Source organism: Schistocerca cancellata, chromosome 7 (assembly GCF_023864275.1).
Source record: "Schistocerca cancellata isolate TAMUIC-IGC-003103 chromosome 7, iqSchCanc2.1, whole genome shotgun sequence".
In the NCBI taxonomy this organism is placed as follows: domain Eukaryota; kingdom Metazoa; phylum Arthropoda; class Insecta; order Orthoptera; family Acrididae; genus Schistocerca; species Schistocerca cancellata.
This window is the reverse complement of record NC_064632.1, coordinates 285,290,021-285,362,109: the sequence shown is the minus strand read 5'-3', so window position 1 is coordinate 285,362,109 and position 72,089 is coordinate 285,290,021. Positions and strand designations below refer to the sequence as shown.

General features: G+C 41.5%; 1 protein-coding gene across 2 annotated transcripts; it reads left to right on the top strand.

The window, feature by feature from the left end:
* Window positions 1-44,967: 44,967 nt before the first annotated feature.
* Window positions 44,968-62,823, top strand: LOC126092546 (ornithine decarboxylase 1-like). 2 transcript variants are annotated; one of them, XM_049908204.1, is made up of 10 exons: window positions 44,968-45,127; window positions 56,752-56,941; window positions 57,114-57,296; window positions 57,390-57,486; window positions 57,605-57,681; window positions 57,778-57,950; window positions 59,596-59,893; window positions 60,306-60,557; window positions 60,909-61,117; window positions 61,223-62,823. In XM_049908204.1, exons 3-10 carry the CDS (start codon window positions 57,207-57,209, stop codon window positions 61,452-61,454), a joined length of 1,428 nt encoding a protein of 475 aa, XP_049764161.1. In that variant the 5' UTR covers window positions 44,968-45,127; window positions 56,752-56,941; window positions 57,114-57,206; the 3' UTR covers window positions 61,455-62,823. The 2 variants fall into 2 exon arrangements, with proteins under 2 accessions (XP_049764161.1, XP_049764162.1); XM_049908205.1 differs by lacking the exon at window positions 44,968-45,127 and adding an exon at window positions 56,046-56,354.
* The last annotated feature ends 9,266 nt before the right edge of the window (window positions 62,824-72,089 follow it).

Genomic DNA, 72,089 nt, shown 5'->3' with positions numbered 1-72,089 from the left:
AAACCAGAATTGTTCACTAATCACCCATACACGCATGATATCTGAACATAGCATTCGTTTCCATCCTGACTAAAGTCACACTGAGACCTGTGACCTTACACTGGTTCTTACACATACTCTCCTGTACTGGTAGACCCTAGATAATGTGTTGACGATGAGTAGTCACTGCTTAGAGCTGTGGTAGTCAACCTGGTACCTACCGCCCACAAGTTGGCGTTGCGGCTTTTATGGTGTGCAGTAGGCGGTGGTCTGTGAAAGACACATTCATTAGGTTTTCATAAAATTTTGACAAAGTATTTGATACGAAATTATTATTATGTGCTATAACTTCGCTTTAGAAACTTCTTACAGTAATTGTTAATTGTCTACTTCACAAATCACAATTACTGTGGAAGCGAAGGGCGGTCCAAAAAATATTACTACTACCACTACTAAAAAAAGATACAGATGTGGCCGGTAGGTAAAAAAGGTTCTCTGCCCCTGGTTTAGAGGGTCATCATTAATATGCCTTACTACGACAGACTGCTCACGAGAGGTTCGTGTGTGATGTACGCAGGGTGATTCAGCTCTCCCTACCGATGGCGTTTTATGCTACCTGCAGTATTATGGCTGTCCTTCATAAACCATACGCGAGATTTACATATTCTCTCGCTCGCTTAGCGCAACCTGTTAGTCCTACAGAAGAAATGAACAAGGCCTTTTTGTAGGAAATTTAATGTAGTTAAGTAGTGGGGTAAGTTTTCGCTAGTGTCCGTAGTTGTTACGATTTTCACGAAAAACTTTAAAACATTAGCTTTAAATGCACCCCTTCTCCCACGCTCAGCCCCCACCGATCAGGATTTCTAATATGTTGTTCACGGCATTCCCTCCTAGCAGTGTACAAATATGTTCGACTGCACGAATTATTTTCCACGTTCGACGTATGTTGGTTTTCACTGACTGGTATTATTAACCTATCGGTTTTGTCGAGCACTTAAAAATTGTAAAATTGGCATTTGTGTAAATTTTACATAACAGTTTTTTGAGTTTTAATAGTATAAAATAAACACTCACATAGTTATATTTGTAAGGCTTCCTTACCACTAAACTACTGCGCTTGTAAATGTTAAGTTCGAATCGAATTGTCAACGTAATTAGCTTTGATGTAACGTTTACAAAAGTCTTCTTTCGTTCATTTAAATTATTGTTATTTAAATTATTGTTAATGAAACAGACAATGTGCTGGCGGCGTAATAGCCCAATCAACAGAGACCAAAAACGTCGAATATGGAGAGTAGTTCGTATAGTCGTAAATTTTTGTACAGTGGTGGAAGGGAGACTCGCAAATAATATACTAGATATCCTAAACGGTGAGGGAAAATTAAGGTATAGGTCCTTTTGAAGGTCACTTTTGTACGCTTTTCTTGAATAACTCGAAAACCGTGGCCTCCACCGAAAACGTATAGCAGTACAACATTTAACTATATTAAATTTCCTACAAATAGGTCCTCTTCATTTTTTTCTGTAGGACTAATAGTTCGTGCGTACCGAATGAGGTAATATGAAAATCTCGCGCGTGATTTATGAAGACCAGCTATAACATTGTGCGCTGCATAAAACGACAGTGGTAGTAGCAGCGGCATCTTCCAGTGTGGTGAGTGCTATAGCATAGAGGGTGACAATTATTGAATTATACGAAGAAAACACAAGTTAGTTACAAGCTACGACGTGCACACAGTTTATTCAACATGTAAACGTCAGTACAGATATTCGGATTTAGGTTATGACATGTTCGATATGCCTGTTAACATTGGCGATGACGTAGCGCAAACGAATAGCGAAAATTCTGCATGATCCACTGAAGTGTTGGAATATCGATGATGTCGATGACCTTCTGAATGGCTGTTTTTAGCTCGGAAATGGTTTTGGGGTTATTGGTGTACACCTTGTCTTTAATATAGCCCCACAAGAAGTAGTCGAATGAGTTCGGATCCGGAGAATATGGCGGACAATCGAGGCCCATGCCAGTGGCCTCTGTGTACATCAGAGCCAGAATGCGGTCCCCAGAGTGGTCCTCCAGAACATCATACATTCTCCTATTTCGCTGGGGTCGAGTTCTGTCTTGCATGAACCACATCTTGTCGAAATCAGGGTCACTTTGGATAATGGGGATGAAATCATCTTCCAAAACCTTCACGTACCGTTCGGTAGTCGCCGTACCATCTAGGAATATCACACTGACGATTACGTGACTGGACAGTACACATCGCACAGTCAACCTTTCAGGGTGGGGAGACTTCTCGATCGCGAAATGCGGATTCTCGGTCCATCGAATGCGCCAATTTTGCTTGTTGACGAACACATCCAAATGGAAGTGGGCTTTGTCGCTAAACCAAACCATACAGCGCATACTAATTCCCATCACGCCCCGCTGCCAAGCGTGCAGTTCGAACGTCCTAGCGCAAACTGTTCAGAAGTTACGGCGATTTTATTTCATATAGTTCGATAACTATCACCTTTTATGAAACAGTACACGTTTTAAGCTCTATCTTAAATGGTATTCGTATGCAACGAATGTGTAATTGACAGGTCAGCCTTACCTATACAAGATTTGGCACAGGTTAACCTTTTATTCTCATAATGTCAAAAAGTACAAAATGTGTGAAATAATAATACAGTTATTTACAACACATTTTAATTCAACAGTATACTGAAAAATACCAGTAACTTGTCCTTTCCACACATACAACCTACTTTGCTTTTTAACGGATTCGGTAAAGGAGTAAACATTTCCACATTTGCCTACCAGTTGAAATAAACACTTCATTCAGCTGTATTGATAACTTCAAGTAATTTTCATGCGCGCAGACGAGTTTGTGCACATACTCGTAATAGTTAGCCAGCAAAAACAGATAAAATATTTTCTTCGACCAAAAAGCCAGTGTGGAAATGTTTACATCTTTCTTTGAATTTATTGCGGCTATTGTGCCCAATAAGAAGAAGTCGTGACAGATTGTTTTGACAGAACGGCTTAGCAATAGAAGGGTAACAGCTGATTGCGACCGTGACATTTACTGACGAAAATTACATATGGTTATTTCTCTCTCTGTCTTTTATATATAATGTTCTAGTAGTCGATGAATCATTTTCGTATTCCCCGCAGGGATGACAATTCAGTAGCATTTTGTCTTTTTTTCTGTGTAATTATATCCGTAACAACTTAAACGCTCCGTAGACGTTAAGTGTCCACATACTCATAAATTTAGTGCAACAAGCAAAGCGTCCCAGATTTAACGCAGAATCAACGTTGCACAATGCATTGGTATCTTCAATTAGAATAATGTGCTCGTACCCTGTCGCCAACTACACGTCAGATCATATTCTCACAGAAGAGATCACAAATATTTTACTTCCAGTTCACAGTGATTTAGACAAGCGACCGTGATATCCGCCGCTGTAATGTCGATACCAATATCTTGTTCTACTAAACTCACATATCAGCGCTCTACAAACCTGAGATACATGTAGGCGACGCTCCTAAACTAATTGTCCTCTGTTTGCGTTCTTGTGATAAAATATCATAGCGGTAGAACAAACACAGATAACAAATTTACTGTCATCTTACTGCTAGCACACTCTCTCATATACTGTAGCACACAGAAGAAGGCACACTGATGGATGCCAGTTGAACAAAGACACATCCGTTCTCCGCTGTCATTTGTACTGCTGTCGGCGACGATTCGCGGCAATGTCAACTCCTCATGCCACACACCAGTGATAGCGTTAAAAGCTTAGTAACTGAAAAAGTCCTCTCATTTTTCCTCTAGGTTAAGGATAATTTACTTCCTAAAGGAAGGCAGCATGAAAATTGATGCAGCAAATCACATAAAATGAAACTGTATTCATACACTTATCTTACAGATTTCCAATTTTTATAGGCTATTTTCTTCTGTTGTTGTGGTCTTCAGTCCGAAGATAGTGCTGTGCAACTCTCCACGTAGTCTGTCCCGTGCGTAACTGCTACAACCTACTTCCACTTGAACCTTCTTACTGCAGTCAAGTCTTAATCTCACTCTAATTAAGAAGTAGCCATACCTACAAAATATGCTGATGGCAAAAGAATCCCAACACCAAGAAGGAGTTTTGCGAGAAAAACGAAAGTTGGCAGGCGTGCTCCTACATCTGAAAGATGATGCCTACTCAAATTTCGCGCCAGTAGCATAAGAGTGGCGCCTTTAAGGCGACAAAAACGCCATTATCAACACCTCACTGAATCTGAACGAGGTCGCGTACCAGGGCTACGACAAGCCGGATGTTCCTTCTCGATACTGAAGAAACACTTGACAGTAATGTAGCCACTGTACATGTTTGCTGGCAGCGATGGTTACGTGAATGTACGGAGCCAACAAAACTGGATACCGCACGACCACGTGGCACTAGCGAAAGCGAAGACCATCGTGTTCAGCGGAAAGCCGTCGGCACACAGACCGTGCAACCGAACGTTGAGCGTGCCGAATTTCTGACGTCGTAGCGTGGAATAGCACGTTCGGGAGTCTTTCCGAACGTGCAGAGCAATATCTGGCATGCCAGATATTCTGAGCGTGCGTCTGAGCGTTGACCAATGAGATGGCACAACGCCACCTACGTCACGCGCACGCCGTTTCCCTTCAGTGCAGAGTTGTGAGGAGCCATATTGGCATTCATTTCAAGCCTATACGTAAATATGCCATTTCTGGGCAACAGCAAATTGAGAATCTCTGGAAAACCTGTCGTTAGCTGTGTGATTTGTTCCAATAAAAGAATGAGAAACATCATATTCGTGGCAAAAGAATTATTGTAACTTGCGTATTATGAGAGCATGCTATTTGAAGGCAGCAACACACTGAAGATCCACCCAAAACGAATTGCTCTTGGTACAATTTGTTATAATAAAATTTCAATTAGTAACATATCTACGATTAAGGTTTTCAGCAAGTGCTAACATGCTATGATTATCGATAGTGAGTTGTTGGCTTAGCGAAGTGAGAAGCGTCACTAATCCGTATGAAGTAGCATGTTTGGGCGGTGGTTCGCGAATCGACACTTTCAAATTTTTTCCTAACGTTTGACTTTTTATTAGGCTCTGATACGTTATTATTAGTTTAATATAACATATACTATAATCTTTTATGTTATGTAAATATAAGTTCACCTATTTTTGAGAACACCGAGAGAGGTGGCGCAGTGGCTAACACACTGGACTCGCATTCGGGAGGACGACGGTTCAATCCCGCGTCCAGCCATCCTGCTTAGGTTTTCCGTGATTTCCCTAAATCGCCCCACGCAAATGCCGGGATGGTTCCTTTGAAAGGACACGGCCGACTTCCTTCCCTGTCCTTCCCTAATCCTACGGGACCGATGACCTAGCTGTCTTGTCTCCTCCCCGAAACAACCCCAACCCCTATTTTTGAGGGGTAGCTTTGTTCGATTGGCTTAATCTATACGACAGCTTGCGCTACTTGTATAAAGATATTTTTCTCCTTTTTCTTTTACGCTTCGTAATTCACAGGTTGCAAAGATTCTGCTACTGGGTAGGAACAGTGATCAAGTGAGGCTCACGCTAGAGTTTTACTAAAATGTGGGGATAATAATGTTTATCTTATATGGAGAAGTATTGCAAATTTGCGTCGAACTGTTTGTAATTGAACTTTTATAAACCTGTATCCTTATTGACTGGACGTGGTACTTCCCTTTTTGTGGACGAAGGAGCACACGTGAGTTTTAATACAGCTAACGTGGGAATTTTACGCGCGCCCGTTTAGTAAATAGTGTTATTTACGAACTAGAAACATCCCTCAACTGCCGCTGGAGTGCGTTGTGACCGCGTATACCACGTTGGGGCACAAGTCGCATCAATTCTGAGCGTTCAGCAGCACGTTGAAGTTCGCACGCTCAACGTTGACATCACGGCCCGTGTGCCGAAGGCTTAAGGGTACGTACTGCTTCAGCAGCAGCAATCTGGGCAGCGTTTGGCACCACAGTGACACAACGAACTGTTACAAATCAGTTACTCCAAGGTCAGCTCCGAACCAGACTCGAGTAGCGCGCATTCCACTGACCCTATACCACCGCCCTTTGCTACTTCGGTAGTGGCAAGCGTGTGCTCAATGGAGGCCAGAGTGGATGTCTCTTGTGTTTCCTGATGGTTCTGCCTCGGTGCCAGTGAGTCAGCTGAGGGCCTGCATCCAACCTGTCAGTGTGCTAGACACAATGGACCTACACCTCGAGTTATGGTCTGGTGTGCGATTTCGTATGAGAACAGGAGCACTCTCGTGATTATCCCATGCTCCCTGACTGCAAAATTGCACGTCAGTCTGGTGAGCCAACCAGTTACGCTGACATTCACAAACAGCATTCCATGGGCTATTTTCCAATAGGGCAATGCACGCCCACATACCGCTGTTGCAATCCAACATGCTCGATCACCAGGTCTATCTCCAATCGAGCACATATGAGACATCATCGGACGACGACTACAGCGTCATCCACGACCAGCATTAACCGTCCCTGTATCGACCGACCAAGTGCAACAAGCATGGAGCTCCATCCCACAAACTGACATCCAGTACCTGTACAGCACAGTGCATGCACGTTTTCATTCTTGCATTCAACATTTTGGCGGTTGCATTGATTATTAACGTACCAGCATTTCTGATTTGCAACAGCTTATGTCGCGCTTACATTCACCTGTGATCTTGCAATGTTAAGCACTCAAATGTATTATTTACACAAGACCACGAACTTTAATTACTGCTCGTTAATTATTTTTTGGTGTTGCGATTTCTTCGTCAGTGTACACCTCCACCTGAATGATGCGATGAGGACCGCGACAGGAATACTTAAATCTACACCAACACGATGGCTCTCAGTACACGCCAATACTGACCCTAGAAATCTCCGACGATATCAAGGAGTAACACATGAATGTATGAAACTTCAAAAAATCCGGAAACTTATCTGTTCATGAAACTCTGAACAACTTACCGCACACTCGATTAAAATCTAGATAACCAGTCCGGGTAGAAGTGGTCAGCTCTCCCCAGAAAGCCATAATCTAAGAGATGGATGGAGAAATCAGTGCAACTCCCTAGAGTGAGAACCAACCAAGAAAAATGTGGAATTTCCTCAACAGTATCAGAACAGTAACAGAATCAGAACAGTATCAGAACAGAAAAGCAACGCTACAAAAATGGGAAATTATCATTGATGGCTAATGCGACTGAGGAACATCGGAAAGAACGCTAGCACATTATGCACGGACGCCCGAAAAGAAATTTAATGGGTACCTGAAAAGACTGTAGACGCAACACCTCTAGGAAATAATATGTATGCATCTGCTCGAATTGATAGGGTTTTTTCCCCTTTTTAAACAGTCATGGCGAGCCGAAATAATTGCTTAGCGCCAAGTCCCATCGTTAATCGTCAAGATTGACCAATAGCACGCTAAAAGCGGATGTCTATGATTCAACTGACTGGGATAACGCCGCACCATGCCGTAGACAGTATACATTGAAGCGCCAAAGAAATTGGTATGAGCATGCGTATTCAAATACAGAGATACACAATGTAGCCAAAACTATCCGGACACCTAGCTGAAAATGATTTACAAGTTCGTGGCGCCCTCCATCGGTAATGCTGGAATTTAATATGGTGGTGGCTCGCCGTTGCCTTGATGACAGATTCCAATCTCGCAGTCAATCTCGCCAAACTGTCATAGTACTTGCAGCTGATCCCGATGCAATTTGGAATTCCTGTGTAATGGTGTGGATAAACGTCTACCTATTACACATTACGACCCTGTTCAACTGTCGCCGGTGTCTGTCAGTCAACAGACGAGGTCGGTCTCTACGCTTTTGTCCTGTACATGTCCCTTCACGTTTCCACTTCACTATCACAGGGATGTTCAGGAGTGTGGAAGTCTCGCGTACAGACGTATGACACAAGTAACACTCATAATCATCTGACCACGTTCGAAGTCCCTGAGTTCCGCGGACCACCCCCATTCTGCTCCCTCACGATGTCGCTGATATGGAGTACCTGGCAGTAGGTGGCAGCAGGATGCACCTAATTTGAAAAACGTATGTTTTTGGGGCTGTTCGGATACTTTTGATCACATACTGTATGTAAAGCAGGAGAATACGACGCTGCGGTCGGCAATGGCTATATAGTACAACAAGTGCCTGGCGCAGTTGTTAGATCTGTTATTGCTGCTACAGTGGCAGGTTATCAAGATTTGAGTGAGTTTGAACATGGTGTAAGAGTCGGCGCACGTGTGATAGGACACAGAATCTCAGAGGTAGCGATAAAGTGGGGATTTTCCCGTAGGACCATTTCACGAGTGTACTGTGAACATCAGGAATCCGGTAAAACATCAAATCTCCAACGTCGTTGCGCCGGAAAAAGATCCTGCAACAGCGGGACAAACGACGACTGAAGAGAATCGTTCAACGTGACAGAAGTGCAACCCTCCCGCAAATTGCTGCGCTGATTTCAGTGCTGGGCCATCAGCAAGTATCAGCGTGCGAACCATTCAACGAAACATCATCGATATGGGCCTCCGGTCCACTTATGTACCCATGATGACTGCACGAGACAAAGCTTTACACATCGACTGGGCTCGTCAAAGCTGGCATTGGACTGTTGATGACTGGAAATATGTTGCCTGGTCGGACAAGTCTCGTTTCAAATTGTATCGAGAGGATGGACGTGTATGGGTATAGAGACAGCCTCATGAATCCATGGACCCTGCATGTCAGCAGAGGGTTGTTCAAGCTGGTGGAGGCTCTGTAATGGTGTGGAAATGTGCAGTTGAAGTGATATGAGACTCCTGATACGTCTAGATAAGACTCTGACAGGTGACACGTACGTAAGATCCATTCCAGGAGGACATTCCGACACCAAACACGTCCAGAATTGCTACAGAGCGGCTCCAGGATCACTCTGCCTAGTTTAAACATCTCGGCTGTCCACCAAACTCCCTATATACGTACATTATTGAGCATATCCGTCGTACCGTGCAACTTACTGATCTCTCTACCCCCTCGTACTCTTACGGATTTATGGACAGCCCCGCTGGATTCATGCTGTTAATTCCTCCGGCACTACTAAAGACATTAGTCAAGTCAGGGCACTTCTACGTGCTCGCCGGGGCCCTACGCGATATTACGCAGGTACATCAGTTTCTTTGGCTCTTCAGTGTAAAAGTGTGCACGGCGCCAGAGTAAACTGCCGTTACTGTTTATGGATTTGTTATTATATTAATCTGGACGCGGGGCGCTCGACAGCATGGTCATCAGCGCCCTCACGAATAGTCAGCATACCGTTCTCATGTGAAGGAACGAACGTTCTTGCCACTGGCGAAGTTGTTCATACTGCATTAGAGTCCACCTCCCCTCCTCAGCATGCCGGGATGGTTCCTTTGAAAGGGCACGGCCGATTTCCTTCCCTCAGCCGAGCTTGCGCTCCGTCTCTAATGACCTCGTTGTCGACGGGACGTTAAACACTACTCTCCTCCTCCTCCTCCTCCTCCTCCTCCTCCCTCCTCAGCACTTCAGAGATTAGGCCCGACAGTGAACAATATTTCAAAACACATACGTGGTACTGGTGTCAGCATCGGAGAGGGTAGTGGGCAGATCTTCAACCAAACCGCGGACTGCCCTGATGCAAATGTACAAAACACAGGTTGGAACTTGTGTTGACTCCCAACGTCTTGCGATACGTCCTATCACAGTATGATTCAATTAGTAGTCACATGGAAGGTTTACATTATTCAGCACTTAACACAAAATTATCTAACATTATTTAATGGTCAGCCCCATATAACCACTATTTCTAGTAGGCATTAGCACGAATGCTGACACGTAACGTGACCAGACCTATTTAGTTTATTCGTCAACTACTTCGTAATGCATATGGTTGACAATGAAAGACTCTGTAAACAGAAACTGTACTTCGTGACGCACATACCCAACAATGTGTGTGTAAGTAAATTCCTGCTACGATAGTGCGTGCGTCTTGTTTTTATTTTCGGTTCAGTCAACATATTCTTGACGGTGTTTGCATGTAAGTGTTAAAGTGTGTATTGTTGCATACGTATGTCAAAATGAAAATGTGATCACTGCAGAAATGTTAACGCGCATGAAAGTGGTTGACAAGTCTATAGCGCATGTTTATTTATTTAATCGTATGGTGATATACAGTTGATATAAGGCAAATGATTTTATACAATATAAGATAACTTTAACCTTAAAGTCCGTGTTTTTCAACCGGTTAATTAAGCTGGGTGTGAGAGTGAACAAGTCATCGGGAATTCCCGGGTATGAATGAAGTGGACAGCGTTGGACTAAATGTTCAGTTGTCTGCTCTTCTTGATTATATTCACACATTGGTGAACTGATCCAGCCTCTTTGTACCTGAAGTAGCTACAAAAACCGTGTCCAGTCCTTAACCCGTTGAGGCGGCACCAAAGTTTCCTCGATAGGTCAAAACCTTTTGGCTTCTTTGTGGGATCAAGGTGATGGGCTCTTCTTACCAATGTTATTGTTGACCATTCATGCTTCCAGCTTTCATTTAGATCAAAACCATCCGCGATGAGTTGTCCTGCAGTAATACTTACTGATCGCAATCGTCGTTGTGGCGGATGACAGAATTCCTGGTGCAGTGGTAGAGAAGGTGATGCAGAGATTTTCTTGGCCTCCCTCAGTAGACCTTGTTTCCGCCTTAAGTGAGGTGGAGGGATGTGACTCAGTGCATGTAACCAGATGCATGGGGTTGATTTGATGCAACCAGTAATGCAGTACATTGTGTCGTTAAGTTTTGTGTCTACCTTCTTCACATGTTAACAAAAATTCAATTTTGATCAAAAGTTTACAGCCCCCCTGGAACCATCGTCTTGACACGTGTCGGTATATATTAAAGGCCCATTCTGTTTGACACAGAAGCATCGCCTCGGTAGACCAATTCTGCGTATTGTGCTATCGTTAGTATTGGAGCCTGACTATTTTGTGGTTGAGTCAGCAGTCTCTGACAGCTCCAATGTGGCACTAGTGTTAGTTTATTTCTGGAACTAAGATTATCTGCAACCGTGGTTAACGAAGCAAGCAGAGCATTAGAAGCAGCCTATCAGAAGCAAATAGAGCGTTACTAGCCATAGTAAATCGATTAGTATCAAACACGGATCTGAATTTGAGACATGATTTTCTGAGAATAAAGTCTGGCATACAGCATTTTACATCAGTGAATAATGGACAGTAGATAAACGGAAAAGGAAGAACATCGAAGTATTTGGGATGCTGCCACAGAGCGAGGCTGAAATTTACATACACAGATAACATAAATTTACATACACTGATAACATAAGGAATGAGGAAGTTCTCGGCAGAATCGACAAAGAATCTCTCAAAAACAACTAACTGGAACAAGCGAAGGAATAATCAGAGATGAGCTAAGTGCTAAGATATCAGGGAATTACTTCCAATGTACCAGAGGGAGACGCAGCGTGCAGAAGTCGTGGGCGAAAGCGAAGATTGCAATATATAAGGGACATTAAAATGAAAACAAGACAGATGGGGAAAGCAAGTACGCAATTTAATATTTCAGAAGTAGTCGCCATAACTGTCAAGACGTTCAATGTCTTCATGGAAAAAAATGTTTGCGTTTGCCTATGGAACCATGACTGTAACGATGCGTGCATCTCTTCGTCCAAAGCAAATCTACTTCCACGAACGTCTTTCTTCAGGACTCCAAAAATCTGGAAATCATGAGGGAACAGATCGAGACTGTGGAGGAAGTGCAGGGGCTCCCCAGTGAAATTTCTGTAGCGTTGTCGAAACAACCTGCCAACAAAATGCCCGCCCATATGTTGCCAATATTGTTTAGAGTACGCTGCAGAAATTTCGCTGGGTAACCCTTAACATCCTCCATACAGTCCCGATCTCTTCCCATGCGATTTCCATATTTTTGGAGCCCTGATGAAAGATATTAGGGCCGACGATTTGCTTCAGACGAAGAAATTTTTTCCATATCAACGTCTTGCCTCACAGTGGGTTAAATGTACTAAACGTTATGGAGGTTACTTTTGAAATAACAAACAGTTTACTTATTTTCTTTCCGTCTGTCTCGTTGTTGTTTGACTCCCCTTATGTAAAACTGTCTAAGAAGAGGAAGTGGTGTCGAATTGCATAAGTTAGGACACTGATGACACAAAAATAACCTTCTTTTATCTATACATGAACCGCTTATGAAAGAAACTATTCGACCAATTTAAAAAATATTTAAATGAAATACTTCACAATATCCAGTAAGTAATACACATTCATGGCGAAAATTATTTAATGGTCAGTCCCGTATAAGCACTATTTGTAGAATCTTAATTCTGACAGCATGTGTTGCACATCTCCTCTTTTAAGGGGAGGGAGAGAGTGGATGGAGCCGCAGAGCAAAGAAAGTGTAGAGATCAGGTTCAAAGTTCACGGAGAGATCGAAGTAATTAAAGGAAACTATGTATCTGTCGTGTATTCTATGTCTGACATACTGGTCTAATAGTGAGCAAGGCTATCATCATTTCCTTGTAACTTATAGCCAACTTAACATTCAATTTTGATCGATGCTTACTTCCACTTAACTGAACATTTTGTTTAAAATGAACAACAAAATGCAATACGAGGCCAGTGTGGTAATCACTGCACAGTCGCACTCGGTTGCAGAAGAAGACAAATGTGGCACTTACATCAGGATTGCGTGTAGATGACGTCGAATTTAGATCTGAGATTCTGTGTCGATTAAGGGATATAATACTGCAAATTTCGGAAATTTGTGGTAAGGTCTTACGGGAACAAACTGCTGAGGTCATCGCTCCCTAAGCCAACACACTACTTAATCTAACTTAAACTAACTTACACTGTGGACAAAACACACACCCCAATGCCCAAGGGACGACTCGAACCTCCGACGGGGGGAGGGGGGGGGGGGCGGCACTGACCGTGACAAGGCGCTTTAGACCGCCTTGCTACCCCGCGCAGCTAGTGTTGCAAATCACTGAATTGCGTATGTCACAGTATGTTAGTATGTACGTCAGTGACCTTTTAATGGTTAAGGAAACCATTAAATGGTAGGAAAGTGAGCGTTCCTTGGACATTGAGGTCATCAGAGAAGGAGCAGCAGATCGGATTGAGTGAAGGATGGGGAGGGAAATCGGCCGTGTGCTTTGGAAGAAACCATCCCGACATTTGTCTGAAGCGATTAGGAATGTCACGGAAAACCTACGTCAGAATGGTCGGGTGCAGGTTTGAACTGATTTCTTCCCGAATGTGAGTCCAAGTGCTAACCACTACGCCACCTCGATCGGCAATAAAACTACTACTGTAGCCATTACACCACAGGAATACAGAACAGAATACATGATCTTTTTCTTTAGAGGTGTGGGAATATCTAATACAACCAACATGGATCTGGGTATGAAAACAGTCACAATAAGCGTTCACAGCAGAACATTCCTAACATTACAGAAACACGTTCACATACAAAGAGCCCTTACAATGAAAAAGAAAGTAATAAATGACCAAACCAATACAAGTAACAACTCACTTATCATGTTAGCCACAAAAATAACACCGCACAGAGTTACAGGGTTTAACCATACCAAACAATAACTTAATCTTAAAAAGCGAACTACATAAAGACGCCACAACACATGCAACAGGCGAACACAGCGACAGTTCACTGCACTACATCTGGTAAACACACCAAAACGAAACAAGGTGAACAGCGAAAGTGAAAATCGTGCATACTGCTGTATATAGACAAATTAAGTACAAACCAGGACGGCAAATGTGGACTAATAAAATCAAGAATTGTAAGTAACACCAAACAGTAATTTAACTTCACTAAGCTTGTGCTTCAAAAAGTTGTTTCTAAGCTGAGAACAATAAAAAACTGTGATGTAGTAACATATCTGTAATTATTATGTAACGAAATTATTACATACATACATAAAAGAAACGTGCATTACAGACCACTGAAGATGGTTCACAAATAAAAAGTGACAAGCGTGTGGCTCAATGCATACAGCCTATCATTAGGTTTCATACCCATAAGAATAGAAAAGCAACGAAGGAACGGCGGAAAACAAAAAATGACGATATGCTCTTTTACTCATATTCCCCGCATTTCGAAGAACACCATAATGATTAAACTTACTCGTTCATAATGATTAAACTTACTCGTTAATCACGAAGTATTTGTCATTTAAGGATATAAAAATCTGAATAACGATACAGTCACGATGAAAAGTATTTTTCAGAGATAACTGGATATCACAACTCAAAAATGGCTCTGAGCACTATGGGACTTAACATCTATAGTCATCAGTCCCCTAGAACTTAGAACTACTTAAACCTAACTAACCTAAGGACAGCACACAACACCCAGCCATCACGAGGCAGAGAGAATCCCTGACCCCGCCGGGAATCGAACCCGGGAACCCGGGCGTGGGAAGCGTGAACGCTACTGCACGACCACGAGATGCGGGCAGGATATCACAACTGTCAACAGCTTTTCTTCCTGCTCGGATTTCTCAATAAACGCCACCTCAGAGTGTTCGTTGCTTCCGGCGCTGCAGTGAGAGATTTCCTCAAACATTACGTGCGAGTTGCGTCAACAGCTATATAAAGAGGAGGAAATGAATAACGGGAAGGAGTTCTTTTTTAGCGACACGTTCCTTACGTAATTAGAGGCCGCACAGTCAGTGCGTGAGAATCCTTTCGCAAGTACCCCTGATGCAACTGGCTCCTCAGAGCTGACTGCGGAAGCGCGTGTAGGAAGATGATAATTATCAAGAGGAGGGCGAAGAGGGTCTTCGTTCTCGCCAGAAGCGGAAAGGCATGTAGAATGTACTAGGAACCAAGATCGAACCACTTTAGAAACCCAGCGTCTATCTGTTCCTGACAGTTACGTAAGTGGTCAGAATTCCCGTTATATACGTGAGTGCGATTACTGCCACGATCACGCTGCTTAATTCGATCACCGTGAGCCTGTAATAAACGAACCACTGCATCTCATTATCGATAAGAGTGCGTAGCGTTCAGTCTCCACTTTTTTGTCCCAGCTGGCAAGGGTCTCTGCCGCTTAGTGGTACAGCCCGACAAAAAAAAAAAATTAATTACACGAACAAGGCAGCTTGTATTTAGTGATCGTTGCCGGGTATTCGTGATCTCCATACCAAATTGTTGCTATAGCACAAAGGGGAACGATAAGCTCCGACGTGTTTAGGGTTGAATGATTGCAGGCAAAGTGGAAAAACTGGTTGACGTTTTCATCCAGGATGGACTCTAAGAAAAATACTTACGTTTTGGAAGAATGTATTTTGGCAGTCCTTCGATCTTTTTATCCAATAGAAGACACGCCCGTCATCCACTTCTATCACGGTAACAGCAGCGTTTGCACATCGAAAGCAACAATACACTGAGAGAACGGAAGTGTCGACATTGGAATGTTCCCAGACGTAAATGAAGCGAAGCACGTTTGGGCAGGGACAGTTCGGAACCTTCATGAGAAAAATACTCGACAGACTTTGGTGAATCACATCTCTGCCATGTAGGAGAACAGCAGGAGACGTCAGTGTATAGTATTTGTACCTCCCTCGTCTCTTTCATCACCTGAAGGCTCTAGGAGATGTTGTAAAATGAAGACTGATAGGCTTCGTATTAAAAATAAAGGAAACACCTGTATTTTAAATTTCATCATTTATATATTTATTTTCTTATCTTTTGTTTGGAAAAGGAGTGTTTCCAAAAATCTCTTTGTCCACAACAGTTCTTGACACTGAGGGTGAGACAGGAAGGAATAAGGATGTATGTTAGTTTCATTATCTCATTTTTATATTTTTTTATCACCGTTGTGTGACGAAAGGTCATTAAAATCATCTTCTTTTGATCGTTTTTCGATACAGCTTACAACAATAAAGCAATCAGTTTTCACTGGATGGTCATTTTTACTTTATATAATTTAACTCCAGTACAACTAAGTCAGCAATTGCAAAGCGTCTCAGTGAAACCCATATAGTGTAAGTTTATTAAATATGTGTAACATACTTTTCTCGAGAAAAATTCAGAAATATTTAACTTTTAAGAATTATTCATTGCAAAACTTCTCATGTATTTTCTGACAAAAGTTTACAAATGTAAAAAAGGATAGTACTTTAAACTTAAGCATGTTGTGCCTTATTATATATGACAGTTTGGTAAACATGAAATTAGGACTGCTAATTACTGCTTTGCACATCCCTTACAAAAGTACGTAGGTATGAAAACGAATGTACTGTCTGTCTTTCATTCTCTGAGACACACGCACTTGGAAATTACTATCGCCACAAGAACACACATTTTTCTATTCTTCCTGCCTCTTTATACAAGATTCTTCGGAAGATCTCCGTCGACAGGTGTGACTCGATGCACATATGGAGGGGCATGTCGTCGGCGCACTGGTAGCTACAGACGGTCACCCATCCCAGTGTTAACCAAGCCCAACAGCGCTTACCTTCCGTGTTATGTTACCACTGCGGTAAAGCCGTTGGTCCGCTATAGAGCAGTCATGAGTTTGAAATGATATGTTTCGTCATCATATAAAATAAATATGGTGATTTACTGAAATAAAAGAAATAACACTTACTTAAAATTAGGATGCGCTCGCTTTAACGAGCAGACTTTCCTTCTGTTTTGAAATTAACGACCAGTAAGAGCATGTTTTCCTTCTTTTGGTAAAGCGTTTCGTGGCAGTAGTTCCCTCTCTTAGATGTGATACACAAGGAAATTCTTATCAGCTGTTAAGGAAGAAGAGGCGCATCGTTAGCTGTTGTAGCGTCATCCAGGAGTGAATGCTGCAAACTGCTACGCTCCACGCCGAACGTGTCCTAAAGATTCCTTCGAATTCGACTAAACAAAATAATTGAGAAACTATACACGCCAGTTACTTAACTACCCATGTAAATTGTCTGTCTTTAACAGTCAGAAGATTTAAGCAAAGCATAGCAGTATAGCAAAGTTTCAGAATCATTCGTCTGTTGGTAGAATAAAATGTTCGTTAATTACGCAGTAACAGTGACTCGTTGTCATCATCATAGAAGTGTCCACTGAGTACACCTACAACCATTGGAAATCCACAGTGTGTTGAAGCGCACGAGTTATCAGTCTGACGGCCTTGGCCGACTAACATGTGAGCAAACTCGCGGAAGGGCCCCCACCAGCTTTGCCTCGTTCTGTGCTCCGCGGTCCACAAGCTGTGCCTATGTCCTCCAATCTCTGCCCTCCTGATCCGTCCCACTTAAGTTCCCTAACACTTCTGTCTGGACTCTGAAAACGAGTCGATGGCAGTCAACAGTGGCCTGTATCCCAACCACTTAACACTTCCAAGACCCAGAGAACAATTACACAACCACAGCTTGCGCCTCATGACTTCTACCTAACCGTTTACAACCGTGCTGTCCAAGCAACTAAAACGCTAAAATGCCATAGACGTAGCCTCGACCGTAAACTAACATGGAAATAGTACCTACTAACCATATAACAAAATGCTCTCAGTACACTAAAACTAATAACCTGACGAACACTGTGACCGTATCCTTACAGCAAACACCACACCTACAAATTCTTAATCCCACCAACTCTCTCCTATGCCAGCGTCATCTGTATTCAGCTTCATCAAAATTTTGCCATTTCTTCAGCCTTCGAACGACGTGCACTCTGCTTAAACTTCCGCAGACGAATTCTGTAGAAATTTGTCGATCCCCGCCGCCCTATCCTCTCCCACACCGAACACACTCGTGTTTCCTACACCTCCCGCAAACTTAGCACCAACCACCCGATCATTTCGTCCTTGGTTATCAACCATCGCACTTTGCCTCACTTGTACCAATACATTCCCGCTTCCAAGCTTACAGTTACACGCTTTACGCCCCATGCCAACAAAACATTAAGTAGTTACCCATGAGATTCGGAGATTCGCCAGGAGATCTACCCATCTGCCCAGCTGTTTTTCTTCTCCATATCACGACTGCTCCCATCTCTCCTTTTCACTTCACTTTCCTCCGGACCTCCCTCAATTATTACTCGCACCAGCGGCCTTAGTTTGCATGAAAACTGTGTACTAAAACATTGACTTGTAGCGATTTACGTGAATGATGTTAACATTGGTAATATTTCAAGTAATTTGCATCATTTTACGATGTACAGAGTTTCGCACTCGTCTGATGTTCTGGATTTCTACGTGAATAGGCCTATTTTCGACGACGATACATGTCATAGGATTATAAAGTCTGACATGCGCTGAAGTAAGATCTTTTGCAGTACCACTTGAAAATGGCCCAAAGGCTGAAACTGCAATTGTGAAATAAATGATTTCTACAGTGAAATACGAAAATGAAGTCTCTCAAAAAATCGTTACTCAGCCAATTTTAACCACTTCAGGAAACAATCTTTTGCTTAAAAATGTATGAAGTACAACCGCACGTTTCAATAAATTTAAAAACACGTACATATTTTATCATTTTATTTATTTTAAACCTATGCCTGTATACAGGGTGTTACAAAAAGGTACGGCCAAACTTTCAGGAAACATTCCTCACACACAAAGAAAGAAAAGATGTTACGTGGACATGAGTCCGGAAACGCTTACTTTATTTGTCAGAGCTCATTTTATTACTTCTCTTTAAATTATATTAACCATGGAATGGAAACACACAGCAACAGAACGTACCAGCGTGACTTCAAACACTTTGTTACAGGAAATTTTCAAAATGTCCTCCGTTAGCGAGGATACATGCATCCACCCTCCGTCGCATGGAATCCCTGATGCGCTGATGCAGCCCCGGAGAATGGCGTATTGTATCATAGCCGTCCACAATACGAGCACGAAGAGTCTCTACATTTGGTACCGGGGTTGCGTAGACAAGAGCTTTCAAATGCCCCCATAAATGAAAGTCAAGAGGGTTGAAGTCAGGAGAGCGTGGAGGCCATGGAATTGGTCCGCCTCTACCAATCCATCGTTCACCGAATCCGTTGTTGAGAAGCGTACGAACACTTCGACTGAAATGTGCATGAGCTCCATCGTGCATGAACCACATGTTGTGTCGTACTTGTAAAGGCACATGTTCTAGCAGCACAGGTAGAGTATCCCGTATGAAATCATGATAACGTGCTCCATTGAGCGTAGATGGAAGAACATGGGGCCCAATCAAGACATCACCAACAATGCCTGCCCAAACGTTCACAGAAAATCTGTGTTGATGACGTGATTGCACAATTGCGTGCGGATTCTCGTCAGCCCACACATGTTGATTGTGAAAATTTACAATTTGATCATGTTGGAATGAAGCCTCATCCGTAAAGAGAACATTTCCACCGAAATGAGGATTGACACATTATTGGATGAACCATTCGCAGAAGTGTACCCGCGGAGGCCAATCACCTGCTGATAGTGCCTGCACACGCTGTACATGGTACGGAAACAACTGGTTCTCCCGTAGCACTCTCCATACAGTAACGTGGTCAACGTTACCTTGTACAGCAGCAATTTCTCTGACGCTGACATTAGGGTTATCGTCAACTGCACGAAGAATTGCCTCGTCCATTGCAGGTGTCCTCGTCATTCTAGGTCTTCCCCAGTCGCGAGTCATAGGCTGGAATGTTCCGTGCTCCCTAAGACGCTGATCAATTGCTTCGAACGTCTTCCTGTCGGGACACCTTCGTTCTGGAAATATGTCTCGATACAAACGTACCGCGCCACGGCTATTGCCCCGTGCTAATCCATACATCAAATGGGCATCTGCCAATTCCGCATTTGTAAACATTGCACTGACTGCAAAACCACGTTCGTGATGAACACTAACATGTTGATGCTACGTACTGATTTGCTTGATGCTAGTACTGTAGAACAATGAGTCGCATGTCAACCCAAGCACCGAAGTCAACATTACCTTCCTTCAATTGGGCCAACTGGCGGTGAATCGGGGAAGTACAGTACATATTAACGAAACTAAAATGAGCTCTAACATGGAAATTAAGCGTTTCCGGACACATGCCCACATAACATCTTTTCTTTATTTGTGTGTGAGGAAAGTTTCCTGAAAGTTTGGCCGTACCTTTTTGTAACACCCTCTATTTTACAAACACGCTCGGATGAAGATAGGCATGGCACAGCTGCCGCCGTCATGGGTGATAGGTGAAATAAAAGAGAATCAAAAAGTCACTACAGCTGCCATCTTTGTGACACTGTATTCACCCACTGACCGTGTTCCTAAAATCCCATCGTGGAGATGAACCTTCCGGGATCTGGAACTAATCAAATTATGCCTCAGTCTGCAGAAGCTGCCGACGCAAGCTATTTCTGTAAATTATCCTAACCAGTTACTAGTGTTAACCTCTTCACACTGGAAATTACTTGTGGGTTAGCAAAAATGCACTGACTTCAAAAAAAAAAAAATCATCACTTCTCATCTTAAATTATTCAGCTGCTATTTTTAACTAATAATCTAAAGTAAGCATTCATGTAACGTTACACACAACACTATCACTATATATGGGATGTTAAAGCATGTTCAACGTGGCCACAACAGAAACAAACATCCCTGATTCCAGATATTCATCATTAGCCTTTCATCTTTTTCTGTTTCAACATACATTCGTAGCTTTCCGCACCAACTTCACTCTAGATGGATCGTCCTGTCTCACCGCTCTTTAACTGTCTTACCACATTCTCCTCAATAATCCAAGGAGTGAATTTTTCGTACTACTATATCCTTTGGAGTTTTAATGAAAACTGATACATTATTTTCTGCATGGCTGTAAACTGGTCTAGATACAATATAGGGTAAATACTGTACTACGACGGGGTATCATTCCTAATAACCGACAAATGCGTTTTGTAACGAAATTGTAAACCGCATGAAAGTACACTCGGGTCATTCTGACGCTTTTTTTTCCCGCGTCCACTCTGTGAAGGGAGTTCCTACCGAAGTACATTCAGTATTGAGATCTAGTACAGGGTAGACGTTCAACGGTCTGTGGCTACATATTGTCATCAATTCGATAGAAGTAAGTATTAAAAGGTCCATGTGACCTTGCTGTACGTGTTTCGTAACTAATCTGTACCATCTTTCGAAAAGTTTTCTCTGTGAAAAATGCGTGTGGAAATTACATTTAAAAACAAAATAATAATGATTAACAGCATTATTATACAAACTCGGTTGTGGGAGTGGAAGTGTGTTAGGATATTTACCTGATGAAACAGACTCCGAAACCGGTACTCCTGCAGAACGTATAATTATGCCGAAAAGGGCCAGCCTGCCGAGGACTCTTCAGACGCCGACACACTAAGCACAGTTGTTTGTGTCATCCAAGAAAGAAACGGCCATCTTGTAATACAAAACTTCTAGTTACAAGAGATCGTGATGTTATTCAGAATATTACGGATTAGGAGAAGAATAAGATCAGGCCTAATCTCAAATTGGTAATAGTGGAGTCATCTCACCCAGCGCAAAGTCGCAAGCGACTGGAAAAAAGAGCTGCTGATTCCTCTATTTAAGAAAGGTAAAAGAAGGGACCCGCATAATTACAGACCAATATCCTTAACAATGGTTTGAAACAGAGCTCTTGAACACATTCTTGAGTTCGGATGTAACAAATTTCCTTAAGTCGGAACAGCTTCTGTCCAAATCAATACGGATTCGGCCACGCGGGATTAGCCGAGCGCTCTAAGGCGCTGCAGTCATGTACTGTGCGGCTGGTCCCGGCGGAGGTTCGAGTCCTCCTTGAGGCGTGCGTGTGTGTGTGTGTGTGTGTGTGTGTGTGTGTGTGTGTGTGTGTGTGTTTGTCCTTAGGATAATTTAGGTTAAGTAGTGTGTAAGCTTAGGGACTGATGACCTTAGCAGTCAAGTCCCGTAAGATTTCACACACATTTGAACAATACGGATTCGGAAAAGTATCGCTCTTGCGAAACTCAACTTGCCCTTTTCTCACATGATCTCTTACAAACCAAGGATGGAGGGCAACAGGTGGATTCCATATTCCCAGATTCCAGGAAAGCGTTAGACACGATACCCTTACTGCAGACTGTGCATCCGGATTAAATTCCCAGATATGTGAGGGGATCGCAGACTTCTTAAGTAACACAACAAGTATGTTGTGCTCGACGGCGAGTGTTTATCAGAGACAAGCGTATCGTCAGGATTGCCCCAGGGAAATGGTGATTTGACCCCCTTATTCTCTATACAGTATACATAAACGGTCTGACAGACAGGCTGAACATAAATTTACAATTGTTTGCTGATGACGCTGTGGAGTACGGGAGATGATGTCGTTGAATGACTGTAGGATGATACAAGGTGTCGTAGACAAAATTTCTAATTGGTGTGATGAATGGTAGCTTGCTCTGAATGTTGAAAAGTGCAAATTACCGCGGATGGCCGGTTAGCCGTGCACTCTAACGCACTGCTTTCCGGGCGGGAAGGCGTGCCGGTCCCCGGCACGAATCCGCCGGTGTGCCGGCCAGCCTTTGGATGGTTTTTAAGGCTGTTTTCCATCTGCCTCGGCGAATGCGGGCTGGTTCCCCTTATTCCGCCTCAGTTACATTATGTCGGCGATTGCTGCACAAGCACTGTCCCCACGTACGTGTACACCATAATTACTCTACCACGCGAACACTTGGGTTACACTCATCTGGTGTGAGACATTCCCGAGGGGGTCCACTGGAGGCCAAACCACACAATATCCCTTGGTTCGGCGTGGGGCGGCAGTGGGGTGAGTGGACTGCTGTAGCCTGTTGTGGGGATGTGAACAACTTAGGGCTACGGCGGGGACGAAGCCTCTGCGTCGTTTCTAGGTCTCCGGTTCAATACAATACAATATCGCGGATGAGTTGGAAAAACAATCCTGTCCAAATACAGCGTTAGTAGTGAGCTGCTTGACACTGTCACATCGGTTAAATATCTAGGCTAACGTTGCTGAGCGATATAGAAATGAATGAGCACGTGAGGTTGATAGTAGGTGAGGTTGATAGTAGGTGAGGTTGATAGTAGGTGAGGTTGATAGTAGGTGAGGTTGATAGTAGGGAAGGCGAATGCTAGACTTAGTTTTATTGGGAGAATTTTGGGAAAGTGTAGCTCATCTCTTTTGTCCGCAGCTCGTGGTCTTGCGGTAGCATTCTCGCTTTCCGCGCACGGGGTCCCGGGATTTTCCCTGGCTCGAGGTCACTGGGCGTTGTTGTGACGTCTTCATCATCATCATCATCATTCATCCCCATTACGGCCGTAGGAAAGCAATGGCAAGCCACCTCCGCTAGGACCTAGCTTAGTCGGCGGTGCGGGTCTCCGGAGTATGGGACCTCATCATCATAGTAGCTCATCTTTAAGGAAGACGGCACACATAACACTAGTACAATCTGTTTTTGAGAACCGCTCCAGTGTTTGGGATCCCCACCAGATAGGATTAAAGAAAGACATCGAACAAAGTTAGAAGCGTGCTGCTAAATCTGTTTACCGGTAGGTTCGATCAGTACGCAAGTATTACGGAGATGCTTCGTGAACTCAGGTGGGAATCACCGCTGGGAAGACGCTCTTTTTACGCGAGGCACTACTGAGGAAATTTACTGAACCGGCATTTCAGGCTGGCTGTAAACCGATTCTACTGCCACAAACGTACATTTTGTGTAAGGAACACGAGGATAAGATGAGAGAAATTGGGCCTCGTACGAAGGCTTATGGACAGTCGTGTTTCCCTAGCTCTGTTTGCGAATAGAACAAGAAAGGAAACGACTAGCAGTGGTATGTGGTACCCTCCGCCAAGTACCATACGGTGTCTTGCGCAGTATGCATGTACATGTCGATCAAGAAATCATCTAATTGTTACTGGCGTGGAGGGACTGCGCCTGTTTCTAAAGAGCTAAGTGAAGTGTTAGGAAGACGGTGTCATCAGCGCACCGGAGGATATGGGCAGGGAGATATGGTTTAGGCATCTCGGGTATACGGAGTGACGTCACAGGAATCTATTGACGATGAGCCATCCAACTCATTTGGATGCGAAGTCGTTGTATTCTTTGATGGTTGTCCGGAGAAGCTGACTTCACAATTGTACGGTGTTCCATTTCCTCCCTTCTTCCACTTTCGACCGATCTACTTCCTGCTCTCGGCTTGGTTTCTGGCTATGTGATTGTAAAATTAAGCGGATATTTCTGCTTTCAAATCAGATTAGTGCAGGTTTGAGACACTTTACTGACAGATATGAAAAATGCAGCATTAGAACGCTGTTATAAATTTATCACGCCCAACTTAAGTTCAGGCACGGGATCTTTTAACAATAACACCAGTTCGAATATCCCGCACACATGTTTCAATAATTCTTATCTTCTGACATCTCTGACCTGGATGAAACACTCTAAACCAGCTCTTTCAATCTGCACATATAATTTTGTAGACGGCACGTTTAACACTATTATACTACTGAAAATTGTGCTGGATACAAAATACGTAAGGCACTGATGATGAAACGTCTTCTTGTCCTTTATACGTAAGACAAAGCACAGCCCAGTGAATAACGCACGGAGTCATGTCTAAATATGTGTTCTCAACATCAAACAGTGCTTGGGGTAAAGCACCACTCTTTTTCCTCATGTTCCAGGTGTTTCCAGAACACACCTCGATTACATTACCATTACGAAAACAATGAACACGTGTCTTAAATAATTTCTGCAGCATTACGAATACATGGTGATTAACAAACGCTTGGAAAATAGTCGCATGAATAAAATTTAGGGAACAGATAAAGAAATTCTAACTGGCCGTCGCTACTTACAGAGTACGTACTAGTTTTAAAAGTTGGGTGCAAAACATCCAATGCAATACAGTATATGGACTCATGACCTGCCCACTTAGCCAAGGTCGGTCGCTACCTCACTCTCATGTGCTTCCAGTTAACGTGAAGGCAATTTATTCAAATACTGGTAGCGAAAGAAATTTTCATTATAGGCGTTTGGGTGTCAAGACGATAGGAATTTATGGCAGACAATCCTTGATCATCATGCTATGCACCATAAACTGGTGGTAAATACCAAACTTCTTCGTGATGTCTTGTGGAGTGACCCCGAAAATGTCGGTGTTGATTCGTCCAACAGATGCAACCATAAAGTTCAATAGCCCTTCACATTTCTCGTCACAGCGGACATTACATTCTTCACTTATTCAGTTGTGAAGGATACGTATTGTTTTAACGCGATACCAAGCGCACCGAGGCTCTTAGCGGATGGGAGCTGGTTCTCACGGCCGGCAAGTACATAAGACTGACCGCTCCGACCCTGAACTGTGAGCGGCAGTGGGTTGTTGGGGGACCGGGGGGGGGGGGGGGGGGGCATAGACGGTGGATCGCAAGAGTATCTCACGTAATTACCGTACGGAGGTATTGCGCATGCGCGACCTAGTTGAACGGAGAGCGAGATATTACTCGCTGAAGTAAAATACAGGGTGTAGATACAGTCCGGAATCACTTCCAATTGTTTATTGTAGAAGAACTAAACATTGTAGAGATGTCATACATATTGCATTTTGAAGGGAAACTCTTAAATTTTTTTACAACCTTTCGATACGCGAACCATGCGTGACCCGGCAGACGACAATACAGTAATCGAATTCTTTTCGCACCCGTCCCAACATGACATCGTCGAGTGTGGCAGTCGCTTCCCGGAGCTCTGCTACATCACGTGGTAGAGGCGGTAAATACACCTGATGTGTAATGTGTCCCCACAGAAGAAAGTCACACGGAGTGAGGTCTGGTGATCGGGGAGGCCATTTCATGAAACAGCTCGCTCCGCACCTGAACTCGCCATGTTTGAGACTAGCGCTGACTATCGGCAAATTTCCAAACTATGCTGTAGAGGTATACATCAATAAAAACTTACAGAGTTTCTCTTCAAAGTGACATATGTATTATATCAGTACAATGTTTGGTTCTTGTGCAATAAATGAGTGTTCCCGGGCTTCATGTACACCCTGTATTAATGTATAACATTTTATATATCCATCGCAACATGAATAACACATAGGTACAAAGGCAAGCTTATTAATTCTTAAGCTTTAATTAATACATTTGGCAGACGGTCTCCAACTAAAATTAATAAACGAATGAATCAATACCACATAATTACAAGCATATCGTAGCAGAAGATACGCTAAAACCTGTTCTGTATGGGACGTGTGAGCTTGCAAGATCACCCATGAGGCACCGGTTACGATGGCATCTACCGTCTATTAGCAAAAGATCCACGCGTACTAACAGTTCCAAGAACCGGTTTTAAATGACGATTCTACCAACATACTACAAGCCCCTACCCATCGCTCACATACGAATCGTGAGACCAACATGTACGATCCCTTGAAGTGGGGCCAGAATGGATCTTCTTCTCACGTGTATAGTGCTTCCCGCTTGCGCAAACGAATACTGAACTATGGATAGCTATCTCCTGCTCATCGAAACGTTGTGGTTTACTCATCTCATAAATAGTTAACAGGTGAAACATCTGCTGTAAACACTCATTGGAATTTAAACGATACGACTCTCGTGCGAGGAAATCGAAGTAATTCAGCGAGCCGTCCGAAGTGGCCGAGCGGTTCTGGCGCTACAGTCTGGAACAGTGCGACCGCTACGGTCGCAGGTTCGAATCCTGCCTCGGGCATGGATGTGTGTGATGTCCTTAGGTTAGTTAGGTTTAAGTAGTTCTAAGTTCTAGGGGACTGATGACCTCAGAAGTTAAGTCTCATAGTGCTCAGAGCCATTTTTAATTAAGCGATCGGATCTACACCGAAGAGCCAAATACACCTGCCTAATATCGTGTAGGGTCCCCACGAGCACGCAGAAGTGCCGCAACACGACGAGGTATGGACTCGACTAATGTCTGAAGTAGTGCTTGAGGGAATTGACATCAAGAATCCTGCAGGGCTGTCCATAAATCAGTAAGAGTATGAGGGGGTGGAGATCTCTTCTGAACAGCACCTTCCAAAGCATACCAGATATAGTCAGTGTCCTTGTCTGGGGAGTTCGGTGGCCAACGGAAATGTTTTAAACTCAGAAAAATGTTCCTGGAGCCAGTCTGTAGCAGCAATTCTGGACGTGTGGGGTGTCGCACCGCCCTGCTGGGATTGCCACAGTCCGTCGGAACGCACAATGGACATGAATGGATGCAGGTGATCAGACAGGATGCTTACGAACGTATCACCTGTCAGAGTCGTATCTAGAAGAATCAGGGTTCTCATATCACTCCAGCTGCACACGCCCCACACCTTTAGAAGCCTCCACCAGCTTGAACAATCCCCTGCTGACATGCAGGGTCCATGGATTCATGAGGTTGTCTACATATCCGTACACATCCATCCGCTCAATACAATCAGAAACGAGTGGCCCAGTACTGAAATCTGCAACAGTTTGCGGAAGGGTTGCACTCCAGTCACGTTGAACGGTTCTCTTCAGTTGCCGTTGGTCTCTTTCTTGCAGGTTGTTTTTCCCGCTGCAGCTATGTCAGAGATTTATTGCTTTACCGGGTTTCTTATACGGTACACTCGTAAAATTGCTGTACGGGGAAATCCCCACTTTATCGCTACCTCGGAGGTATTGTGTCCCATCGCTCGTGCACCGACTATAACACCACATTCAAACTCACTTAAATTTTGTTAACCTGCCATTGTAGCAGCAGTAAACGATGTAACAACTGCGCCAGACACTAGTTGTCTTATATGAGCCTTGCCGACCGCAGCACCATATTCTGCCTGTTTCCACATCTCATGTATATGAATATGCATGCCTATACCAGTTTCTTTGGCGCTCCAGTGTATATGGTACTACCGGTATTCATAAAAAAAATGTGCCTGTTCAATTGCATGTGCATTCATGACGTAATTAGAAGTGAGGCAGAATGTGCCTTTCTTAATTTCGTAAATTAACGCTGGCAATGGAAAAGCAGCATGCCTGTTGGTTCATCCACGATTTCTGGGAGTTTATAATGAGGTGGTTTACACACCTGAGCGACTCAGTTTCACAGACACTCCATGAAAACAAGCCGTTTAACCTTCGTGGCGTGAATGATGTTCGCAAGTCCAGTGGCTGCACAAAAAGAGGCAATCCAGCGACCTATCGTCGCAATACTACAAAATGAATGGGAATGACAGAAGAGAGGGATGAGACTTCTCAATTCAAATAATGACAGGTACTGCATATCTCCCATAAAACCACATTACAATACATTGCAGAAGGAATTTAAAGATACAGTTGACAATGAAAGAGCAAAAAATCACAATGATCGACAGACTGGATTTATTGCTCTGTACATAAAACGGTACTCTGGGCTAAATTTTCAGGCCTGGAACACGTGAAGAAATTGATTGTACGAATAGTCCAATCTCTGAAGTTGCACACACTATTCCACGGTCAGTTGCAACCGTTTTCAATGGAATTGAACAAAGGGTGTTGAGACTTCATATATGCAAAGTACGTTGGCTAAGTCAAGAGGCATGCCTGGACGATTTTTTGATTTAAAACTCACTATGGTTGAATTTATGAAGGAAAAAGAGTGCAATTAGAACATCCAGAATGAATTGCAAGCTCCACACTTTAAGTGAACTTGACTGTACACTGCCCATAGTAAGACATTGCAAGGTAACTTCTTTCTGACTGCTTTTAAAAAGAAAATCGCGTTGTGCAACGGACACATTCTGACAAATACTGAGCTCACTGCTGTTGAACAAAATGGGAGGTTTGAAGAAGTCATTGTGGGCTTGAAAGAATTACATGGATAGCTTTGTAAAGATTTTGAGGTCATTGTCAGTCTTACATCTGTTTCCGTGCTGTTTCTTGCGACCGTTTGCCGTTTGCTGAAAGCGCCCTGTGTAATTGACTGACCTGCAACGTAATTTCAGTATTAAAGACAAACCTTTTTACATTAAAACAGTCCAGCACGTCTACATTGCTCTCCTCAGGTAGTGTTTACAAGTCTCCATAGTTAGGTTGCAAAAAGGTTACAGTATTTCGATCGACATATTCATATGAAAGGCCTTTTTTCGATTATGAAATAAAATAAATCATGACTACGTGGTAACTTGAGTCCAAAACTGTAAGAAATTGTCTGCAGCTGTCCGTATGCTCTTGACAGTCTGTACCAAATAGAAATTATATTGTGTGATCAGTGCGACAAAAATAATTAATACTGAAAATTTGTTTTGGTTGTGACCTACATTGTTCAAAAATGTGAAATATAAAAACAGGTCGTACGCGGAGCGACTGCACTGCAATTTAAATGCCGCGAGTTCGCAGCTTTCCCATACTCCCCCTCTCGTTCAGACAGCCTAGCGTGGCGGTGGGGGAAATGTGAAGCGACGCTGAGCGCTTTCGCACTCGTGCCCGGGCACGGCCCGCGAGCCGTTATCTTGGCCGCCCCTGGTCTATGCCGTGGAGCGCTGCAGTCAGGGTATTAATATCTATGGAATGTGAGTGTTGGTACTTCCTTGGTACACATAGATAACTTTCAGAAGTACCGTGAGACTTTGTATTGCGCCTTCACAAACATCTTAACAATCTGATACCAGGTATTGAAGTTGGCTTAAATATCAGAGACCAAAGATATTATGCTTTTTCGCCACAGTATCATAATTAATGTTTTTTGTTTTCTGTTGCTCTTACTCATATTATCGGATCTCTCTTCTAATTAATTACGTCAGAATGACACTGTAGACAGCGTCAAAATGTCACGAAAAAGCAATGTATTTGGATCTATGAAATTGTTACAGTAAGCGATATGCATCGCCCGCTTTTCCATTATTATTTTCAGTTTCTCATTATTTGCTCTTTCACTTTTTATAGACAAGTAAAATCTATCATTTTTTCGACATCCCACCAATAAAGTGAAACCATTCAGTACGCACAGAAAATAAAAAATTCAAGATCTATGTTCAAATTTTGGAGTTTTAAAAGAAGTGGGAGCCATTAAAAAATTCAGTTTTCCTATTGCACTGATTCACATTGTCGAATCGGCTGTAATTAATTGTGTTATGTCACTGTATAGGAAACTGTTTCATCCAGAAACACTTAGATGCATGCGCGGGTTTGAGAACCTGCATAGCCGCGCGGGATTAGCCGAGCGGTGTAGGCGCTGCAGTCATGGACTGTGCGGCTCGTCCCGGCGGAGGTTCGAGTCCTCCCTCCGGTGTGTGTGTGTGTGTGTGTGTGTGTGTGTGTGTGTGTGTGTGTGTGTGTGTGTGTGTGTGTGTTCTTAGGATAATTTAGGTTAAGTGGTGTGTAAGCTTAGGGACTGATGACCTTAGCAGTTAAGTCCCATAAGATGTCACACCCATTAGAACATTTTTAGAACCTGCATAAACTGGCGGAAATTAATTAGATTGTCACGTATAAATTTTATCTGCATGTGAAAGTAGCACCAACATGTATACACTGACTGGCACTTTACTCAAACACACTTGCAAATTTATCTAGCCCTTGTCTCCTAAACACACGGCCATAAAATCGCAGAAATCATTTCTACAGTACAATACCGTGTCTATGTATTTTTAAACATACAAAATACCTCATACAAATATGACATTTACAATTATATAATAGTTGCACATACCTATGAAAAGTAACTGGTTCTCCTTTCACATACTTCTATTTACATCCGTAGCAGCGACAACAGTGAACCAATGCTGTTACCGAAACTCAAAGATGCAGAAACGGGTATAAAACAAAGCGAATACATGTAATATTCGAGTTTTTCTATTACCGCAAACTGTAGACTTTCAGCGTCGATCCAAAATTACGTGACTAGCCAGGTTTGAAGTTGAAAACCTGCGCATTAGCCTACGCTCAACCCACAGATACTCTACGGCTGCAGTAGACGACGAGTTTCTTGTTCGTGTCACACGTCCCGTGTAAAATGGGATTAAGCTGTGAGATAACAACAACCCCATCAAAAGTGGCAGTCAGTTGGCACTAGTATGTGTGAAATTGTGCTGCGGATTGTTACGACAGTGTAGCAGATTTATTTTATGTTGTCCAAACAAATGCATTTCATGACGTCGAAGACTTCATTTGAATGTGAAACACGCAACATTCCTCATCGTCACGTACTGGACAAGGACATTCGGCTACTGAAACAAGAGCTTGATCCATCATAGGAAAAGTGTATTTTGTCCGGACTCACAGAACGATAATGCCAAGAAAACTAGAAAATAAATAAACAAGCACTGACACCTCCCGTTTCTTTACTTCTTTTGCCCGGTGACTCTGGCAGACGCAGAGTCGGCATTTTCGAGGCTTCTTTCGCAAATTGTTTTCAGGTCAGCCTCTCAGAAAGCACGGCGGTTCACTGACGTAAGCAGGACGACGTGGCGTGGCGTGCCCACCGTTGTAAACAAACATTATAACGTCACGACAATCTGGTTGAATCCGAAGAATACTCCCTATTACCGCACGCTTCTTGCCGGCGGTTGAGCAATCGCGGACGGAGGAAGGACGCCGCGATAGATGGGGGTGATGCGTCATGCTGGGTCGGCAGCGAGGGTCACCAATCAGCAGGAACTGCGCGGCGAGCTGTCTCCACGTGGGGAGAGCGCTTTCTCAGCCACACAAGCAGGCGAGACGCGTGGTCACAACACAGAAATTCTATGCCACCGACAGACGTAAGAACTCGCTACCTCCCCCCCTCCCCCCTCCCCACGCCCTCTGCCTCTACCTCCCTCACAGGGAAGAATATTCATATACCTGCCTTCCTACATCTGCATCTACATACACACTCAGCATGCAACCGTACAGTGCGTGGCGGAGGTTATCCTGAACAACAGCTATACTGTGTTCATCATAAGAATAAACCTCTTGCGAACATTAGACCATGTATTTTTCCGCGTTTGCTGGAATCTCACTGGGTTTCGTTTCACGTGGAGAAGAAGCTAAGCTGTCTAGAGTACAGTCAAATACGACAATAAGAATACGTTTTTTGCTGTCCGTTACGCGCATCTGACTAAGCAATAATACGGGACTGCAGCCAGCTGGTCAAACTAATCTGCAGTGATGTGACCAGCTGAAGTTACGACGTGAAAAAGAGACGAGCAGAAGAGAAGCAATATAGATTCGTATGTCATTTGATTTTTAAACAGAATGAAATATTCGGCAAAACTCCAGCAATATCTCAAGCTCCTTAGGATAACAGACGGAAAGCAAAACATGCTCCCGTTCTTGGGTAACACACTATTGTAATTAAGAGATGCGTGTGACGCAAAAGCGTGTTGCAGGGATGTCACCGACTGCTTAAACATCGAAGCCACTGAAGGTATTACCTTCAATCAGTTATCTGGTAATCCCTCAATTCCTTTCATATCAGAATCTGAGAAATAAATTTCAGAAACTGTCAAGCGGATCAACAACAGAACGCAAAAAAAACATTCAAGCACCACATTTTCTCCTCCTCCTCTATTATAACGCGCCTTTCTGTATGTCGCAGGCCGACCGAAGTGGCTGTGCGGTTAAAGGCGCTGCAGTCTGGAACCGCAAGACCGCTACGGTCGCACGTTCGAATCCTGCCTCGGGCATGGATGTTTGTGATGTTCTTAGGTTACTTAGGTTTAACTAGTTCTAAGTTCTAGGGGACTTATGACCTCAGCAGTTGAGTCCCATAGTGTTCAGAGCCATTTGAACCATTTATTTTTGTATGTCGCCAGCAATCGACAGTTAGCGTGTGACTGAGCTTCGTGTAGTTCCAGTACGTCTGGCAGCTTACATGTCTCGCTATTTCTCGTGACAAATCCCTTAACTTGGCTCCAGATCACTTCTGTTCGGTTCATAAGGCAGTGTTACGGTGGCAATTGTAAAAATGCAGCCTTTTTATGGGGTGCTCAACGTTATGAAAATTGTTGTCCATGTTTCCAGAACGCTTACCATTCTGGCTCGCGTGAGAACACATCTGTGATATAAAACAATGAATATAGTCAGAGTAAAGAGTATTTGACCTTTCATTCATGTCCTAAAAATAATTTCCTTATTTTAAACAATCTTTATTAACAATCTTTTATAAAATATTGATATCTTAGAAATTGTATTTGCAATGAAAACCAGAATTTTGCGTTCAATGCGTAATTAAAAACAAGAACATGTGCATTTTTCATTAAAATGATGAGACGTGTGAATTAACATACAATTGATGAATTTTATATTTAAATGATTCGAGCTGAACGAAAAAATGAACGACCAAAGCGAGATTTGAACCTTCAATCCGTGGATTCAGCTGGAGTACCATTTTTAACGCTTCAGCTACGCTTTCCGTATTCAAAAAGCCAGTACTTCAGTTCAAACAGTTCTTCGGAATAGTTCAAAGCTGGTTTTCCAGTAAACTTGTAAAAAAACATTAACAACAATCTGTTGTCGTCACTTTTTTTATTCTGTTCCACGCACGAATTTCACTGCGGACAAGAAAGCAGCGTCTGCCATATTCGCACTGCGTATTAACAGAGCAACAATCAGAGCACAACAGTACAGAAACTGCGACTGTACACGATTTTTGAAATAAAATCCGCATAGCTAAAGTACAGTATGATTTAGAAAAACGTTAGTGGTTGTTAACATATTACATCTTAAAGTTTCTTTTAACATAATATAGTAATATGATATCTAATACATAAGTAGGATCACTTCCAGGAGCACCACCAGTGTACGTGTGCTACGGCTGCTGACCAATCTCGCTTTTGTGTTTGTTTACGTCAGGTTTATATTTCTAATTAACAGAGTAGTCATTTCCTTTCCTGTTCCACTTGTAAACAGAGCGAGGGAAAAAAAGACTATGAGCCTCCACATAACCCAAATTTTGGTATCTTTGTTGTCCTTACGAGAAATGTATGTTGGCGGTAGTAGAATCGTGCTGCAGGCAGCATCAAATGTCGATTCTGTAAATTTTCTAAGTAGTGTTCCTCGAGAAGAAAATCGCCTTGATTCAAGGGATTCCCATTTGAGTTCCCGAAGCATCACCTAACACTTCCGTCTGTTGCTCGAACCTACCAATAACAAATACAGCAGCACGCCACTGAACATCTTCGATATCTTCCTGTAGACGTCGTACGGATCCTAAATACTCGAACAGTACTCAATAGTAGATCGCACTAGCGCCCAACACGTGAACCACACTTTCCCAAAAGCCTCCCAATAAACCGAAGTCGGCCATTTGCTTTCACTACCACAATCATCACATGCTCGTTCCATTTCATATCGCTTTGCAACGTTACGCCCAGATATTTGAACGACGTCAATAGTCAAGCAGGACAGGACTAATGCTGTATCCGAACATTATACGTTTGTTTTTTCTACTAATTCGCATTAACTTAAATTTGTCTACTTTTAGAGTTAACTAACTCATCACACAAACTAGAAATTTTATCTAAGTCATTTTTATCCTCGTAGAATCACTCGACTCCGACACCTTCCCGTACACCACAGTCCTGTCCACCAGATCATTTATGTACATAGAAAACAATAGAGGCCCTGTCACACTTCCCTGGGACACTCCTGACGACACCCTTGTCTCTGACGAAAATTCGCCATTGAGGACCATACAATTATTTATGGAATCGTTGTGCCACTCACACGTCTGGGAACCTGTTCCGTATGCTCGTACGTTCGTTAACAGTCTGCAGTGGGATACCGTGTCAGGTGCGTTTTGGAAATCTAGAAATATGAAATCTGGCTGACGCCTTTCATCCACAATTTGTAATATATACTGTGAGAAAAGGACAAGCTAAGTTTCACATAAGCGATGGTTTCTAAAATCGTGCTGATTAATGGACATCAGCTTTTCGGTCTCTAGGAAATTTATTACATACGAACTCAGAACATGTTCTAGAATTCTGCAGCAAACCGATGTTAAGGGTATTGATCTGTAATTTTGCAGGTCCCTTCTTTTAGCTTTCTTATATACAGGAATCACCTGCGCTTTTTTTCCAGCCGCTTGGGACTTCGCGATAGGCCAGAGGTTCGCCATAAATGTAAGCTAAGTACGGTCCCAATGCCGCAGAGTATTCTTAGTAAAACCGAATGAGATTCCATCCGGACCTGGACTCGCTTTCGGGAGGACGACAGTTCAAACCCGCGTTCGGCCCTCCTGATTTTGGTTTTCCGTGATTTCCCTAAATCGCTTCGGCAAAAGTCCGGGATAGCCTCGCTGTTTGGTCCCTTTCCCCAAATCAACCAACCAATCAACCGAACTTGGGGACTAAACAGTTTTCGAATCTTTCAATTATTTCTCTACAACAGGAATGCTTATTACTGTCATCCATACGGGATGCTGTGCGATGTTCACGTATGTTTGTAAGATTCTCCTGCGTTAACGATTTCTTAAATGCGAAATTAAAACCTCGCCTTTCGTTTTACTATATTTTACTTTCACGCCACACTGGTCAACGAGTAACTGGATGGAAGCCTTAGACCTGCTTAGCGATTGTACATTTGACCAGAGTTTTCTCGAGTTCTCGGTCATATGTTTTGCTAATGTATGACGGTGGTAGTAATACGCTTCGTGCACAGACTTTTTCACAGACCCACGAATCTTTACTAACCTTTTCCTGCCATCATCTGCGCGTTCTCTTTTCTAGTCAGTTAGACCGTCAGTGACAGAGCACCTCGAGTTCCTGTAGCTAATAAGCCGAGTACACCGTTCGTTTGTTACATATTTTTACGAGCTTCAAACAGGAACGACTTCGGTAATGGGTAAGAACAGTGATTGTTGTGTGCAGATGCGAGCTGCGTTGGTGACCCTTCACTCACAGTTCCAGGCAGTGTTGCCTTCCGTCACACAGCTTGAGGCTGCTGCCAAGGGGCATAACTGTGGGCGGGGGGTTAAGTCGCGGCGATGCGAGGGACGTCGGGTACGTCCCATGTGTAACCCCGATCGGTCCACTGCTGTGGTCGCCCCGGGTACTGTCTGCATCGAGGCTGACCTCTCACCTGTGGACGGCGGGTTTGCTGGTAGTTGTGAGCTCCCACGTTAGGCGTGTAATGGGGCTCCTTAGGAACATGGCTGCCAAGGAGGGGAAGGAAGCCAGTTTGCACTCCGTGTGCATACCAGGAGGAGTCATTCCGGATTTGGAAAGGGTGCTTCCGGACGTCATGAAGAGTACAGGGTGCAGCCAACTGCAGGTGGTGTCTCATGCCGGTACCAGTGACGTGTGTCGCTTTGGTTCGGAAGGGATTCTCTCTGGTATCGGGCGACTAGCGCAAATGGTGAAGACTAGCAGTCTTGCTTGCGAGATCAAGGCAGAGCTCACCATCTATAGCATCATCGATAGAACCGACTGTGGTGCAGAGCCGAGTGGAGGGTCTGAATCAGAGGCTCAGGCAGTTCTGTGACCGTGTAGGCTGCAGATTTCTTGACTTGCGCCATCGAGTGGTGGGTTTCCGGGTTCCGCTTAATAGGTCAGCAGTCCGCTCGCTACACACAGGAAGTGGCTACACGGGTAGCAACGCCTGTATGGATGGGACTGGGCGGTTTTTTAGGTTAGAGGGTCCCAGGAAACCACAGAAATGGCGTCTGTCTAAACGGGGGCAGGTAAAACACAGTAAGGTAGTTGTAGCAACAATCGGTATTGTAGTTCTAAAATGTCGTACCTATGTTGGGAAAGAACCACAGCTCCAAGCCCTAATAGATAGCACTGAAGCTCGGACAGTTATAGGTACAGAAAGCTGCCTAATGCGGGATAAAATTCAGCCGAAAATTTTTCTAACGATCTAACAGTGCTCAGAAAGGATAGATAAAATACAGTTGGTGGTGGAGCATTTATTGCTGTCACCTTGCAGTGGAACTGAAGTAGATAGTTACTGCGAAATGGTATGGGCAGAGGTTATACTTGACAATCAGACTAAACTATTAATTGCATGGTTTTATCGACCCCCCCCCCCCCCGACTAAGAAGATATAGTTGCTGAGCGGTTCGAAGAAAACTTGAGTCTCATTTCAAATAGATACCCCATTTATACAATTATAGTCGGTGGTGGCTTCAATCTACCCTCGATATGCTGGAAAAATTATACGTTTAAAGCCGGCGGCAGGCATAAAACGTCATCCGAAATTTTACTAAATGCATTCTCAGAAAATTATTTAGAACAATTAGTTCATGAGCCCACTTGGAACGTAAATGGTTGCGAAAGCAACACATAATCATGGACAAATATGGAGTATCATGACAGATACAGGGATTAGCGACCACAAGGCAATTACTGATAGGCTGAGTACCGTAACACCCACAACCATAAAAAAGAAACGGAAAGTACATCTATTTAAAACAGCTGATAAAAATGCTCTTAACGCCTTTTTAAGAGACAACCTTTACTCCTTCCGATCTGATCATGTAAGCATAGAAAAGATATGGAATGATTTCAAAGAGATAGTATCGACGACAATTGAGAGATATATACCACATAAATTAAGAAGTGATGGTACTGATCCACCATGGTACACAAAATGGGTAGATATCGCTGTTGAAGGAGCAAAAAAAAAAAAAAAAGCCAAAACTAAAAGAACGCAAAATCCCCAAGATTGGCAAAGTTCTGCAGAAGTTCGAAATATAGCTCGTGTAAGAATGAGAAACATATTATGTAAATTGAAGGAGAAGGGGAGGATAAAGGGAAGAAAAGCATCGGGACTTTGTGCGAAAAAGATGTGTGCCGAACCGGACTTGAACCCGGGACTTGACTGCTAACTAGACAGTTGTGTTATACGTATGAGTCGGCTGGAGAGCGTCCCAAGACAGTCCGTGCATTAGCGATAAACTTAATATCCGGATGGCGCAGTGGTTAACGCAGCTGCCTAGGAAGCAGGAGCCGCCCGCGGTGGCCGTGCGGTTCTGGCGCTGCAGTCCGGAACCGCGGGACTGCTACGGTCGCAGGTTCGAATCCTGCCTCGGGCATGGGTGTGTGTTATGTCCTTAGGTTAGTTAGGTTTAAGTAGTTCTAAGTTCTAGGGGACTTATGACCTAAGATGTTGAGTCCCATAGTGCTCAGAGCCATTTGAACCATTTTTTTAGGAAGCAGGAGATGCCGAGTTCGAATCCCGGTCTGGCTCACATTTTTGACTCATCGCCACTGATTTCGCTCGAATGAGATACGTCTACAAGCACTTGCCGGAATTCGACAGCGGTAGTATCGTGCTCTATCGCGACTGCAGTTTTCGTTCCCCGATACTGCTGCTCGCGTTGGTAGGGATCCCGTGGCTGCCATGTGTACGTGGGATCAATGAGGTCAGGATACTCCCTGCACGGTCTCAACGGGCGCACGGGACTAGTGCCCGAAAAGCCGTACATTTTTCCGATCGGCCGTGCAGTATCGCACCGGCCGCGTCTCGTGCACGAATCGGGAAATGAACTCAGTTTGCATCAAGACCAGTATCCAAATCGACAGTGTGACAACACCTGGAGCACAGCGGACTGTCATCAAGGCGACCATTTTGGCGGTGTTCCCTGACACTGTAGAAGAGAGATGCGCGCCAGCGACGACACTGTACACAGGAGTGGCAAATGGTTCAAATGGTTCAAATAGTTCAAATGGCTCTGAGCACTATGGGACTTAACTTCTATGGTCATCAGTCCCCTAGAACTTAGAACTACTTAAACCTAAATAACCTAAGGACATCACACACATCCATGCCAGAGGCAGGATTCGAACCTGCGACCGTAGCAGTGCCGCGGTTCCGGACTGCGCGCCTAGAACGACTAGACCACCGCGGCCGGCACAGGAGTGGCAACACCTCACCTTCAGTCTCGGCAGCCGACGATGCTGCCGCTGTTGAATTCCGACACTGCTCCTCCCACACACAACCGACATTCAAATGCGATTTCTGAATGAGAAACCCACTTCGTAATACTGTATACGAATGTAGAAGCCGTTACTTCTACCTGATTTGTGGGATTCACCTGTAATGCCAAACAGTTGCATATTCAAGCATGAAGCACACTTAATACCGATATGACGTTTCACGCAAGCCGCCTTCATGGTTTTGCAAAATTTAATGGCCAGGAATGTATTTCTAATGGCATCTCAGATCCCATACTACGCATTACTGTACGAGAACAGAACTAACAAGGGAAGGCCGCGACGTTCGGAACACAAATTCACTTCAAACTTCGTACACTTTTAAAAGTTCATTAGCACAACATAATGTACTACTTAGGCGATTTCGAGAAAATCGCAACAGAAGTTTCACGCGTCAATTATGTACCGGTGCATTGCAAAAGCTGTCGGCGGTTATGTGGTTGGCGTTTAAGTTCCGTAATCGATGGAGTGCTGTATCAAGTCCTGCTCATGTCTTTCTTCGATTTATATTTCCTTTAACTCTCGTCATGTTACTTCGTACATATAACATTGGAAAAATAATATGATGAATAGATGCGTTACTTTCACTAAATTTCATTGAATTTCCGATGTTATTTCACTGTTAACTAATTTTTATTATTACAACAAATATTATGTGACTTTTACATCTATATGCAAGGGAAAAACTTCATCAAGCACTTTCAGACTTGTTCGAATTTGACTGACAACGAATGAGAAATTGATTATCGTGAAGATGCTATTAAAATACATTCAAACGTACATCGCCAATTTTCGGCACCGATATTTTCGAAAATGTTGCGTTACTCAGAGGTTGCACCCAGATTGTCAGAAGAGAGAAAGATTTTTCAAAATGTCAACGAGCTTTGTTTTTCCTTAGAAATGCTGCGGATTCTTTGTGCATGCGGGAAAATTGCGTTCAGTCACTGTAGCCAATTTAATATGTGTTTCACGTCTCTGCATATGGAAGTTTCCATCCAGCACATCTGACGGTTAATCTTACATTACCCGCGTATTGTGCCACATTTTAATTCACTGAATTACTGAACGAAGTTATTTACATCTTTATTTATCAATATTTGACATGGGCTTTCCAGCCCTGTCCCTCGTCCTTGAAACCTGATCCTGCAGATCGAAGCGTCCAGGTGCAAAGCAGTGCTCTGTACCTAGTCCGATTGCAGGTATGAAGGATTTCAGAAATCACCACAGGCACAGATTTTCAGGAAAACTCTCCATTGCATACGGAGCTTGAACGCTAACTATATTACCACCGCCAGCTCGTTCTGAGCGTCGCAACGCGCCAATAACGTCACTGCGGTTTTCTCGAAATCGCGTGTTACGCCTTACTATTGCACATCATGTTGTCCCGAAGAAATACTGAAAGCGTCCAAAGTTTGAAGCAAATCCGTCATCCGAACGTCGTGGCTATCCCTTGTGCGTACTATGGAATTCTTACACGCGATGTCCGAACGAGTGCGAAGGAGATGCACCCAGAACAAGAACGAATAATTACGATACCTTCAGAGGAAAATAAAATTTTCTACGATCAAAAATATTCCGTTGTTCATTTAAATACATACCGACGAAATACGTTCAGATTTACAAGCTATTTAAAATCATAACAAGACCTATCGTAGTGGGCAGACGATGAGTATTTTGCGATTTGATTTGCTTTAAGAACAACTAAGGACGACTGAGCTGATGCTCCTTGGAAATCAATGAATATTACGTTGTTCCCTATCTGTTCTTCATTCATTCTTTCTTTGTTTGTTTTCTGTATATTCTTACCATTTTCGCATAGAAAGCAAAAGGAATAAGGCCATCCTATGTAGCGAAAACATTTCGAGAGATATCACCGTCCAATAGGGAGTAATCGACAGTTGCTTGTCATTTCTGCATGCAGCCAGCAGTTCGTTACACATGATGATTAAGACCGGTGTAAGTACTTAAATACTACATACAGTCTGATAACAGATAAAACATCATGGAAACAGGCAATAAATGCCATTGTTTTCGATTATTTACAAAATACCGTGAGTTGTTCTTAAGTGATATTGTGGCATTGTGTTCGGGTCACGTGACTGATTCCACGTGATAAAAACTAAGCAATATCTAATATAGCACCACGCCTCGGCAGTACATGTGATGTACAGAAGTTATCCTTGGAAACACACACTCAGTTTTATAGGCAGTTTACAATCTCTTAAAAAGACCATCTTCGTTCTCAGTTTGTGTGTTCTGATACGAGAATAGCGGTGATACCCCTGAAGTTCTTACAACTTGCTTAGTCGTTCACACAAACTGACTTGGTGGTCGCAATACCACTCCCACGAAAACAATAGCTGTTATTCACATCAGAGTTAGGTTCTCTTGTGCCACTGCTAACATGATGTCAGGCAGGGCATTGATAAATCTTCAGTAACACGCAGTTCTTGTTATGGAAATGTGTACTTGGTACTACAATGATATACCGACTGTTGTAATCAGTCGTGTTTACAGAAATCCACGACGGCATTTTGAAGCATTTAATAACGTAAACGCCTATCTAAACACAATAAATATCGGAAACAGTCATCTACGTAGCGATCAGGAAGCATTACGTCCTCAAAAATGTTAAGAGACAGCAAATCTACAAGCAAAGGAAAACAAATTTCTTCCCGCAGTTGATCTCAACCATCAGACGCGTCCTCGCACCCTATTGCTTACTATTTTGGCCAAACGTACTTTCGCCTAAAAATATTACTTGCAGTCGAGGTTACAATAACTTAGTTTCGTCTAGTACTGTAACCGGCATTTAAATGTAACATACATATATGACGTTCATTTCTGTGAGGAGGAGGACTTAAGGATAAAAGTTTCAACGGCGAAGCGATAAGAGACGAAACACAAAGATAAGGGAGAAACAATACTGAAGTAAGAAGAAACAGGGGATCACAAATAGTATACTCCAGCGTATCCACCATTTCCGTAAGAACTGCCAATAAAGTCATGCTGATAAAACTGTCTCGCTTATTGCCTGTGCGTTGACTCAATTGCTCCTAAAAAGAACTATGCCCACCATTGTCTTAGCTAATTTGCAGTACCTTATCTCTTGTAGACGGCATTAATATCAATTTAAAGTGTAGGACAACGAAAATGAGACATGACGAGAACGCGTTTAGTTGTAGTACGAAATTATCACTCCATCTATCAGACAACTCATAATGAAACGGAACTTTGACTACAACACCGCTTATTAGAGGGTGTACTTTTCAATTTAAGGAGACACCAGCTGTATCAGGCAATATTTTACACTTGGTGCATACCGCATTAATGAGTTGCCGAAATGCCAAAGAATAATTGGATTATCAGCGTTTCTAATATCTACAGCCACGAGATGTTGTGAATGAAATAAATCCATATTCTCCACGAAATAATACTGTTAATAATATGACCGGCACAAATTCCAACTATGGGAGCAATTTAATCAATTGTGTAATCTATATTGCTGCGTTAAGCGAAAACAGATAACCCAAATTCCGTTGAATATTGATAGATAAAATAACGATGACTACAATAAAAGCTATCCAGCCAATGTAAATCACGGGCAGTCGACCTTTTCTACCTACCGCCTACTTCTGTATCGCTGCTAGCTACAAAATTTTCTAACCGCCCACTAGTACCACAGTAATGGCGATTTATGATGTAGGAAACTAACTTTACATTATAAAATGTATAATGTGGAGCAAAAGCAACTTAAAGCAAATAACAGTAAGTTCTTACCAGATATTTTACGTCAGATTTCATGAAGACCTAACGAGAATATTTTTAAAATAACTACTGCCTGCCTCCAGGAGCCAGGTTGACTACTACTTTGTGGATACACTCTACGGCCTAAGGCCTGGTACAACGCCGCCCACACGATAGTTGGAAATGGGGGGGGGGGATAGACCTGGAATATGGAGTACTGTATGTCCTGTGAGGCTCGTTAAGTTGCCATATAAAAGTTATAGTTCTGACCCCGCTAAAAAATCTGTGTAATTTAAATCACTTTCTTAATAGAAAACGTCGCTGACTGCATTGTAGTTTTTCCTTTCGCAGAGAGCTATGGGGAGGTGGGGGGTTTCGTGGCCCCCCCTTGCACCTCGGGTATGGGCGCCTTTCCCGTGGTAGCTTAAATGTCTTTTTGCAGCGCAAGACTACAATGAGAGGACATTAAACACAGTACGCGCTCTGCTGCGGTCGTAGTCTTCTACGCAGTTACTATAATGTAGACTTGGCCACTGTTTCTATGTTTCGATACAGTGTATCGATACGTCGAACTGTTTCAGTGTTTCGGAACGGCTGTGGTTCACTGTTTCGAAACAGTGGTGTTTCATTCCGCCCCTGTCTCGGATAACCGGACCAGATTCGATCTCGAGCCAGACACAGAAACTGTATCGTTGTTTGAAAATAAGGCTGTTTCAGTCCACATGTGCTTGGAACGGACTAATTGTTTCGAAACAGTGATGTTTCATTCCGCTCTGTGTCGGACGAGATTCGGACTCGGCACAGGTACTGAAACTCAACATACCACTTCATGAAACACTTTCAAGAGTGTCGAATTCTTTTTGACAAGCAATATAATGAAGCTTAAGATATCCGAAAATAAAGCTTCGTTTCTAGCTGACTGTCCTATTACGAAATGGCGTAACATCTGCTTTATAAACACTAACCAAACAATGAAACAACGCATACTATTCCCATTCAAAATAATAAATATGTGAAAATCATTCGATTAAATTACTTTTTTTTATAACATACGCTTCTCTTTTCATGTACAGTAATCGTATTAAGAAACGCAAGTAAACCTACAACATTTTGAATAAAAAAAGGCTTAGAGTGACAGTTATTAGACACATACATAAATTTTACCTAGGTATAGTTGCAAGCAATCTGTTTGACATATCACTGATGGTGTAATGGTGAACGGGAAGGGCTGGGAAGCATGGTGACTTTATAGTAAAGGTTCGAAACATCTTGAAAGACAAAATTTTATTCTGTTATATTTTGTTATTTATTCGAATTATTTGGCGTTATTTGTGAGTCTATAGTCACTGTGCCTATTATCCACAATGATTCCCTTTGTATGCATGGAAATTAGCAGGATGGGTAAATTACCCATACTAACGGAATGTGGGAATCCCAGTAGCATATTCGTTGTTTCTGCAGTTTGCTCCTACCTCCAGTTCCGTTCGTGGTGGTTCTTCTGTCTTCAGCTATGGCTGTCCTCAGCCAATTGAAAAGTATGAAAGTCACACAACACGAAAGCAACGCATTTGCTGCAGGAAATATGAAACTGCCAAGACGCCCAGCTGATAGTTTCATACTTTCTGCGAAATGATTAGCGCTCTCGCACCTCATTTGTGTTTATATGGACATACTTATACAGTAGACATTCAAGATGATTAAATGTGTACGTTTATTAGATTACAAAACACAAACTGTTTCACTGTTTCGAAACAGCGTATCGAAACATTACATTGTACTGTTTCATTTGTTTCGAAAGAGTTACGTGTCTGTTTGCCCATCTCTACTATAATGCATAACTACACATGCATATTCTGTCACCAACTTCGTGAATGGAACACACTATTGAGCGTTACAAACTGTAGGTTGAGCGATCCGTAACACTACAATAAAAATTGCGAATGAATGAATGAATAGGACAAGTGTCTCCTGCGTAAAGCGTTCAATATTTGTTGGGACTCGCAGTCACTTCCTCATATACTGAAATAATTGAGTGTGCAAAGTCAGAAGGTATCGAATATATTGGTTTTAACTAATGCTGTTGCCTTTCGATACGACACCTAAAGGAGAAAGCAAAGGACGTAGTGCGCGGAATCGGACTAATACGCGAATCAAAATTTTATGCACAGTTGCTTCCATGAAAGAAGCGCGTAAAATAAGATTCCTGTTTCATTTAGCTTTTGCTTGCCCACTGTGTCATGTTGGCACAACGTTACTTGCGTTTGTTCCAAAGATCTGTATGTTGGAATAGGTCAGAGACACTAGCAAGCCAGGTGGGACGTAGTTCGAAATTCAGCCACTAGAGCGCTCTCTTGTTGTAATGGAGGCTTAGTGGTGGTCGCGCGACAGTCCACCTCGCAGCTCTTCGTAAAGTTATTAACTTATTACTTCAAAAGTGATTAAAAACCATCCACCATTCCGTCATCAATTAGGCGCCTGCCCAAAGGGTGGCTAGCTTCGGTTCAGGTAAGTACCAATTGTCTATATTTGTTGTATTTGCGAGTGTGCAGAACTTCAGCTGTGGCCTTTCTGCTGTTCTCGAATATTATGACAGATACGTGAATCTAACGTGGTTAAATTTTAGTAGTAGTGTTTGCAGTTAAAAGCTGTAGTTCTAGATTTGATTAGTTACTTCTGATGTCACAGAACGATGTACTTTATTTCAATACGTTGTGAAATTCAAAACGTCATCAAAGCGATTGTGTTAGTAAGTTTCCCGTACATTGAAACGCTTATCTGCATGCATTTATTTGTCATGTGATCTCTGACGAGTGTGAAGACCTACTGAGCTCCCTAGTGAAGTCTCTTTAAGTTAAATTTTTTACCGTGAAGAATGACTAGAACTTGTTTTAGTACTTGTTGGCGGAATTTTTTATTCTGTTGCACAGCATAATGAACCCATATTTTGTAACGAAAGTGGAGAGTGCTAGCTGTATTTCGCTGAAATTCTGTGAACTAGATCTAGTTCTCTGCGTAATTCAGACGACTTTGTGTCGATTTTGACTGCATCCCAATAACCATGCCAGGAATAACACATAACAGTAACAAATGTTAAGCTGTCAACTATTGTTTTCGTAAAACCATTCTTTTTTATGGTTTTTAAAGAAACAAAACGAATTTTAAAAAATCCAAAGGGGAGTATAAGCAAAACAGCATAATTAGCCACAATATGCCTCATATCTAGTTTAAACAAACGCTTCCGCAATGTACTAACAGCTAAGACGGCCTCTTAACAGGTAGCCAGATGGAGGACACTTGCGCAAGAAAGGCTGCTCCATTTTAAGAGCGCCGTAGTAGTAGCCACCCATCCCTATTAGGCAAGCAGTAAAACATTTTAGTATACTAACACACAAATCTGGAGAATTTTTGACCAATCGAATAACAATGTTGTAGCTTTGGTGGTTTTCCGTTGGAGAAAAAGGTGATACCGTCCGTGGTGGTGTAATTACAATCCCTGTTCTGTTTGCTGTTACGTATACTGTTTCGCAGTGTTCTGCAAAGAAGTATTACTTGTTCCCATAGATGTACGCATAGCAGGTCTAAAGGGTTCAGTTTAATCTGAGGAAGTAAGATGGGACAATAGTACGATTCATTAACTGCATTAAAGCACCAAACTAACTGCAGTGACCAATATTTTTGTCATTGTAGATACTTCTTTGTGCACATTTTACTCCTGTTATCGATTGAAAACTTGTAAAACAGTACATATGTCGGTAATGTTTCCCTTGGTGTGTCTACTGCAAACAGTAAATGCTCCAGGAGCAGGCCAGGGAAGTCGTAAACAGGAGCTGCAGGTCCCTATCGATTGACGTGGCTGGAGTGTTGTGCTTGCAAACTTGGTGCGCAGGCGCGTTTCTCCGCTTCAAACTGGATCTCACCGGCCTGAGACAGTGGCTGGCTCGTAGGATTTGCTCCGTTGCTTAAGCGTCGTCTGGACAGGCAGCAGCTAGATTTTCCATTTTTTTCCGAACAATACAACACTTACGTTCGTAAGTAACCCCCTTCCCCTGTCTCACATGACTCACGGGCAACTTGGAAGTGGGTGGCGGGCCACAGTTCTGTGGGCGTGTGCGTCATGGGCCTAGACTAACAGAACAGTCACTTCTCTTCCGAAGGAGGGCCATACATCATCAAACACTAGCTCATCGTAATTCGAAAATGTAAAGCGGTACTATGTGCAGAATGCCAATCCTGCACCACTGTTTGTTGTTTGTCGAATAGTACAAAATAATTGCACGGGGCTTTAAATTTGTACAAAACCTAAATATAGATGATACAAATGTGCGTTTCACTTGAGTGCACTTGTAACTGAGACTCCTTTATACAACAGAGCAACGACTTTACTCTTCAGCAATTTTTTCAAAGGAAGAACTTTGACGTGAGAAATTAGTGGAAGATTAAGTACTACCAAATCTTTAACTCTTGACAATGAATTTTCAAGAGCTGTAATTCAATACGTCTTGCCAGAGTAACTAAATTGTTTTGGTACAAGAATGTAATAGTATTAAGGCGACTAACTGTCTGCGTAGCAATCGTTTAACCGGTTCAAAAATGACATTAAATAAATGATGAATAAGAAATTTCCAACTGCTTTGCCGCAAAGTGACTTGACTGGTCTGGGAAATCCTGCTCCAAAGAAGTGGATCACGTGAATAGTGGCAGACCCCTGAGTGGGCAAGTACGGACTTATTTTGGGTGCATTCCTGAGGTCCTGTCGCCAGGCCGTGCAAGGTCATGCGACAGTCTGCGAACTCGACCGCATACTGCTGCTTCTATTTTCCACATTACATAAAGCGGGGGCGGCGATTTGTTATTTATAGCAATGCGAGATACTAGACTGAAGAAGACTTAACTCTTCTATTAAGGTCTAAATATTTTCAATCTGATTGTCCTATATACAGCAGCATTTTTAATCTGAAGTAACCACTGTTGATAGATTTCGATGACTATGCGATCAGTGTGCACGACATTCGCCAGAGGAGGATTATAGTTCGTCAGGATTACGTGACAGGTTTCCAAAATTATGCGTTTGGCAAAGAACTTGCATCTGGTATTAGACAAAAGCAATTGTAAGTCCTGCATGCAAGGCTTTTTTAATATCATAAAAAATGCAACATGCGTTAGTCATAAATTTGGCGAGTGAATTTCACCTTAGACCTGTTTCGGTTTCGTCTTAAATTTTCCGCACATAGAGGAGGGAACTTAGGCAATGACACACAATATCCATCACAGTTCACTCTTTCCTCGCAGATACTGGTCATTTCCGTTTCGGCGTCATGCCATTATGCAGCTCCAATGCATTTGTCAGTTTCTACGTGAAGCTGTTGTTTACTACAGTGTTATTTCGGTACGTCAGCGAGAAAAAGTAGCTTGCAAACTGTAACAGGACTGGTCAGCGTTTAATCTGTTTTTCTGACCAGCGGTTGTCCAATAACTTTGACCTCTTTACTTAGGATTTCACGATTATACTTTCAGCGAATTGAGAGCTAGTCTTCAAGCAATGTACGGTGAAGGCCTTACGTGGTTTTGAAGTAGTTTCAGTAATGCTTATTCCCTAATAAGTTTTAAAAAATCTGCCGCACTGATGCAGCATTAGGAAGCAACCCTGCCGCTGAGCTTTGTATCCACTTAATATTTTATCTACTAATGTGTAGTACAATACATCCTTGGCTGAATACTTAGAGATCATTTCACGTGCAGTCATTTGGTACCGACAACTTTTTTCGTACATGACACTAAGTAATGTAAGTTCAGTTGGACACCAATTGCAATTTTTTAGTCAAAAGCAAGGTAAGATTTAGATCTGTTGGACAGGAAAACTTAACTGCCCCCTAGACAATTTACGTCCCTTGATAAAGTCGGGCCAGATGCATGGAAGAGAGTGTTAAATTTCTTGACCTTCACCTCGGGTGTATGCTTGTAGCGAACAGGGCACGAAACTTCCATTGTATAGTGCAAGGCCGCGTACGCATTTCGTTAAGTTCGTACTATTATCGCTATCCTTGTGATAGCGCATTTCAAGGCCGCCCTTTCCGATAAGTGCCAGTAAGATTTCCATGGTCATACCTTTACATATTAACAGAAAAACATTGAAATTTTAGCCGTTAAGGGGCAATGGGCTTCATGTACATTGTGAAGTTACACCACCTACGTCATTTAAGCTTTCCATTTGCTGTCGGCGCGTGGGAGTGTACGGTTTTTAATTGAAAAGGGCTACTTCGAGGATGTTTATGGTTTCCAGCATCGCGTATTACCACCTCAGTGAGAGTTAACTCACTTATCAGCTGTTTCTGCTTCGAATTTCTCAAAGCATGAGATGAAATGAAAATGTGATAAACAAATTAGGAGCCCCCAACGTAAATAGCAATTATTAGTAGACAGTCATAAGTCCTTCTCGCCCCAGGACGAACGTTGGTAATTGTTACAGTATCGTCTGAAACACGAGTTAGTATAGTAGCCTGCAATGAATTTGTGGTGTTCCACCGCAGCGACACAACTTGCTCGGTAGCAGCCGATGCAGGTAAGACCTATGACGTTCGCGCGTGTTGCGCCTGAAGGCCGAAGTAGCCTTGACTGCCCCGCTAGCTCTCATTTACGGACATCTTAACGCAGGGCATTCTTGCTCCTGGCAAGGTAGTCTGGGCTACAGCATTGGGTACACAGAGGCGGACTTTTTTTAAAATCGACAATTAGAGGACATGATTACACTAGCGTTGTGGTGATGTCAATTGTTTAATAGTGGGTTGCTACCTTATTTCATAGGAGGGTTGGGAGAGGGTGCCAACTTGAGGAAATATTGCAGAAGGTGAAACACCTTAATAACAACACTGTTGTATAGAAGTATCATGTTTTCCACAAATGATGCTGGTAGGGGAAAAACTTTTCGACATGCTTTGAAAAGGTTAACTGGAAATATAATAGTTGCTGACTAGATCTGGGATGACTGGCTGGCTCGGAAGAGTAACCGGACGAGCTTGAGAGTCACTGTATTGACATGAGCGTTTTCTCGAGCCTGTCTTCTAATACAGGCGATAGGTTGCAATGCAGTTCTACTAGCTTTTAGTGAATTTAAACTCTTACCGTTTCGGTTAATTTCTCGGAACTGTGGTGCATATTCAGTACATATCTGTTGAATCATTTCTCCTTCTGCTGTAATAGACAAAAATCTATACTTCTTAGACAATAGATATCGGTCCCTGTGGCCATATTAGTGATAAATGTGCGCATATACCTCAGAAATTAGCACATAATGTCTAATTAAATCTGCAACTTCCCATGCGTATTCCGAAATAGACTGAGCAGTAAACAGCGCAGTTCCATACTCAGTTGTTGGCGAAGCAGCGTTCAAGTAACTGTGTGGTTAACTATTACATTTGTTCAGATGCAGAAGTAATTTGGACATTACTTACGTAGTTCTGAGTGAACTGCGTATAAAGTGGACATCGCGACCGGCAATTGGAATGTCCGTTCGGTTGTATCCGCAGCAACGGAACGGCGCTCTGATTTTCGCTGTGCCTTTTATTTATACAGAATTTTCGGCGACGTTTTCAGAGGCATAATTCACAGTAGCGTCAGACCCTGTGCTTGCATTTGGAAGAAGGGGCTCTGTAAGGGAACGGAGTTAGATGGCTGGACTTCGTAGGGACCTGGTTCAGATCACTGTCCAACCATCCGCGTTTTCCGTAGTTGCTCTAAATCGATTAAGCCAATGGACGACATGGTTTCTCTGAAAAAGGACACGGTCGCTTGCCTTCCACATTTCCCCCCAAACCGAGGTAAACTCAGTCTCTAGTGACCACGTCGTCGACGGGCACTAACGCAGATTTTCCTTCTATGATTTGCGAAGCTTACAGTGAAATAATCAATAGTAATGGATCCCATCCAGTAACGTTCCCATCTAGGCGCAGTCGTTTATTTCCTGGCTTTGATGCGTAGGATAACATCGTAGTAGATTCACGCGAACACTTAATATCTCGAATACCTGTGCCAAACGTACTCTCAACTGCCCCAACAGCGTGTAAAATTAAGCCAGCTCATGAAGCTACACTCTCTGCCCAATTGTACATGGCGAAGGAAACATGTTAAGTCAGTTCTAAAGTACTGTGGCCGTATTCTCGAATGTTTCTATGCTCGATGTTGTACACGAAGATCTTGATCAATTAGGGCTAATGTTGCCTCTTCTTTTCTTGTTCAGTTCGACAGAATTCTTCTATAAAGCGAATTGGGCTCCACTTACAGAACCGTAAACTCTTGGCCCTCTGCGCGAACGCCAGTATTAACATTTGATTCCTCAGTAGCACCGCCAAACTGCGTCAGTGGTGGGGACGCACCTTACCGCCACAGATCGATATCCGGGCCAGCGTCGACACTCGATGCTGGGTCTGCTACAGATGCTGTTCACGGCCGCCCAGCCGGTGTCACATAGCCTCTTATCAGACGGTCTTTTTGCTGTCGTTGCCGTGCCCAGCTAAGCCATTTCCGGGATGTGTTGTGTAAGAAGTCTGGCTTACGCGCAGTGCGGCGGAAGACTGTCTTAAAGCGCACGGGTTTTTTCCCCCATCCGTAGTTCAATGCGCCTTTCACGTTTCGGTATACTTCGGGGGTGTGAGACAACGTTCCAGGATTCAGACCTCAACTCTAACAATGGTTTGTTAATCCGAAAAATATCATTTTGAACTGTGGGTCGAAACCCATTTTAAACGATAGAGCCCCCTGTAACTGACTTCACAGTTCTGAGTGTTTCCTGAATTTATTGGTGGACAAGGATGGAGCCAGAGGGAGTAAGTAATGCGTCATTGCTGTTGTAATTTGCACGTCATAAAAATAAATTCGTAGTATGGATTCGGGACCAGTAGCTACTGCAGACTGGCAAAGCCAAAAATTACCGTAAAAAGTTTACTAGCATACAAAAATCATTTTGCATGTTTGTTAATTGTAAATATCGATATCACCTCAAACCGCGAGACAAAAGTTGACTTCCCCACAAATTAGCGGACTCGTAATCTGCGACCCCGAGCCATGTTTCGAGATTCCCCCCCCCCCCCCCCCCCAAGCGATTACCTTTCATGTCCTTGTTCTGCCCGGTTGTGTTCTCCAACTGTAATGTCGACGGGACGTTGAAACTTTACACTGGAGATAAGACAAAGAGCGATTTTGGCACGGGTAATGTTGCTGTATTAGTCCATTACTTGCCAAAACCTTAGTTTTTCTACCGTTTTTGTCACTGAGATGCCCTGAGTGACAAATGAGACGACGTTCTGTAAAAAATCGGTAAATTAGTACGAAAACTATACTGTATTATTTTTGGAACATTGGCATAATTAGCTATCCAAATGCACGGTTTTAATGTCAGTACTGAAGACTGTAAGAAACGTGATGAAAAAATAAAACCACATTCCCGGTACATACCCTCATGGGGAAGCTTACATTATCTGCTCAGAACTATTACACCTATAAAAAAAATTTTCTTTTCTTTAGCTAGAAGAAAATTTATTCTGTTGGCAAACATACATTCTACTTCATACTGTAATAGCATTCACTAGTTGCTCAAGAAAAAAAATCCTCGAACGCTTGGCCACTGTCTTATCTGTTAGACATTGAGCAACATGGTTTTCATTTTCCAGTACCTAGTTCATTAGTGTTTGTTGGCATTTCTACCACTCTTAGGGTTTTTAGTTGATTTTTCCAGTCCATGTCCTAATGCTTAGCTTCTGGAGCAAAATCTGTAACCTCATCTTCATGCCTTCTGGTTATAAGTTCTAAAGGACATGGTAAATGGTATACAATACAGTAATTGTTCAGTGCATTTTCTTCAGCGTCTTCTTCATACATTATTTCATCTATATTGCATTGAATAATCACCAATTTTTAGTCATCATCTTCACTGACTTCAGAGCTCTAGTTCTCTTCAAACTTACAATTGTAAGTCCACGTAGCATGTTTTTAGCCATCTGGTGTTGTAAAATGTGAAAGAGAATATTTCATTCTACTACTTATCCTGGAGAAACTCTCATAAAATGTAAAGGCAGTAGGTTTCAACAACGTACATAGTAATTTTTGTATACAAGATGCGTACAAACAGGCGTATCTACAGAGGAGTGATAATGTAGCATGTCACTGTCCCATTGTTGGGACGCATAAAATAAACTGATATTGACCTTACTTCAGGAAATCTCAAAAATATACTCAATGTTACATGGTCATCCGTATGTTCATTCACTCGTTACATTCAGTCCCTTAGGGGCTGGTGAAACACTCTGGAAATAAGGACCAAACATTTATGCCATTTCAATCGAAGGCAGCGGGTCCCTCACCGTATCAGATAAAATGGCGAGTTACTGCTACTACTTTAGCGGCTAGGGCGACGACGACGACGATATTAGAGAGGTATTTCATAAAACACAGAACATGTACATTACAAGAAGTAAGTATGCGACGTGGATGGTTTCCATTACTCGTCGTAGACTTTCCGTTATTGCTCCACTGTGCTAATGTGATCGAACATTAACACAAGATAGGAAAATGTCAGGAAACTTCCCGAGCATCCCAGTGTTCAACTGCTACGTGTCATCACTGTGTGGTTAGTCATATTACTAGCACGTATTACTAGCAACAGAAGAATCATTGCTGCTGCTGCTTTTTAAGTATCCTATACAGATTCTTCGGAGCTCAGACGCATGGAATCATTACAATTGATGAAAAACCGTTTACGAATGGTAACGAGAGCCACAATGATACCGATGTTCTGTTCTGTGCTTCTTGAACCAGTCGAAGAAACGTAACATGTACCTACGTGCCTTGGAAGCAAAGGCAACGGTTATCGAATAGCAGAAGTCAAACGTCTTCCTGAGGAAGATTAAATATATAGAGATAGAGAAATCCTCTGTATCGAATCATGTCTTCATTAAATTTCTCGAAGTAACATTTCCGTTTACAGAAACAGTTGGCAGGATTGCATGTCGCATCTATATTGAAACGTCATGCTCATCTCAATAGAATTCTGTACGCCCTCACAGTTTCGATTACACGTTAAAACATGTAAACACAGACAACAGCTACTGAAAAAGATAATTATAGGCTGTTTTGTAAACCATTAGATTCTGACTTTTTTAGTTCGGCCGTTTCCCATTCTACATTAAGCCGTCCGAGGCTGGTGTCGGCTGTAACATCTAGTTTACTCGAAAACCTTTAAAAGGCAATGTCCTCTGACATTTCATGTGCACATTGAACTATAGTGTGATCCACACTCTCTTCTGAGGATGCAATGGACTGCTTTGTCAACATAAAAACTAACATGTCGGTCGTTAAATAGCAATCAGTACAGGGATAACCTTGAATTTAAAATCTTTGAACCGAAGGAAATTGTGAATGGCCTGTGGGCGTTTACTTAACCCTTCTCCGCTCTAAAAATAAGACTTCGCGTCAAGCGTGGTTCCGTCGACAAAGGTCACGACTTCAAAGTAGCTGCCATCGACGGCTGGGTGGGTGACATTCAGAAACCTGGTGGCTGACTGGCTGACTGACTCTTAGTGATGCCCATACTACGTGAAATACAGTTTTAACTGCTAATTTGCTTACAACGCGTGACAGTCTGTTGCGACGCTGCTCAGCCTAAAATTTTGGTTCCTATCGCCCGAATTAAATCCCGCTCGTAGCTTTAGGTAAAATAAATTCCTACAAGACATTCGGTTAGCAGGTTTTAGTCGACCTGCAGTCGACCTGCAGCAGTGCGCAAGTCCTTGGTGCATTGTGCAGACGCACGTGTTTCACAGCAGCCGGCTTGACAAATTGGAGGAGCAATCATTTAGTTGTCCGTTAGTAGACTTGCGTGGTTAAACTCCCGCGCTTGCTGCCTGCCTGTGGCCGGATGTTGCGTGATAGGCTCAAAGTGATTAACGGTTCTCGTCAATTGTCGGGCAAGGCCAGTGTCCCCCCCACCCCCACCCCTGGAAATCCACTCCGGTGTTCTGCCTGTCGATTAGTGTGCTTGACGTTTTCAGTCTGTTGCCTCGTTTTCCGTTAGCAGTCACGTCATTTGTGACGGTTTCTGTGTTTGAGTTCAGCACACAAAGACTATTACAGTGTTGTAACACCGGTTCCAATCGCATTACGCACTCTCTTTAATCTATACGTCCTATTGACTGTTAAAGTGCATCTTAGAAAAATACGACACTGCGTGGAAGTGGGTAAGATCTCTGAATATAGATTGTCACATACCAGGCAAACTTCGCCTCCGTTGAAAGTTCGCCTTATTTTACTAAAGTTGTGACAAGAATTCAGGATGACATCTTTGCCGCAATACTCTGCACCCCCCCCCCCCCCCCAATAACAGTGAGTGGCGCAAGGTACTTGAAGGCACAGCGCGCGAGACAAAATTTCTTTTTCTTATTTAAGTCATGATCGGCGAGATTTCGCAGGACGCTATGTATTGCATTGCTGTCCTTCGAAAATACGCTCTTGGAAATTTATCAGTAGAATCCTCCTTGATGCACAAACCTTATCTTGTAGCACCTGATACTGGAGTTACACAAGCATCTCAGTGAAGCTCTCGCATTCATCAAATTCTCTCACTCACTCTCTCTCTCTCTCTCTCTCTCTCACACACACACACACACACACACACACACACACACACACACCTGGTCAGTGTCCCGTGTCGACGAGCAGGAATCGGAAGTCTTCTGAGAAAGAGTTTTATAAGCACCCTCAATCATGATTGAATGTTTCTTTAGAATTGCTCCAATGAAGCTGTTTATCTGATTTTTCTGTCCATAGTTTCGTGTAACCATTTTATCTTAGGTAACTCTGTACAAGTGTCATGGCCATTATCATTTCCAGAGATCGGTCACTTTTCCTGTTGCTGAACAATAATAGATCATTCGTCTGTTTAAGGGCAAAATGCTACATTTATTTACTTAGTCTGTCAGTACCTGCACCAGCTGTTGATCATTTGCAGGACTTACTGCTTTTTATTACAATATTTTGGAATTCTGACTTTTGTATACAAGGGTTGTTTTTTGTGAGTAATAGAACACATGCTGGGGTATGTCAAGACTTATTTTCAGAGCATCATCATTGATTTCTCATACAAAATATTTATCAAATACTGAAAATGGGAAATGACCTTGTCCAACTCTTCATGGTGTTCTAACAAGTATAGGGCCTTTGACTGTGTGATCATGTGAAGAGTGAACTGACAGCTGATAGTGGCAACTGATAAGTGATAATACTGGAGTCAGATGTTAAGGTTCAATCTACTTGTCTGGGGAGGGGAAGAGCATTGAAGAGGACTCTGTTCCTTGGCCCTGCAACACCACTGGCTAGATAAGGTCCTGTACCCCACCCCTCACACTGCTTCCTATCTATATAAAGGCAGCTCGGTCAGCCACATCACACAGTGTCGCCAGAACCACGAATGGGTGTCAAAAGCGAAGCGCTCTCTTGAGCCACAAATTACTTTCGCCCGGCCGGCAGAATCCGACGCACAGTGTTTGCAGAGGACGCTGACGAGGAGGCAGGGTACTTGCGTGGTCCGGAGTTCGCTCAGTATTAGCCACAAAACGGCATCAACACAGGCTCAACGGCACAGCATAGTTACCCGCCAGCCGGCTGGTGCACAGAAAGTAATTTTGAAAGGCCTTAGTGAATGCGTTCACAAGCTTTGATTGTGCAACTTGGTCTGCACATTAATTGGGTGAGTATATCTACATTTACTGAAACTAAAGTTCGGTCAAGCTGTAGTTATACAAGAATAGTAACCTGCTTTTTTTCGTTCCATTTTGATTTTGTTATATTTGTGTGAGGGTATTTTGTTCGCACTTGATACTAGTAATAAATTAGCTTAAAGCTAATAACCATCAAAATTTGACTTACAGGTTATGCTGTAAAATCTTATTTAGTTTCAAATAACTATGACTATATACTATAATGTTTAGTGTCAGCTGCATTGGTCCCATAAAACCTGTTTCTTTTGGGTTATACTTAAGATTTACGAGTCATTTAAATTTTACTGGTATGTTAGCAGTTTGGTACGCACATTCAAATTGCTATGGATAATGTTTCTGATTCACATCTAACTCCTTTACCTACAGGGTAGTGATACCTCTGGTCGGCTGGTTCAGAGCCCGACGGCAGGTTTCTGCCTGTACAAGTCTAACTGGAGACTGTCTTTGAACGGTGAACCACCTTGGGTAGCACATTGCTGACAGCTTGACAAAAATATCTAACCTTATTTAAATTGCCTTCCGTACAAGCTGCCCAAAACTGAACGAAGGCTGCCTCGTAAGTATTTTACAATATTTCATTCAATAACTTGTGTTACTTGCTTCATATATTTCATTTAGGTCACAATTACACATGTGTAAATTCATTTTAGTATTGCATGAGATCAACATTCAGTTTAAAAATGGGGTATTTGTGTGTTACCTTGGCTAAAATTCTTCTTCCTTTTCAGTTTGCTTATTCCAACCAGTTTTTCTGAAAATCAAGGTCCAGTCGACCACAGTTTCTCCCAAATATCGTCCACCAATTGTAACCAACAGCAATCATGAAGCTGAGCAATCTTGATGAACGAATCCATGTTATGGATGCAGGTGCAAATGTCTGGAACATCATCAAAGACATCGCTGAATCAGGAGTATGTTATTATTGTTGTTTTAACTGCATTTTAATACATTTTATTAAAATTAAACTTGTTGCCTCTAATTTTGCAAACTACTTCTTGTTCTAGGTCCAGGAGGAAGCATTTTATGTCTGTGACATAGGAGATATAATGAAGAAACACAAAGAATGGAAACTTAAAATGCCGAGAGTTCAGCCATACTATGGTATAATGCATATTGTAACAATTTTGCCTATTTAGTACCAATGTCATAATTTGTGAAGTATCTTTTCAGTCTGGTTTTCCTTGCCAAATGTAACATGATTCCATTTTTTGTCTTTCAGCGGTGAAGTGCAACGACAGTCTGACTATACTGGAAGTGCTGGCTGCACTTGGTACTTCCTTTGATTGTGCTTCAAAGGTGAGTGGAATCATTGTCACATGATTTGATGTTAAAAACCATTTCCATTTGAGAGAGACGTCAGGTGTAACAAAATGTTCATTGGTGTTTTTACAGGCTGAAATCAACAAGGTTCTGTCCATTGGTGTGGATCCGAGCCGCATAATCTTTGCAAATCCAGCAAAACCAGCCTCTCACATTAGACATGCAGCAGCTGTAGGTGTTGATCTTATGACCTTTGACAATGAATGTGAACTCCACAAGATAAAAAGCCTGTTTCCCACAGCAAAGTGAGTATTCTGTTTGCAATTAAATCAAGTTTCTTCTTGTTGAGATGTATTGTAAGACTGCAAATTAACAATGAGGCACACATTTGACAGAATTCGTTTTTCCTACTTAAGAATTGCACTGTTTCGATAACGTAAGCAACAAACTTCACAATAATACTGACCAGTGTATGATATGTACGTTTCTTGACATTCATCTAAATGAGGGTAGTGCATTCTTTTGTTACACACTGGTAATTTCCAGCTCATGGTGTAATAAAATTGTCGAAATGGTGTCATTTGTTAGCTCAAGATTGTTTCCAAATTCCAAAAAATACTGTCCTCATTAAATAATGGCTCTTTGCTGGAAACTTCTGCACTTAATGGTGTACTTTTCATTTAAAAACAGTTTAATGAATTTAACTTTTAATTTACTGAATAATAGGCTGAATAATAGGCTAAATAAGTAGTTCTAGAAGAGAATATATTTGGTCTTACATTAAAATGAATCTGTTGGATAGAGCTTTAGTGGCTGTAAATGATATTTTGTTAAAAATTAATTTGGGATAGCCGATAGCAACCTACAGAAAGTGAAACTCCAAGTAGTGCTGATATGAACCCATATAATTAGATAATGGCACCCCTAACTTCCAGAACCAGATATTTTCTTAAAGGATAAAATAGGATCTTACTAGTTTTTGAGGGGATGGAGGTGGGGTCGTGAGGAGGGGGAGGACGGGGGAGGGGGTGCTGGTACTGGTATCTCAAAACTTGGTGTAACATGTCTACTGTAATGTAACAAGAAAGGAAGGTGGTTGCCTTGTGGTAAGATAAAGATTAACATGGTTGGTTTAAACACTTCCATGCTTCATTAGGCATTGTCCTCTAGAGTGTGGTACACGATATGACCTTTCAACTGACTTATCCAGCCACTTAGCCAGAGGCAATAACTTCATGTGGATTGTGAACCATGGTGCAACTTAACATTTTTCACATTAACAGGTCATTCCCAGAAGTAAAAGAGAGGTTTAGTCACAGAACTTAATGATCAAACCAACAGATTGCACCATGCACATTATATTTGTGAATTTGTAAATCAAAACATTTTCCAAATTGAATTTTCTGTTTATTTTTTAAACACTGCAAGCTTTTGAACACTTACATTTTGTCACATATGCATAGCCAAATAGAGATGCAGTATCCGTGCTATGCTTTTGCATTTTTGTAGCATATTTGCAGCTACATAAAGAAGTCTTATCGGTGTCATTTGCAGACAAAAATGTACAAATCATTATTAGCATCTGTTCCACCCTTTCACTATAAATCTACTATATTTTTGTCAGTAATGTGCAATGAAACAAACATGGCAGTGATGTGTTTGTACAGTAGCATAACTGGTGTAGTACTTCATATGGAATCAAAAACTGAGTGGCAATGTCAATGCCAAAAGCAGTTAATCACTGGCTTGGAAGAAAGTGCAAGAGGATAACTTGTTTTCATTTTATTTATTTATTTATTTTTTTCCAAATTTGGAGTGAATTTTTTCTCGTTTCAGCTCATCCGTGCCTCAGTTCATGCAGGTTTCTTGCCTTTTCTTGGTCATTATGGAAAAATAAATGATAGCTATAAATAAAAGCCTGTTCATAAAGTGTGTGTTCCATTATTTCAGATTGGTGATACGCATCAGATGTGATGCAACTGTTGCTCAGTGTCAACTGGGTATGAAGTTTGGTTGTGATCCAGAAGCTGATGCACCTCGTCTGATGCAGATTGCACACTTGCTGGGATTAGAAATTGTGGGAGTCAGTTTCCATGTTGGCTCTGGATGTCAAGATCCACCTGTTTTTCGCAGAGCTATTGCTGCTGCCCGCAACCTTTTTGAGCTTGGTGCAACTTTAGGTTTCTCCATGAATTTGCTGGATCTCGGTGGTGGTTATCCTGGCATCAAGGGTTCCTACATAGACAAGGTGAGATCATACAAAATACTTTGTCAGTTACATGTGAAGCTATTCTTGAACTGGTTTTTAATTTTACTGAGCCTCTGCTTTGGAAATAAAGCGGCATTATGTCTCGTTGTTGTTTATATTTAGACTAAGATTGGTAAATGTGATTTGAAAGAGTATTAATGCTACTAATTTTCATTTCATTACTACTGTTCTTCTGTCCAATCAGCTCAATAAATGTGCGCTTGCACTAAGCCACAGAGAATTTTCATACAATTTCAAAGAAAGTTGATGGAGAGCATTATTTTTAATAGTCTATAAGTAACTAGTGCTACAGTAATGATCATCTTTTTAAAAAAGTAACAGTACTATGCTTAATACACTTTATAATGGTGTAACAGAGTATTGAAAAAAATTTGCTTTCGCTTCATTTTAGATTGCAGAAGTGATAAATAATGCTCTGGAAGAATTCTTTCCTGATCCTGAAGTTCATATTATAGCAGAACCAGGACGTTACTATGTTGCATCAGCATACACACTTGCCACAAATGTCCATTCCAAGAGAGAACTTATTAATCATGAGGATGGATCCATCACATCAGTCATGTACTATGTTAATGATGGTGTTTATGGCAGTTTTAATTGCCTGCTGTATGACCATATGGAAGTAACACCAATACCTCTTAATGTAAGTTGATAACAGTACATAACTTGATAATAATACATCTATTGACAGATGCTTCTACCAGGACAGTGTATGAATGAATGTTTCAGTATTTTTTTGCCCTAACCTGTTACGAAAAACTCAGTTGAAAATGTAGTAATTAGTTCCTTTCCAGTTCACTTCTTGACATAATCAAAAGTGATATTTAACCATTTAAAAAGTGTACAAAAATATTGTCTTTTACTATAGTTTTTCTTATTCACAGTAGTACTTGATTATGCTTTCATCAATAAGCAATCCGTAAGAATTAGTTGTAAAAATGTTTATTTATATGTTGAAAGATAGTGTATGAACCACAGCTTCATTTTTATGTAGGCTGCTGGGCGGAAAATACGTCAGTGTTCTGTGTGGGGACCAACATGTGATGGTCTGGATCAAATAGTTGAACGCACCTTATTGCCAGAGCTGGAAGTGGGAGACTGGATTGTATTTGAAAACATGGGTGCCTATACACTACCTGTGGCATCTCCATTCAATGGATTCCCAGTGCCCAAGGTGCACACTGTGATTGACGATCACAATTGGTGAGCACGAACATTTGTACACCTTATTGAAAACTTAAAATTTGTTTTTTAAGTATATAACAGCATTTTGTTATATTTCAAACATTTTGCTGCACCTCTGTCCAGGTTGCTGCTGAAAGACCTGCACCCAATGACAGAAGAGCATTTCGTGATCGGCAGCACACCAGCAAATCTCCACCTGGGGCTAGACATAGATGGGCGTGGCAACATAGATGAATGGGAGGAAGTTGCCATGCCTCTTGCAGCTCCTGATGTGGTTGCAAATAATCCTGTTCCACCTGCATCTGCAGGACCAGCATTTTTATATGAGTTAGTTGAGGTTGGACCTGTCAGTTAGGTCTTTCAAGGTGGCATCTGTGAGATTAAGCAATGACATTTGAAATGTGCTGGTACTTTATTCTCTTCAATAGCAAATCTTTTTGACATTTATATATACAGCCATTCATTCCATCATCTCCTGTGGCTGTTTTATTTCAAGAAAGACTGAATGTGTGCATACCAAAAATATTGACTAGTTGCTATATGTAGCAGTGATGACAGTCTCAAAACTATTCAGAGCACATTGTTAATAGATATCTGTATAGTATTATTATCGTGACATTCTATTGTTCCATGACAGCATTCCACAGGTGACAGAGACCAAATCTGGGAAGTATCCCATGGTGTTAAATATTGTAGGGGGGACAATTTCAATGTTATGGACATCTACCTCAAAACGGAGATCCAACAACCTAGAGAGGTGACACTTCATATGACAGGGTTATAGTGCTGTATCCTGATACCTAAGATTTTGAGGAAAATATTATTTGAATCTCAAAATATTAACTTATGGAAGGGTCTGCTTGGGTGTTCAGGTATATGGTTACATTCCACAACTCAACAAGAATACAACACAGCCATTTACAGTAATCTATTCATTCAAAATGTTACTTCTGTCAAGTCTATAGGTGTTCTTGAAACCAGCACAAGTCAGAAGTCATTTGCTGATGCACATGATGTGGTGTCTCAAATGTTGATTTGCTACAATAGGAAAATTTACGATAGTTTTAATTTTTTCGAAGTCTGTATCTAATCATAAGCTCGGAAGTGTGGAAAAAGTGTAATAGCCCTACATTTCAAACTGTTTGAATTGTCAGTCCATTTCAAAATTGTTAATATGAAAAAGGTATAGGTTTCAGATACATTTCAATAGCACATTGTGAAAACAATTTCTTAAACACAAATTCATTGCTATCCTTTACCAATACAAATCTTTATTAGTATATTGTATTGATGCATTTATTTTTAACTATTTGAACGTATTTCACCTTTTTTATGTTAAATTGACTGGTTCTGTATAATTTTTATATTATTTTAGTAAGAAACTTCTTTAGAAACTCTTTATAGGATCGAAGCTTGGATATAATTGGGTGACAGACGTAGCGAATTAAAACTCATTTCTTATGTACTGTTAAGTTACTAATTTTAAACAACCTGTAACTTTTATCATTAACTATCTGAAATGTTAGGTCATTTCAAGTTATGTAAGCAAATGCATTTGTCTCCAGCGATGTTTGGGAGGATGCAAGCCAAACTGTGGTGGAAAGTCATTTGATTATCAGAAAGATGTAATAGGTTTGAATAAGCGAAGAGGCAGCTTTTTCGCATGGAAACATGATAATACTAATGTATTGCCTTGAGCAATAAATTTGCTTTATTTAATCTGACATGTTTGTTTTTGTTTGCATTCCCTTTTCCTAATAAGTGCATTTTTCAACATGCTGATACATAATTGCAAATGGTCACATGATGTGCATTAATTTGAAACTGAATATTTTTCTCTTTTCTTAATGTCCAGTGCATTCTCTCAAGCAGATGTTCATAAAATTTTAGTACTACACCATGTCACTAGTCACAACCAGATGTTTTACATTGACTTTGAATCTTTCACTACATTCAACTTAAATTATAATTGACATATCAGGTGAAAGAGCAACGCAAACAGTTTTGTTTGTACACTTACATACATGCACTGTGTCATATGGTTTATGTACTACCTTTCCAAACAAAACGTTTTTGCATAATGAAGATTCTTCTGGATCATGTTGTCTTCAGTGATTAATCAACATTATATCTAAGAGGAAATTTGAACACGCACAATGTGTGTAAACTGGGAGTCAGCAAATCCCCATGAGATGGTACAGTTCAAATGACAGTGCTCTAAATTGCACGTCTTTTTGTGCCATATCCTGGCAGAAAGTTTAAGGGACTTTCTTTTTGGTGAAGCAACTAGAACTGGTATTCATCATCTTCATGTGCTAGACCTATGATTCTCTTTCACTATTGGAAGAAACTTATAACTGCCCACGTCGTATTGTGCCGACTCCACTGTAGCTTGAATGAATTTTTAAGTTTGTTTTATATGCCCGACTTCTAATTTCACCACACAAGTCTCCAGGGTTGAGCAGTTATTGCCCGATAACGACACGCAATACAGTTTGTTGAAGCGGAGTTTGTCGTTATGTTTTTAGATTTAATTTTATTACTCGTACAGAGACTCGATGTTCCTTCGTTTGACAGCACGTCGTCAAAATAAGTATGAAATGCTAATGTCTTTGCAATACATAATGTCAACTATTGAGTTAAAGTTCGTACCTATTTTGCCATTTTAGAGAAGAGAAACCTTGAGCACTTCTGCTTCTATAGTCTCAGTATCAAATGTTCACTAATTTCAATTTACTTCCTATCTCAGTTCAGTATTTAACACACATTATATATCAATGTCATTTCAGAGATATTACGTCGGTTCCACACTAACGGAATAACACGTAATTGTCATTTAACATCACTTTTATTAATAATCCTTTTTCTTATGACGTAAATGTTAATGAATGATCACTATCTAAGAGGAAAGAGGGATTGATCCTAATCATGAGATAATAGCTTTTAATGAGCCTGCAGTCGTTAATTAAATAAGTCACGTTCAAGGATGATATGCGAACAACTTTTGTTACGTCCGTTTTCACATATGTCAAAACTAATCCTGTCACCCACAATCCAAATTAACACTGACATTAACCCCTTTTGTCGGAACATCGAATCTTAACTATTATGTGAAAGTTTATTCTAGTCCCCGATTTAATTCCTTTCAGATACGCGCACGACCGAACAGCAGAACGGAACACAAACGACTTGTTTTAACAACCGAGCAATGCAATGACATTACATTACGACAATGTCCATCCAATGAACAACTCTTTGACTTGATCTTCTCTACTCTGCTTAATTAAATTATTCCTAATTACAATTTATTCAGCTATTTAACGAAAACATCTAACAAAAATTAAAATTTATCCCAACGTAAAAGATCCGTTATAAACTGAATCACAGAACTTTATTTGGCAGCAAGATCGTGTGTAGCATCATTGGCATAGCTCAGTACCCAACTAGTTAACAATGTCATACCCAGTTGCTGGACTGGCCCCAAGGGGCTAAATTATAGAGCTTGTTTTCATGGCCTCCACATTCACCTAATCTGATGACATGCAATTTTTACCTTTGAGGTATTGTGTACATCCTTCCACTACCGGCTCATTTACACGACTCTAGAATCAGGATTGAAGCAGTTGTTGCAACACACTGATCAAGGTTTGGAAAAAACTAACTTATCGTCTCGATTTGTGCCATGTGATGAATGGTGTTCGCACTGAACACTTAAAAGAAAAACAGCTATTTCATCTGAAGTACTGTTCATAATTTTTAAGTTCAATGTAATAAATGCTTAAGACCCAAATATTCATTTCTAAACACCTGGTATAACTGTCCATCTCGATAACTACTTACACTTTCATTTTTTTAAAAGGTATGTCTGAATACATTTCATGCACAGCCATCTTCAGAATCCGTCAGCTAAATGGAACAAATGAGAAGTAATATTTATACAGAAATCACAATAAATCTTTAGAATAAAACAGAGAGCCCGCATTTAAAATCTCAATACACAGAATCTCATCAGTACACTTGTGCCATAGACTAGGGATATTTAATGGAGCAGCCCACTTCAGCACACGGTCTGCTGCATAGATAGTGACTGACATTTCATCACCAGTCCAAGCATTGGCATCAGTGTTGAGGACAAGCCTCTGTGCTGCTACTGCCAGCCTTAGGGGTAGTCAATGCATTGAACGATAATTTGTGGCCTTTTGGTCGGTTAAATTCAATTGGACTTCCAGTAAAAATTCAAATTAATGTCAACATATTAAGCATACAGTGATTTCAGAAAAATAATCAATAAAATGGAAAATTATGTTGATATGAAGTATGGCTTAAAATTATGCATGGCAGGAAAATGTAACTTCCTGTACTGGACAGTACGTAAAGCTAATGAAACCTGTTGTCTTGTAAAATTAGGATATGCAACTTAATCCTTTGTTAAACTACATAGCAAAGACATTAACATAAGAACTGTAGACTTTGGTAACTTCACTCTTAACAGCTGTAGTGTTTGCATGAGGTGGTGACACTGCAACATGGCCATATCTGCCACAACCAACACGCGGAGGATGAAAGGTAGGAAAGCATCGTCCTCAGCCCAGTCCATCCCACTTGCACTGCTGTCTTGGAAGATATCAAAATACTAATTTGATTGTTATTTAAGGTAGGCTGCCTCACCAAACAGCACTAGCCTGTGATACAAGTATACATGTGAACTTATCACATACAGTGTATTGGGATTTGAAAAATGGTATGCCTTCACTGAAGTCTGTGAGTGTGTTAATGTAATTTCTGTAGAAATATATTACTTCTCATTTGTTCTGTTCATTGGAGAGATTCTGATGACCCACAGTGTCTGAAATGCATGAAGTAAGGTTGTAATTGGAGCTAGGACTCTGAGGGACTACAAAAGCCCATTCAGATTTAAGTTTCATTGATGTAGAAAAAAATTACAGTGATAGTGCCAGCATTTCCTTTGAGAAAGATATACTTCAAATCCTGGTTCAATCTGAGCTTGAGGTATCTCTCTCATATATGGTATGCTAAACCCCAATCTTCTTCCTTAAATGCAGCAATTTGGGTCTGCAACAAGGTTTAAGTAGTCTATTTATCATGATCTGAATGACAATGATGCTGACAATTTCATATTATTTCTCTAGGAAAAAGGCACACTGAAAGTCTGTTGGTTCAATAATCATACACGAGGTAGCTTCATTCTGTGATGGCCAAAAGGCAAGACAACAGGAGAGTTCTGTATGAGTTGCCCAAGGTAGTAAAATGTGAAACTATCTAATAGAAAAATGAATAATGTAAGATAATTAAGATCGAATAGCTAATATGCATAAGTTACACATTTCTGTGTACTAGTTCAGAATGTCTGAGGTATTTTATGTGAACAAAGTAATCAAATTGGCAGAAAAATTCCCCTCACTGCTAGAGAAATTTTTATTCAAGTAATATTTATCAAGAAACTAGCTTGCTAATCATTTCCTTCTCCTGCCTGCTAATTTGATGACAGACTATTTGACGTGTGTGAAATGTCTTCCTTCCTATTGAAAGCATTCTGTTCCTGTGGCTCTTTCACATCACATTCTTAAGGTCTATAGCTAGTTTTTGAAACATCTGTGTGTGCATTTATACCCTATCAATAGATCTGATGTAATTATCAAAAGCTTGATAAGATCATTAGCTCCATAGAAACAACAGAGGGTAGGCATGTGCAAGGATTGTGGTCATAGCTTAGCTTTCGAATTTTGAGAGGGCCAGTTGCTTTGTGTTGCAGTTTTAGGTGTCATTTGGAGGGGGGAGGGTAGATAGGTAAGTTTGATTTAATGAAGCATTAATTTTGAAGCTATTCTGTTGCCTCAATTTCCCCCAGTTACTTTTTCCCTGTGGTTGTTCATGTAATTTTAAAGATTCAAGGCACAGAAAACATAATCTGAAGTTTCTTCCTTCGCTTCCCCCTATCTTAAATCAGATTGCATTCATTCTCTCCAGTATTGGGTAATGTTGCATTGAACAAATGTCTTAAAGCAAATCACGTTCTTCCAAGTGTATATCTATACTTGGTGTATGATAACTGTTTCTGTTGAGCTACTGTTGTATAGCATGTGTGTGTGTGTGTGTGTGTGGCATTGAATTATTGCAAAAACAAAATAAAAATGAAAGGGTGAGGCTGTCACACTTTCGTCAGTGTACTGTTCAGCACTTCGTTTTAGATGTGCTTGATGCTGTCGCCTACTGTGATCATTACAATAAACGAACATTCTCTCTCTGTACACCTCACCCCACAACCCTGCCCATCACATCATGTTAGTCACCCAGTATCATGTTCATTGGTGCCAACATAGCAGCAAATTAGTCATGTCGTGATGATTTAATACTCATGTACTACTTCAGATCTTTGGTGCTGACATGTTCCAGTGAGCACCTGGGAGGTGCCGGAACCGTTTCTGGTGCATCACAGCCCAAATTAAGCCCTACCTTAAAGCGTAATTGTGGATATTATTTTATGTTGATCTCCTGTATTGATGTGAATGTTTCATATAAGTTGCAAAAGATACGAACAGGTATTATGGATATAACTAGGATGGGTGGCTGGCTGAGTCTCACTAATATTGAAGTCGCCACACAGGCCTATTATCTGCAATATTTAATTAAAAAAGATAATTCCTTGAAAACTGAAACATATGTAAAACATTCAGAAGTTTTCTTTCTTGTAGCTGCTGTAGTCACTCATTTCTGTGTGAATATGGTAAAACAATCCTAAACAAATTTTTGGAAATATAAGTAATCAGAGTTCGTCAGCAGTTAGCTTTCCTCCTCAATTCTTACAGTTAATACTGGAAATTGAAATGAATTAGAAACAAAACATGTTTAATCCCAACAAATATAGAATCATGACTGCACCATAAATGTACACGAATTACTCAACTTTCTCATTTGATAAATGATAATATTCTTATTACTGCAGATATACTGTATCGAGCCAGGGACACTGCGGTGGAATCTTTTTCACTCAGTTATACATTCAGGATATGTCCAGATATGAAGATACTATAATGTCATCACCATACAAAACTACTTGTATCAAACTTTAAATATAAGAACCAATAACAAAGTTAACTTTATAGGGCAACTGTCCATGATTCTGAGAAAACAATTAGTTCAGCATAAATGTTCATAATTTAAAAGTTATTAATTAATTAATTTACAATCTCAAGACACCACCCATTCCCATACCTTGCAATAATTTCTAAACTCTAATCTGATAATATCAAAGCCTAAAAATTTCCAAATTCTATGTTGTTTTAGACTTAAAATATTTTTATTTTTAGAAGAAATACAATAGAAACTTTTATTGAATACATTAGATGGTGGGTCTCCCAGAAGTTGGGGAATTTTATTGAATATGAAAGATACAGTATCAGTAAAGTACGAACAAGTAGTGCCTTGTTTTTCTTTTTTTTCCTGTAAAACACAAGGATACAAAACTTTGGATACATGAATTAAATGGTTCTAAAATTATGGTTCTATATTTTTTTTCTTTTGTCACCTTAATTGTTGTCACATTTTCTTTTCAACCAATAAAAACTATGAAATGAGAGATCTATGCCAAAGGGCGAGATTAGAGGACATTAGTCCGGAGCAGTGAGCCAAACTGTGAATACGTGAGAGCAAGGAGTATGTTAATGCTGAAAGCCTATGCGTAATGTGCAGTACAGGGGGTATTGTTAAACTTGTGTTCATGTGATGACAATGGTGGGCGATTAATCTACTAAATCTTAACACACTGATTGCTTTGTAGCCGCTGGTGGCCACATCTCGACCAAAGGCCAAGGGGCCATCTGCTGACATAGCGGAGCCTAATGCTGTGTGTCTGGCTTGGCAGTGAATCAGCCATCACAAAGCGTGTGGCTGTCAACATGTTAACTGTGCACATGTATGTAACAAGACAGTATATTATTACAGTGTATGTATTTCAAGTCACCGTTTGTGAAGAGCATCTGGTATCCTCAAAGAATGTGTTTTGTGGAAATAAACTGTCCATAGATAACAATGTTGTGTGTCCCTGTTTCTTTCCTTTTAACATACCTAAAACTTGAAACCCAAATGCACATCCACTGTTGAGATTTTAGATACACAGTTTGCAGAGACCAACAGACAGAGAAACTTCACATGGTAAGAAATGCACAATATAAACAAAAAAGTTTCAAATTTTTAACACAACATCGTCTCCCCACTCAGTATGTTCAGTAATTCCGAAGGTTCATATTAGCTGTTCTGGAAGTGATGCCTCCTCCTGGCCTCCATCTCCACTAGCCCCTGCTAACTTTAGTCATCCAATACTCACACCTACCTCTCCAATTTTCTCTCTCCATCCCAATTCACTCCTCCAGGTTATTGTATGTTGCATACAATTCTTCCTGCTTACAGCCAGATTAAGCTCACTGGTGGTTCATTCCTATGCCACACTACTTCTTCTTCTTCTTCATCATCATCAAGCTATCAGTCTCCCTTGTCTCCCCTCATGCATCCTACCTGACAACCCCTCACCACAGTCGTGCTGCAGTGTGGACACTATGTGGCCAGCCAGGGAAAATTAGCAGTGCAGGTGAATGTGAGTGTACATTTATTATATTAGCTACAGTGGAGGTTTCATCCAAAAGCTAGCAATGTTCTCAGTCTTGTTTATGCATGTATCGAGACTCAGCACCTCAACAATACAGCGAGTTGTCACTTTTACTTCTTCAATTACTGATGACCCACTAAGGACTTTGCATTATCATAGTTAGTTTAACAGTTATGTAAAGAACTTTTCATAAATAGGAAATTCAAATAAAACTGTCATGTAGATGGGTGAAATTAACATTGCTTTCACAATCCACTAGATATAAAGATTACACATTAAATACCATTTTATGTTAGTTTGTTGTGTTGGACAATACCAAACAAATGTCAGTGAAAATGCTGAACCTAGCTTAAAGTTTCAGTCTGAATATACATAAAGTTAGTCATAGGATAGGAAGAAGCTGTTATCCACTGAGTCACTAAACTGAGAAGAGTACACTTTAACAAATGAAGATATTTAATAATTTTTGGGAAAAGTAGCTGATGCAGAAATTTATTAATAGGTAGACAAGAGTGATGTTCAGAATTATGTAGCCACCAAAACTGATGGAATGAGATCTGAAGTCATTGTCAGTGCTTAGTGTCTGTTAATACAATGAAACTGCATTGGCAGTTCTTGGATTTTTAGGCTCTGGCACTGCCTCCAGATCTAGTAGATACTCCCAGAAAAAAGGTAAACCAAGGCTAAAAATTGATTGAGATTCATTTAAGACTTGCTGCTTGAACGTTTGGCAGTGTTTATTACTTCATTCCACTATACAGACAATCAAGTTATTACCAAAATAAGTCAACGAAGGATGATAGGCCTGTTCAGCAAATGAAATAATTTATTTTACTTTATTTATTTATTTTCATTTTAATAATTATCAAATATTGCTGAACTGGATATCTCCATCTCTTATATTTGTTATCGAGTTCTTCAGTTCTGACGATCCTGTCTATATTTGCATGCTCTTTACAATTAAAGTTCCTTACAACCATATTTTTGTATCACTGGGCTAAAAAAGAATTTTTGCTTGTCAGAGAGAAATCAAATATTATACAGGGCCAATATACACGATTCACTTGTTCTCAAAGTTCTATACTTCCTAAAGTTTTACATGCACAAGAATGATTTATGCATGAATAGAACCTTAAACTTGAAGAGTTTGCATTATGTCAACCAACTGGCATTAGCAGTGCAGCACCTTGACAAAATTGCGAAAAGCGAGAAATGAGTCTTCGTGTGTTGGAATACAAGGTCTGTTCAAAAAATTCCAGAACATCCATAATTTTGTGCCAATGGCGTGTTGGGCCGAAATGCAATTGGCATCCCTGCACACGCCTCTGTTTAATGTGTAACACATGCCTCTTTAATGTGTAACTGCTGGAAGTTTTATTGTTGTATGTTTGTTAGTTATTGTTCAGTGCTGTCTTGAGTAGAATGTTGTGTCATGCAGTTTTCGAATTTCAAGATGGCAGAGTTAGGGGAGCATTGCGTCTGCATTATATTTTGTATGAAAACTCAAGAAAACCTTTACAGAGACACATCAAATGATGCAGCAAGCCTGTGGTGATGAGTGCTTAAGACATACTTGGTGTTACAAATGGTTCACAGTTTAAAAATGGCCAGATGGAAGTTAAAGATGACCCTCGTTCAGGACGCCCTTCAACACCAACCGATGACGCTCATGTCAGGAACATCAACGAAAGTGTGCATTGAAGACTGGCTGTCCAAGATGTTGCGTCTAGGAATCCTGCATATTTGTTTCACTAGGCAAACATTCAAACAACTCATATTAATGAGTTTCTTTACAATTAATCATATACAATACTTAACTTTGGCAATTACACAGATGTGTCACGAACAAAGGGCGACACACGAAACAATCAGTCTCTGCAGTGACTGCTGATCTCTTAACTGACAAAAACCTTTCCTGAACTGCTGTTGAAGTGCTCCTATCCAAGTCGCTAATCTTGAAGCTGCAATCAAACTGGAGTGCCACCTGTCGAGCAAGGTGTTTATGTCCTCTTCACATAGTGGCTGCTTCTGTTGCATTGTCATTATGGAAGGGGGCGGTCAGCGTGTTATTGGCTGACCTCTCCTCACAGCCTTCTCTTCCCTGTCATTCCTGATTGGCATGCCAATGCTTGACTTTATGCCGTAACACAAGAGATTGCAGAAGAATGTAACAGTTCAGTTGGATCACATCGTGAAATCCTGACACAGCAACTTGGAATGCATCGTGTTGCCACCAAGATGGTCCCACAGCTCATGAGTCAAGACCAGAAAGACCTTCGTCTCACAATGTGTGAAGAGCTTTTGGATTGCGCAAATGAGAACGAGATGTTCCTTAAGAGAATTATAACTGGTGATGAGACGTGAGTC

Coding starts and splice junctions, on each gene's coding strand:
- LOC126092546 (XM_049908204.1), top strand. CDS start 57,207: ATGAAGCTGAGCAATCTTGATGAACGAATCCATGTTATGGATGCAGGT. Junction 57,487..57,604: donor GAGAGTTCAGCCATACTATG/GTATAATGCATA, acceptor TTTGTCTTTCAG/CGGTGAAGTGCAACGACAGT. Junction 59,894..60,305: donor AGGGTTCCTACATAGACAAG/GTGAGATCATAC, acceptor GCTTCATTTTAG/ATTGCAGAAGTGATAAATAA.